The sequence below is a fragment of the Pinus tabuliformis genome, chromosome X, assembly GCF_031772625.1.
Source record: "Pinus tabuliformis cultivar Carrire ecotype Pingquan chromosome X, CPIR1, whole genome shotgun sequence".
Classification (NCBI taxonomy): Eukaryota; Viridiplantae; Streptophyta; class Pinopsida; order Pinales; family Pinaceae; genus Pinus; species Pinus tabuliformis.
Genome location: NC_142308.1, coordinates 567,387,691 through 567,459,779, shown reverse-complemented (window position 1 = coordinate 567,459,779; position 72,089 = coordinate 567,387,691). Strand labels below are relative to the sequence as shown.

General features: G+C 38.3%; 1 protein-coding gene across 2 annotated transcripts; it reads right to left on the bottom strand.

The window, feature by feature from the left end:
* Positions 1–15,287: 15,287 nt before the first annotated feature.
* LOC149141281 (ADP-ribosylation factor 2-like) lies at positions 15,288–62,087 on the bottom strand. Of its 2 annotated transcripts, XM_089449908.1 has the most exons (7): positions 61,834–62,083; positions 61,151–61,306; positions 43,367–43,437; positions 41,612–41,731; positions 16,304–16,422; positions 15,952–16,033; positions 15,288–15,819 (listed from the first exon to the last, which is right to left on the bottom strand). In XM_089449908.1, the coding sequence occupies exons 2-7, from the start codon at positions 61,296–61,298 to the stop codon at positions 15,814–15,816; spliced, it is 546 nt and encodes a 181-aa protein (XP_089306034.1). In that variant the 5' UTR covers positions 61,299–61,306; positions 61,834–62,083; the 3' UTR covers positions 15,288–15,813. The 2 variants fall into 2 exon arrangements, with proteins under 2 accessions (XP_089306034.1, XP_089306033.1); XM_089449907.1 differs by having other exon boundaries at positions 15,771–16,033; positions 61,834–62,087.
* Between the last annotated feature and the right edge of the window lie 10,002 nt (positions 62,088–72,089).

Sequence of the window (72,089 nt, the reverse complement as noted above, 5' to 3'; positions counted from 1 at the left end):
ATATGCCCAACATTGGATTTACCCTGAGATTTGAAATCAATGGATGTAATTTTAGAGTTGTTGCATTTTCTTAACTAGGTTGTGAGTTATATTTCCTAGTATCTAGTTCTTAATCCTTTGTGACCATTGACTACAACTAGTGAGTTCTTCCCCTTGGAAGATAGAAAAAAAGAATAATCATGGAATATTTTCCATATCCTAGTCAACTTATTAGATTATTAGTCGATTTAATTACCTCTAGATATTCATTACATAGTATGGTCGACTTGTTACATGGCTTGGTTTATTTTCTCTTTGTTTGACTCGACTATTCATTCCATGAATTTAATTCTTTTTCCCATAAGCTATTGGATGCTTCCCATGGGGCATACAACCCTTTTTTTGTAGAGATTAGGCCATACGGTGGCAATATGGGTTGCACAGAACCCATAGACACTCTTTCTCTCTACCTAGGAGATTCAATTGGTTGATGGTCAATTCATCTTATTGGTGATTGATTCATTTCATTGCTAGTTTATTTCACTAGATTTTTCTCAAACATTTGGAAGATTGTGTATTCAAATCAACTGAATTGTTTCACCCACGCGTGGATTCTCTCAATATAGTTCCAACCCAAAAGATAGAGGCAAGTCATTTCAAAAGTGGACTCACACTCTAGGTTGCTTTTGGTGCTCAAACAACATGATACCATGATGAGGTTAAGCTTTTCCTTGAAGCAATTCTTATCATCCAACATCATCTATGCTTTACTTTTTATCATGTTGATCTTCTAACAACGCTTGAAGCTCCAAAGCTAGTCATTTTGGGATGTGTTTCCCTTCAACTAACTACTCAAGTTTAATTGCAATTGAATATTGTGTTGTTGATTCTATGTAGACAATTCATAATAAGTTGAATATTAACTAGTATGATCTTACTTTAATCTTGTTGGCTCATCCTCCATAATTAATACATGCAAATACTACATATATAGCTCACAACAGTGATGCAATGCACTAAGAGATAGAGAAAATTGATGCAAAGTTATCTACGGGTATGTTCAAACTTATTCATTTAATAATTTGTGTTTAATGAAGCATGCACGAGCTTAAGTTTGTAACCTTTTCTGCCTCTCATAAGAGTACATGGGGTCACCCAAATGACCATCCTACCATTTGTAATTTTCATTTGGCTACCATAATTCCAACCAAGCACATGAGTAAACCTTCATTTCCCTATCTTACAATTCAAAAATCATGGTGTGAAAATAAAAACTTGGAGATCTGAAAACTAGATTTTGAAACAAGCAAATGCTTACAATTCCCATTGCCTAGTATTCCAGCTAAGAAGCTAATTGCATATGCACTCAGAGGAATGGTGAGCAAGGAGGTCACTTGAGAGAAATTACACTCCTACTTGCATTGAGCACAAAAGCTACAACTTCGAAACCTAATTGGCTTATTAAAAATGGGGATATGCATACTTATCAGGGACAGAGTATTCATAAAGCCTTGATTTTTATTAGCCTAACCACTATTGTCATTGCTCACTGTATGATTTGTGCATTTTGCATAGAGAACGAGCCTTGCAACCATCAAAAGAAAAATATATTTGTGAAAGGAAAAGGAATAGAAGCATAATTCCCTTTCTATAAATAGAGCTCTCTATACAAGTTTGACAAAGATCATAAAAATAATTCCACCTAATATGTGTGTTGGTGAGGTGAATGGGCCATAAGTCCCTCATTTACAAATCAATAGAATATATAAATTACATATCAATTATAAGAATGTTCCTTTAATCGTTCAAGTGGTTTCATGTTGTCATTATAGATAAGGTGATTGTTCATCGTTTGGGGTTTTAGCATGTTCGTAAGGTTTCCATAATGATGTTCACTGTAGACACACTAGGTGGGCTTCCATAATGGTCTTGGTTACATGTATATAATGAGTGAAATGCATGTTTCAAAATGCACACAGATTGATTGTGCATGTGGGGAAATTTAAGTGTGGAGGTACAGATATGGATCTTAGTGCATCAACTTTGGAACTTGGTACACACTTTTTTTATTGTATCAAATGTTATTGAGGGTTTGAGGCATTTCCCATAACCTTCCCAGGAGAAATCCTTTAAGTTTATCAATGAACAATGAGTTAGATACCATTAGGGTAGTTTCTTATCTAATTCATTTTTCAATGATAGGTGGAGACCATTGAGGTCGTTGCCCCTCCAACATTACAAACCTTAGATATTTCTAACCTACTTTTGAACAAATTACTTAACTAACAAATTAGCATCAAAGTGGAAATTAAGTGTGGAGGTACAGAAATGGAACTCGATGCATAAGCTTTGAAACTTGGCACATGGGATCTAGAACTTGATGCACAAAGTTGATTGTGTGAAAATTTGAACTCTGAAATCATATTGCAACAACTGGGATTAATTTTTCTAATTGTTATTTAATTAACAATTTATTTTCTATGGAAAATATCGAATAAATCACTCTACAACCTTCACAAATAAAAATATTGTGGAAAATAATAGCGTTGGAAACTAAAAAAAATTCTAGCACACACACTTATTTCTGGACAAATGTCCCCAGAAAAACCCAACTTGGGAAAATCGGTGCAGCAGTTGAAAGTTATATATTATTAAGCACCAATGAGATTATGAGTACAATCTATCGATGCCTTGCTAGCTATCTAATCAGCAAGTATATGACAAGTATTTAGAGAGAAAAATCTCACTCCACAAACAATCCCGACACTGGCTTCTCCAGAAAATCTGGTCATCCAAACCCTTGTACAGGCCCTTTGTGCATTCTTTGTGCTGCCTCTCGCATGTGTGGTTCAATTCATCCTATGATCAAGTTGTCCTTCCTGTCTCTACTGCTGAAAGTGACTCTCCAGGCCTCTGGAAGACTTTCCCAACCTCTAGAAGTTGAATCGACTTCCTCTCGAGTTAATTCGAACTACTTTGTTGAAGCTTCTACACAGCCCTTGCATAGCTTCTGGGTGGATTACTTCTGCCACTTATTTCTGCCTCTCCGGATTTGGAAAACTTCCTTCATATCACTCTCCCTACCCCTTTGTGTCTCTACTTCCCTCCTTTGACTCGAACTCCTTCGGTCACTGCATCTGGAATATCGAATTCCCAAGGAAATCGATCTTTGTGTGTGTTATGTGTGTGTTCTCCATCAACCCATCAACTTCTTCTTATAATCTTATGTTGGGCCTCCAACGACTAAGATAAAAACTTAATCAAGGGCCAAGATCATTTCCCAGTGGATATGTATGAGTTCTTAGATGATTTGCACCTTATCTCAATTAATTCTGATTAATTAACCCCTTCTCCTAAGTTTAGTCTTAGGAAATAATTAAAAATAAGCTAATAATCTAGTTGAGACACTTCTATGTGGAATTTCCAAAAACAATAACTGGGTTATAGAGAAATCTTGTGTTTTGTCCTCTTCACACAGTTTCGAGGCTAGAACATCTATGATGCTACAAAAACTAACTCTCCCTCTTCATGAGGAAGGTGTTCTAGTGTTGCACCACTGTTACAACACCTTGTCTCTGTATCACCCTATGTCACGTTGTTGATGTCTAGCCACTATGATTCCCTGCCATTTCCCACCAACCATTGTGTGACTCTGATGTTGCATGTGTGTTGTTACTGACATTGTTGTACTACTGCCAACTATGCATTCGCATTGTAACTCCCTCTCGAATGTTGCTGCTGCAACTGCAACTGAGAAGCATCCTAAATACTAAATCAATTGTGTTTTTGTTGCATTTGTCACATAAGTTTCGACTGTTACTAGCTATTGCACTGTCTACTAAAGAAATTGTGTTGTTGCCAACTCTACATTGTGCCACTTTGCAATGTTGCCCACACTGTACTGCGCACCTCAGCATTTGACTGCTACTAGTCTGCAACTGTCACTCTGGAATCTGACTGCATCATCTGACATTGGTCCATCTTGCTACTACGTGTGATGGGCCCCAATAGCAAGGTAATGATCCATGAGGACACTTCAATGGACCATGCCCAAACTCTGCAAATCTGGGACTACAACTCCATATCGCTCCACCTCACTCCTGGAGGTATAGTTGCAAACATAGCAAACTCTTCCTCCAACCTAGAGGATAACTTGTCTATCTATGCAGATGTTTCTGCCTATTCCTACTTCTCTTGTTTGTCCTTCTTCCTGAGAGGACACTTTGTTTTGTAGTGGCCAAACTCACCACATCTGAAGCACTTGACCTTTGGCATGTCCTTCTTCTTCTTCTTTCCCCCTGCCCCTAACTGGGACCCTTAGATGTTAGGCCCACATTTTCCTCTTCCTTCTCATCTTTCATGCCCTTGTTGTTGTTGTCATTGATGGTACTCTTTACTAGAGCTTGCCTCAACTCCTATTGTGATCGGACCACATCCTGTCCCATTTAGGCAATGTGTCTCTGCCTAAGATACTTTGGAAAAACATCTGCCACTCCTCTAAGACACAATTCAGTGTCAATTGTACAAGCTCTGTCGGTTCGGGTGCCTCCCCAACGATTGCAAGTTGATCTCGGACTTCTTGAATCCTAGTGAGGAAGCCATCTATGCTTTCACCCTTCTACATCCTTATGCTCCTTAACTTCTCCTGGATAAACATCCTCCATTGCTTGGAATAAATTTGAAATATAGCTCGTAGAGAGCATTCCACATCTCCTTGGTCGTACCTTTGTCTGCCACATGACAGACTAGATGATCTTGGGCTCCATCTAAAAACATATGCTTTGCCTCGAAACTTTGTCAATCAACAATGAAGTGGAGGCCATTCAAATACTTTCCCTTCAAATTCATTTTTCAATGATACATGTACACCATTGAGGTTTTCTACCCTTTTGTAGGTTTTAAGCCTATACAATTAATCATTGCAAATAGATTCTTAATAAAAATAGAAAATATACAATGGCACACACAAATTTACATAGAATTTATCTTGGAAACCCAAACTTGTAAAACCAACAAGCTTTTTTTCATTATATTTTGTATAGTATTACAATATAGTATATAGTTCGTGGCATACATGAACCATTAAGTCAATCATAGTTCTTTCACTAAAACTACAAAATCACCACAAACCCACTTTTAGCACAAATGTGGGTCAAAAATCGCCAAAAACAGATGCAAAAAACCAACAAAAGACAAAATCATTTCGGGGCAATACCCAAAACCCTGTGTATGGGTGCTCCCACCTCTTGCATGCCCCCAACCAAGGGGGATAAATAGGCCCTCCCTGGAACCCCCTTTGTTCGTCATGCAAATAATATAACACATACCCACACTTTCCAACCTTACAATTTTAAAACTTACTAACATACTTATGAACTCAATCTCTATAGATATCCAAAATCACTTATTTAATAATTTACCATGAAAATTAAATAAAACTAATGATTAAGGCAAAAATAAAGAACTTAAAAAGCATTTTTGAGAAGAATTTGACACAATTTTTTCAAAATGGAGCTTATGTAATAATACCTATCAACAAGTGGTAAATGAAAAATATATTGTAATATGAATTGGGAATTCAAAGGCATATTTGTGGGATTTAAAAAAAAAACAAAATGAGTTTTATAACTTAAGGTTTGAAGAATGTCATACCAAAGAAGCTTTTACTCGAGTATCATCATACTTTTATTTAAGATCACAATTAGACTTCTTATTGAAAAATATTTGTGTTAAATCTCATTCAAATTTCCCCTTGCCCACATTTTGTATGTTATTATTCCCTGCCTTCGGCACTGCAGGGACTCTAGCGATCGCTAGGGCATTGACTGGCCATTAATCGGTTTTTTGACCCAAAATTTCTTCGCTCTATCAAAATTTAACCAAACTCTCTGGTTGCAATTTCCTTCACCCAAATTTTATCCAAAGTTTTGGTTTGAGACTCTTATTGGAACCTTCACGTGTCTCGAGTAAGGTTTAGATGGCTAACAAACTTTTACCCAAAGTTTCCAAAAACTAATGCACCAACCACCATACATGCACCTTTTGTAACATTTTATCCAAGGTTCAAATTTCAAACATCTCCGCAAAGTTTGAAACTAAATATATATCCAAACGTTTAGACCGCTTATGCAAAGTGATGCCCCATGTCAAGCTCACACTTTTCTAGAAGCAATCTCTCCTCCACATGTCCTTTCTGACGCTGCACTTAGTGTCATGTCTCAAAGGAGAATTCTCTTCCATAGACATTAGAATGGAAATTGAGAATTTTCTCTTGCATAGACATTAAAATATTACCTGTATTTTCTTTTCCTTATGAATTTGGAGTTGCTTTGGAGCTACACTTACTATCATGTCTCACAGGATACATTACCCGACATTAGAATGGAGAATTTTCTCTTGCATAGATATTAAAATGGTACATTACCTGTATTTTCTTTTCCTTATGAATTTGGAGTTGCTTTGGAGCTGCGCTTATTATCATGTTTTGAATTTGGAGTTGCGCTTACTATCATGTTTTGAATTTGGAGTTGCTTTGGAGCTTCCCCCGAAGGATAATTTCTTGGCTCCCCAGGTATGGTAGGGAAATTGTGGACAACTACCGGGGTATTGTAATTGAATTCAATAGAATATCTGTTTGCGAAGATATAAAGATTCCCATTGGGAAGAAGATGCACGTATTGATAATAGTTTTCCTTTTGTACATCATTGGTGGCTCTCAGAAATGGCAGTGAGCAGCGTCCTTCTCCTCTCATTTCGGCACGAATTCATATGTGAAAATCCCTCTGCTTCCCATGACAATTACTAGAACAAAACTTGAAACTCAAATCAAAGGGAATGAATTTGAAGATGCGACCAAGTACAAACAGCTTGTGGGTAGGTTTATCTACTTCACTGCTACAAAACCACATATTTCATCGATTATTGGAATTCTTTCTAGATCTATGCAAAAGCCTACAAAAGGACATTGCTATGCTAGTTTTGAAGTACTTAAAAGAAACTCAAGATTTTGGATTCAAATATTTAATGATGGATGAATCAATTTGATTGGATTTTTTTGACTTTAGCAAATGTAGAAAAATGGTGTTAATTCCAAGCTAGCTTGTGAGTCTTGGATTAGTTGAGGTCGCACAGATAGTGATCTCAAGCAAATTTTATGATAGAGACAACTCATGCAACAAAAGAGATTGTATGACTTAGGAAAATACTCTTCTTCTAATTGATAGTACTCCTGCAATCAAAGCCCCAAGGGTTAGCTCAATTGGTCGAGTCCCCGTTGTTAAGTACCTCATCGATCGAGAGGTCACAGGGTCAATTTTCCTCGACGCCCTTGGGGTCAGGCCCTGCTAATCTGGGCAAAGGACTTTAAAAGATTCCCTTCGGGGTTCATCTGCCCAAATTTTCCGTGGATGTAGTGGCCACCCATGAACCACCTCTAAAGAAACAAAAGTACTCCTACAATCAAATTGGCCAAGAATACAAAACTCCATGATTGAACCAAACACATCAACACAAAGCATTATTTTATTCAATATCATGCAAAAGCCAAGACTATTCATTTAAGATATCATTCCACCAATGGGGAAATTACAAACATCTTCACCAAAGCACTTAGAAGTAAAGAGTTAGAAATTTTCAAAATGATGATTGAGATCATAAATGCTCATTGACTTAAGGGGGAGAATGACTTAAGTGGGCAAATGTTGGACATAATCCCTTGGGAATTTTGTCCTAGAATAAAATTGTATACAAATAAATAAGGAACATGAAATGACCCTTGTGTAATGAAACAGAGGGTCATCTCTTTGTATAAATTTGATTGTTCACTAACAAAATACATCACTTTATAAAAGCAACATGGGATCTTTGTACAATTCACAAGGTTGAAGGGCTTTGTTTGGCCAATACAAAAGTTAAAGGGATAACATTAACAACCAAATGGGTTGCAAGGGGTCCATTAGATATCAATAATGTGCAAATAGCATAAAGGGTCATTTTAAAATGATGTGGTGAGAGGTGCTTGTCCTTCTAAAACTTCAAGGTCGTGCACTGTTTTTAGTGAGAAGGAGCCCATACTTGTAAAATTTCAAGGTGGATCATTCTTTTCAGCAAAAAAACCCTAACACTCGAATGCTAGGACATGGATGAGTGTGGCATAGGAACATATACCCCTTGAAACAAAACACATAGACTTTATATACAGAATTTGCATACTTTTAATAATTAGAAAATTTAATTATGTGAAATACACAAAAATACAATTCTCACACCTTGAAACAAACATGAAGGTTGTATGAAGGTTGTATAATTAAAAAAGATTACTACCTCAAACACATGAATACAATTCCCACTCTTATTTATGGTTTTTCCCATCCTAGTATACATTTTTCCCACCCTAATATCGTACACAAAACACAGAGGCTTTATATACAGAATTTGCATACTTTTAATAATTAGAAAATTTAATTATGTCAAATACACAAATACAATTCTCACCCCTTGAAACAAAACATGAAGGTTGTATGAAGGTTGAATAATTAAAAAAAGTTACTACCTCAAAACACATAATATAATTCCCACTCTTATTTATGGTTTTTCCCTTCCTAGTATACATCTTTCCCACCCTAATATACATTTTTCCCACCCTAATATCGTACACCTTAGGACAAACAGTCCTGGACAGTAGTATGTGTGGGATGGCATGTCTAGTTGTCCCACGTGTCATACACTCAAGAGGGGCATGTTGTAGACACCAGGGAACCTGAACGTTTAATACATGTGAAACATGTCCAAACACAAAGAACATCTGCCAAGCATGCTTAACACTCAAAAGGGCATTGTCCCACACAACCTGAAATATGTCCCACACGTCAGGCATTCAAGGGGTGTCCCACAAATCCATTATGTTGGGAGACGGCAATGGAGGGCAAATCTTATTACTTTGACGGTCCAAAGTGTGGATGCAAATCCCATATAGTCATTATGGTCAGATTGATTTAATTTCTTGTTTGCAAGAAGGGGTTATCTATGAAATTTTCATCGAGGGAAACGCTGAAGCACAACGGATTAGTTGGGGTCGCAATGTGTGGAAATCCCATCTGCCGTTAAACCAGAGAGCTTGGATGGTTGGTGTTGAACCAAAGCCAGATAATGAAACATAGACTTCATCGCTCAAGTCTATCATATAAAGCTGTTGTATTGTTTTTCACAAGGATTAGCAAATTTGCAAGCATTAGATATTGCCTTAGGAGGCTGAAGCACGGATATGGTATAGGTGCAACAAAAAGGATTATTGGTGTTCAAACAAAAGTTAACGATGAAAAAAAAAACTTCATCTGTCAAGCCCTATCGGATGGTGGTTGTGTTGCTAGTCACAAGGACTATAAATTGTCTTAGAACTGAAGCGTAGTGGAATAGGAGGTGTAACAATCTGTGGAAAACCCATCCGCCCTTTTTTTTAATGTAGGGCCAAATGGGATCAAATCTCATGAAAACATTTTTATTGTGCGAAAAATCGAGGAAAGGATAACATCTCAGCGGATTTGTCCTCTCCATGTTTGATATATCCAAGGTCAAGATGGATCTACATTGCTGTTATATTTTCTATAATTGGAGGAGAGAATATCCATTGCTGTTATATTTTCTAATTGGAGGAGAGATGTTCTTCTTATAGAAAGAAAGAAAGAAAGAAATTATTTTAACGTCCACGAGGCTAAAGATAGCCTATGGGACAGATTGCTTTTTCATCTGCTTGATGTATTCGGCCCTTTTTTTGTGAAGCTTCACAATAAATGCTCCCGTCTTCTCGACAAACCCCTCGTTAAATAGATTATCCCAAGAGTTAGCTGCCAGCGTATCTGCGTAACTTTCCCTGTTGTCTTTGAAGGCCTCACATTCTAAAATGAAATGTTTTTCTGTTTCCACTTTTCCGGAAGAACAAAAAATGCATACCCTTTCCTCCCACACTTCCTTTGGCCTTTTCCAGCGCCCTGTTTCACAACGGAGTTGATGAGAATTAGTCCTTAACTGAGCAATAAGAATTTTGGCTTTCCAAGAGATATTGGCCTCTATGTATGCTTTTGGTTGATGATTATGAGTGGGATTAAACACTTCAATATAGTAATTTTTCTTTCTTCCTAGCTCCTTCTCCCAAGTACGTTTGTGGAACTTTTCCATAACAAAAGCTTTTATCTCTTTGCTGTTTATGGGGCACGCGTTCAAGCAAATATCCCATTTACTAAACCATTTGTTATTTTGTTGCATCCAAGTTTTTTTGCTCTTGCACAATCTATCATTAAAGACAACCTTAGGCCATCTACCATCTTCCATTTGCTCAATTTTTTTTAAATAACTTATGACTCGCACCATAGCAATTGCTTCAATAGGAGCAGCCCCTGTTTCACTTAACAAGATATCATAAGGCACTGCACTTTTGATCTTAAATTTGTTTGTAATCAAACGCTTCTGAATTTTCTCAATTTGTCTCCACTGCATGTCGGAAGTACTACTAGCCCACAGTTCACAACCATATAGAATCACTGGAATCACTAGAAGCCCAAAAAGAGTTTGAGTGGTCTTCCAGTCCCATAACTCTGCCTCTCTACACCTATTTTGAAAAGCATAAAATGCTTTCCAACCCCCCAAAGTTCTTTTCTTTCTACAACCATTCCAGCTTAGATTTTTGTTGAAGTCAACTCCGAGGTATTTGTATTCCGCAACTTCTTCCAGAATGTTGCCTTCAAAGTAGAACTTATGTTGATTATGTTTTCTTTTCTTAGAGAAGACCACTACTTTCGTTTTGCTGATATTGACTTGCATCCCCACACTTCTACAAAAATGCTCAAGGGATAGTAAGTGCTCTTGCAAACCAAGCGCCGATTTAGCAATCAGAATAAGGTCATCTGCATACAAAAGAAGCCTTATAACAAACTTGCACAAATAGATACCATCACCTCCTTGTGAATTTAACCACTCCTCAAGCTTGTCGATATATAAACCAAAAAGGGTCGGAGACAGTGGGCAACCTTGCTTGACCCCGATATCGCTTCTAAAACTTTCAGAAATGCCTGCCGAAGTTCTAATTTTGACTTTCACCTCTTCATACAGTCTATGCACAGCTGCTCTCAAATGTTTAGGAACCCCAAGTTCCTCCATTCTTTGCCAAAGTTTATCCCTAGGAACCGAGTCAAACGCTTTTCTGAAATCAACAAAGCAACAAAAGACTTCTTCCTTATTCTCCCAAACTTTTTCAATGATGTGCCTTAGAGTTATGCAATGATCAACTGTTGAATGCTTAGGTCTAAAACCTGCTTGCCCTTTAGCACGCTTATTTCTTTCTTCTGCCCACTTGCTAATTTTGTTTTCTAGCATGCTTCCAAATAGCTTTGCAAACAAAGGGTTTATCATGATGGTCCTATAATTGGAGGGATTATTGATGTCACCGCTCTTGAAAAGAGGTATTGCCAGACTAGTTGTCCAATCTGTGGGGAGCCCTTGTTGTATGATGTTGTTGAAGATTTTTGTAATGTGAGGTGCAAGGATCTTTGAGCCCCACTTTAGATATTCTGCTTGGAGTTCAGCTAAGTCTTTTGCTTTTCCAACACCCAACTTCTTGATACCCATCTCTACCTCTTGTACCGTGAAGAGTTTAGTATCCGTGTTGACCAAGGGGGGAGGGTCAACCTTGGGAACCTGCTCATAGAGTTGTCTTGCATAGTCAAACCATCTAGAAGCTGAAATATTATTTCCAATTTGTATCTTTTTCGGTTGGAGCTCCTTCCAAAATAATTTGGGATTATTTTTCCCTAGGAAGATTAGTTCTTCCCTCCTTGAAACCATGAAATCAACCTTTTTCTTGCTTAATAAATGCTTGTAAGATTTGAGCGTTATGTTGTCCTTGTTTGACTCTTTCCAGATTCTCCTTGCCTTTTTGCATTCCTCGTCAAACCAAGCATTAACCGGAAAGCAATTTGTTTCAGACTTCTTAATTTTTGTTCTTTTGCACTTTGCAAGTGCGCATTGAATTAAATGTGTTAATTCATGACTATGAAGGTTGTGAATTGTAATTTTCTCCTTCTCAAAGAGCCTCTCTAACGTCATTTTGAAGGTATTACAATTTTCTGGGGTCAAAAGAATTCTGCCCTGTGGAAGATTTTGTTGGACACGCTGAATTTTTGACTCTAATTGTTTCTTTCCAATCCAAGAGAAACATAAATAAATTGGCTTGTGATCTGATTTCAAATCCCACAGCTGATCTCCAACCAGAACTTCGTCCATTTTCTCACACAAACCATGCGAGCAAATTACATAATCTACCACACTTGCTCCATTATAAGTATTGCACGTGAAATTACCGGACTTTGCCCATCTAGTCAAGCCATTACAAATGACTAAATCAAAGGCCCCACATAGAGTAAGCAATTGTTCACCAAAGAGATTGCAGCCCTTGTCCTCTGAAATTCTTTCCCACTGATGATTGCTTTCTTCTGTAAGCAAAATAGGGTCACAATCATCTTTACAACAAAGAATGCTAGCTTGCTCACTTGCAGTCCTAGCATTGAAATCACCCACTATAAGGACTTCACCTAGCTGAGAATATGTTGCAATATCCGCTTTTAAAGCTGCAAATGGATCTTTGTGGTCAAGCCCTCTGCCTTTGTAGATTTTTGAGACCTGTGGCGCAAAATAGCATGCTGCAATTCTGATGTGGTTTCCATTTTCTGATATTTTGAACCAAATGAATTGCTTATTTGAGTCTTCTTTTTCTAACTGAATGAGACGACCTTCTTTCTCCCTTACTAAAACCATGATACCCCCGTGCCCTTTGCCATTCCCTGCTGCCTTGTTCCACACTGCCATCTTCCAGTATCCTTCAAACAAAGGTGTCTTGCACCCTTCATGCTCATGTGTTTCTATGAGGCAAATTATGTCTCTATTTTCCGCAATAGGCCCTAACCCAGGTCCTCGTCTCCATGGGTAACCTCTGCAGTTCCAACAAACTAATCTCAAGGAAACCTGGGTATGACTTGATTGCTATTTATTTTGACGTGCAAGACTCACATTTGAGTCTTTGTCCCTGTTTTCCCATACTGACCTTGCTTTCTGATTTCCTGTTGAAGAGTTTGTTGCCTCTTCTTTATTACCATCTTGCTGCTCTGTTTTGGAAGGAGGTCCAAATTGCGCTATCACAACTTTGCCTTTATAAATCCATGCTCTCTTTCCTTCATCTCTTGCTGCCCTAACCTTTAAAATTTCCTCTCTTCTTTCCTCCTGTTGTTTTACAGTTAAATCTTCTTCTAGGAAAAAACGAGAACCCCTCAAGAGATGCTTCTTGCTTAGAATAATATATTTATCACGTGAGCTAGGCATAATGACTTTTATGGGCCTGGCTCTCTCCTTGTTAAACTTACCCACCCTCCATGCTTGGTATATTTGTCCTTGCCATAGCAACTTGTCTTTCAAGAAGTCTCTTGCAAGGTCAAGAGTACATTCATTTTTTCCATAGTCTTTCACCCCTTTAATAATTATGTTTGCTGCCCTATTTTGTCTTTCCTTGCCTTCACTATCTTGCATGCTGTCAACCTTATTAGCAGAATTACTAATAACTTGAGCCCAAGTTTTAGAAACTTTGGTGGAATCTTCTTTCATTTCTTCTCTTGCGTTCTCTTCGTGGTTGTTTATTTGGACAATCATTTTCCCTTTATCCTGGGATGATTTCACATTCACCACCTCTGTACTTTCCACTACAGATTTCTTTACATTTTGCACATCCGCCTTCATGCATTGCCATTCTGTCTTCCCTATCAGGAGAGCTTCCTGTAGCAATGCCACTTGTTCTTCTAAAATTTTATTTCTTTCTGCTAACGCCTTGTTCTCAGCCGTTATTATATGAATTTTATGATCTCTTTCCTGCCCTTTAGCTTCTAAAACCTCCAACCTTTGTTTTGCATTTAACAATTCTTTCACATAAAGATCAGATGACCAGGTGAGAGGTGTGGATGTGGGACTATATAAGGCAAAATCATCAATGGTTTTTCCTTTGGGCTTCTTGTTGCCACGTGCTTGTGGAGGAGACTTGTTTGGGTGCTTTTTGCGAGGGAGTTTCTTCCTTGTTTGCTCCCATTTTAGACGAGCTATTCTTCGTTTTAAAATGCCCCGATATTGTTTGGCATTGACCCAAACCCACTTCCCAGCTTTGGCGAATGATGCAATTTTCACTTGTCCTAAATCATTTGTCTCCACATGTTCTGAAATTTCTGGTTCCTTTGTCATGTTTGAATGCATTTGTTGTTGCTTGCTTGCTGCTCAATACTTCCGCTGCGTAAAAAACTCCCTGCTTTCACACTGCTCACTGTTTGCTGCTCGCTGCTCTTACTGCTGCCCAAATTGCTCTGCTCACTGTTCACTGCTCATACTGCTCACTGTTTGCTGCTCGCTGCTCTCAAATTGCTCTGCTCACTGCTCACTGCTCATACTGCTGACTGTTCACTGCTCATACTGCTCACTGTTTGCTGCTCTCGCTGCTGCCCAAATTGCTCTGTTTAGTGGGAAATGCGAAAAAGCTTTTCTCTGTAACGATAATATTATCTTCAGATATGGAGTAAATTATTAGTTTAGGAGAGAAATCCCACGGTTGCCGCAAAACCCAAGCACGAACCCTTTGGGTTCCACAATTAGGTCCTCCTGAAGTTTTCTGCGCTGATCGATGCCGCTGAGTGAATTTGTTTTGGGTTTTGGGATTTTGAAATGCACGTCCACGCAAAACCCCGCCGGAGGATTATTTCTAATGGGAACCAGCATTGCCTCAACGTCAAGGTTGAAGGCCTAATTGTCTTGTGGGCAGCAACATATCATAGCTGTGTAAAATGAACTATTTAGTGTAGAATATTACAAGAGTATATTTAAAAGGTTTTGTTATCATTTAATATTATTTTATTATTTTTGGTTCGCTTCATATATGGCTTTTAATAATGTGATTTGTTTTACTTAAATATTATGGGCCAAACCAGAGAGCTTGGATAGTTGGTGCTAAACCAAAAAGCATAAGAGAAAAGGACAAACGTCATCGCTCTAACATAATATACCACAAGTAGCATTTTCAAAAAAAACATGATGTAACATTATAATAATCATACTTCGAAGTAATTTTGATAGTTTCAAATCAAACACGGCCAGCATTTTTTTAAAAGCAAGTTCACGTATCTCTTCAAAAAGGAAGAAAGAGGTCAACTCAACCTAGACTATTAACTCCCGTACATCATTCTGTTTATCCCAAAACAAAAAGACTACTAATAACTAACATAACACAGGTGTACACTTAGACTGCTATAGCTTTCACAGTGATGCAGCATACAGCATTATCACTATAAACTTCACAATCAGGAAACCTCAACTGGTCAACAGGATAAGACTACAGATATAAATATCTGATACAGTTTTCAGATATTGATGTAAATACTGAACTACTTTCTGTTTTTCCCAACTAATAAATTTGGAAAGCAACATTATATTTGTTCCTAGTTAACATAGCAAAGCCTTTCAGTCCTCTAAAATCTAATTATACAAGTCTTCTCAGTCAACAGATAACAGCTATATATATATATAAGAGCCATAATAGTCAATATAGCACAACTGTCAGAAAGAAAAATCCCAGGTTCTTGAACAATAATGACAAAGTTGTTGGTAAATGCATAGCAATCAGGCTATCAAGAAAATGAATCGAGTCAAGGTCTTCTTTAGCAAATCCATGCCAGTGGCTGTCAGTCATTGTAATCTGAAGGAATCTACCTCATGGCTAATATAGTTCATGCCCAATAAAGAAATTGGATGCATTCCAGTTTATGCCTGCAAAGTGAATAGCTGTTAGAATATTGTAAAGGAAATCCTGCAAGTCAACAACAGTTAGAAACTTTGAAGGAAATCTGGCATTTATTTATTTCAGTCTTCACCATCTGCCCAATTTCACATGTAACTTGCCTTGTTGGCAATGTTGTTTGAAAGCCAATCCAAGCCTTCATAAAGGCCTTCACCAGAAGTTGCACAAGTGCTCTGGATATACCTAAACAAAATAAATCACCTTCATAGAATTATCATCCATTCACCCCAATACATGTATAGATATCAAAAATCGAACTGCTAGAAAGATAGAAATCATAGTCCTACATAATTAAACATTGAGGCTCAGTTATGGTAGCTGAACCTAAGCAAAACTCAGAACTAAGATTCCAACAAGATTTTCCACGTGTAGATTTCTTTATATAATTTACAAACTTAGTTTAAAAACAATGGACTTTGAGGGTAGCAAACAGACAACAAGAATATAGCTTACCAATGACGCTGACGCAGAGAATGCAGACCAAGCTTATCAGTGATCTCTGCTGCATTCATAGCATTTGGAAGATCTTGCTTGTTTGCAAATACAAGTAAGACAGCATCACGTAGTTCATCCTGCACACAGGAGCAAAAATAACATAAACAAAGTGATAATCATATGTTCCCTCAAAATTCTTCTCATTAGACTTCCGCAATATGAGCATTTGTAGATCAGCCAAATTAACAACAACCTGAACAACCAACCAACATGTTTTTACATCCCATCAAATTTCATTGTTCCAAAATTTGCAACTCGCTGTTGAAAATCCAGATCTTAAACCAGGATAATTTTTTTACTACATATTTGATATTAAAATGGATTTAAGATATGCGGTACTTTTTTACTGTTTCTTATTATTGTAAGTTCACCATAATAAGTATTCCTACCAACTTCATTTGTAGAAATCATCCATTTCATATGGGAACATTTTTATGAGAATAAATATCAAGCAAGATGCACCATTTTTATATTAAACTTCTATAAGGATACAAAACTGCACCAACGGGACGTTAGTTCACTAGTGATGTGAATAAAAGGTTAACCAATTTACAAGGCTTTAATTCTTGTTGTGGTCTTCTTCACACGGATAACATAAGTTTAGAAGGAATGAAGACAAGTACTATCCTACATTAAACTTTCAAGTATATAGTAATAAATTGGCATCATCAAATTCCCAAATTACTTTATTTTTTGAAGTAATTTGATCTTCACATACATTATGGTCTCCCCCTCTAAAAAATATATCAACATAAAATATTATATTAAGAATTAATTATTTCTACCTATTCAAAATTATTACATGTTTATATCTTTTAAGTTTTTCAAAGAGGCAAATTATCTCACTATTAAGGTCATTGACCCTATCATTACTTTGCTACGATTTGCAGATACAAACCAACCTGTTGGAAATACTCATAGGGGGGTGAATCAGCATTTCTTTTACAATTGTTACAATATGGAATAAATAATTTTATTAATCAGAAATAGTGAGGACTCCAATCCTCTTCTTTACAATAAATCAAGTACAATAATGTTTAGGGCTCCAACCCTAGATGAAGACACCAATCTTTCAATCACCAAGCTCCAACCCTATCTTCCACAAGGCTCCAACCTATCTTCTTGATGACTCCTATCCTCTAGGGTTCCAACCCTCTGCTTTAGATCTTCAATATGGATTCCACGATTCTTCAAGGCTTCCAATGTCTTCTGCAACAAACCTTGGTAATGCTCTCAATCAATATTCAATAACCCTTCTTTCATCAATGACAACTTTATGGTTTTCAAAAAGTGTCTCCACAGCTCTTCATGTCACCCAAACAATTTTCTTCAAGGTCACATTATGAGGGCTCCCATCAGTGCATTATGATCTCCAAGGGTGCCTTCAAGATTGGCTTAAGTCTTCAATAATTCTTTCCCAATATGTCTTCACAATATCCTCAACAAGCTTCTTAATTTTGACTTCAAGGGGTCTTCAACAATGCTTTGACTAAACCTTCAAAATAGCCTTTCAATCTCAACACAATCCCAGGTCTTCAATGTCCCTTCAACAAGCCTCAATAGTGCCCAACAAGCCTTCAATTTATGCTTCAAGGAATTCCTAAGGATACTCCTTCAAAGACTGCTCATAAGTTCTTCAAAGGTTCTCCAACTCTGCCCTATTCTGTTCTCAAGAGAAGACTTCAACAAGCTCTATTTGTCCAATCCCAATAAATCAACTACAGCAATTTCGACCACAACAGCTTCAACCACAACAACTACGACCAAGGCAGCTTCAACCACAACAACTACAACCAAGGCAACTTCAACCACAACAACTACGACAACTTCTCTACTCCTAGCTCAAACCTGTGGGAGATTACTTAACCGAAGAACAATTCCACAAACTTGTCTTCCTTGCTTTTCTAGGTTGTCGTTGCTTCTCTACCTCTTGTCTTGTCTCCACCGAAAATATGAGCTTGAATGGACGAATTTAGGTTTATATTTTTCCATTTATTAAAGGGACACGTCTCTTTGCCAAGTGTGAGCCTAGTCAAGTCGGCTTGGACAGTTTTGCAATTTTTGACATATGTTAATTTCAAAAATTGGTTTCTCTTCAATGGTAAGGAAGGCAATTGAGTACTCATTGGAAAGCTTATGACCTCCTCTATAAGTTGATGTACTATTCCCTTCAAGATATGACCTCTAACAATGGAAATTTAATTTTTCTTCCATCATATGCATATTTTTTTATAGCAACCCTATTAAAGAATTTCTTTTATGGAATTAGAGCAAGTGGATTAGAATTTTTTCACTATTTTGACATGCTAGTGCATGTGATCTTCATGCATTATGATTGCATACAAGGACTAGGGTTTCTTTGACATATTCATACATCTGGGGTTACTAGCTTAGGGCTTCATCACATGGGCTTTTACCTCATTAGGATTAGGACATCATTTATTCATTCTAGGACTTTAAGAACATGAGCATCATTAGGGTTTCATCATATGAATGAGCCATGCAAGGGCATGGATCTAGGGTCTCATCAAATAGCTTTAGGGCTGGTGCCAACAAGAGATTTTCCATGTATCTAGGGTTTTCATCCTCAACAAGCAATGCAAGGGTTAGGGTTTTGCACTTAGGGTTTGTACTCATATTGACATCAATGACAACTTTACCAACACAACCCATCCTAAGAGAGGTTTATGACGGATTGGATTCCATGACTAAGTCCATGAGGACCATTATTTTATAGAGTGAGTGCCTCGAGAATGAGACATCATCAAAGACTTTCTTCACCACCATATAGGATATTCTTGTCAGCATATGGTACAAGAATTGCACTCCTTTGCATTGTTTGGGTCACTCATTGAACCCAAAATACTACAACCATGAGTGTCTAAATGGTGGCCCTTCCCACAAATTCCCTCCTCACATGGATGGTGAAGTTTCACAAGGGAGGAAGGATGTATTGAGGCGGTTTTTCAAGATAGAGCATCCCTTGATGATGCAGAGTTTTCCACTGGCACCACGTGATTTGCGGGTTGTGATGTGATTAGAGATAGGGGGCTAGGAAGCCATATGCTTGGTGGGCATCTCATGGAGCAACAAGGCCTCCTCTACAACAGTTACCCATGAAGCTCCTCTCTCAGGTGACTTCATCCTCTTGTTGTGATTGGAGCACATATGGGAATTTTGATTTGAAGACTTAATGAGAAAACTGCAATTTCTTGTCTTTCTCCTATTGGATCATTGATGAATATGTCACAATTGTATTTGTATGCATAACGTTACTTTGTAAAACTTACAAATTTTAAATTTACAATGTAGAATCTAGATCTATGTCTTAATTTGTGTAAGAAATATCTATTTAGTATTAATATATATATATATATATAATGTGTCCTAACATGTCTTGTTCCGAGGGGTCAACGTGTCTGTGTGGAACACTTGAATTTTCGTGTCCTGCATGTCTCGTGTCCCTCTGTCAGGTGACTAAGCTATTCAGCGTTGCAGGCCTTTCTGAGATCGCCAATGTTCACAGATGGTAGATTTTCAAACAATAAATATATAAGGGTTCAAAATGCTCAAATGCAAGCTAGCAAACGGGTAGGCAAGTGTAGTGCCAAAGTTTTTAATGAATGGCCCAGCTTTTTATAATACATAATATTCCTATGAACTTATGGTAAACAATTGCCAATATAACATTTTGTAAAGTTATTCTTAGCCAAACACAATTATTACAACTGAAATGGAAACACGAAGACAACAATCCAGCTCAACATTGACAAACTAAATCAACTTATTCAAAGGTCGAATGTTTGAATGTCTTCCTCCCACTGGACCCCAGTTGGATCCTTTCATGGTATCTACCATTTACTTCAATATTTTCAAGTATGCAAACATCTCATGTTTGTCAAAATTGTAATACCATACCCAATGCCTTTGCCAACATTGAAGTAGATCTGAGTGGGTATACAGTTGAAAGAAGACCTTTCCAATCTTGGTCAGGTTTCCAATTCTTTAGGTCAATTGATACAACAATTAGGCAAACTAGCTCATCAGTAACAAGTACAACAATACCATTAATATGATTGTTTTCTCACGTTTCCTTCCCTTTCGTATCACTCTGTTATGGGTTTCTAGTACAACGCATTTTGAGATAGTTATGTCTCTCATGCCAAGGTTAGTACCTCTAGCCCATACATGTCCCAAGTGTTCCCAAAGGACCATTAAGTTTGGTAATCTGCAAATGATTAGTTGGTGTATACGTCTATCATTTAATAACAAAATTTAAGTTTCCAATCATCTACTTACACTAGTGCAATTCAATAGTACTTGCATCCAAATCCCTAATATATCATATCATATCATGTGTCATTCAGTAACGATTAACAGTCCTTTCCAAATCTTAATTTTTGTTGTGGCAACAAAGGCAGTCAGCATTATCTAGCATGATTATGTATCAGAAGCTTATGGTTATGTTTCTTGGTGGGTGGTTCAATTATAGGTTCCAACCAATCTCAACACCTTTTGTACGGTCTTTAAGATCTTCTCTGAATCCCCGAATGGAATTGACAACTTCACCTACTCTAAGCAAACAGGTCGCGATTCACAATATCTTCTTTTTCATACATTTTCAAGTTTTCAAACTATGCTCTATATTTTTGAAGTTTGACCTACTTGGCCTTACCATCACCTTCATGCAGAGTTTTAAGTTTATCCCAAACTTCTTTGGATATGGTGCAAGACATCACCTTGTACTTAATGGTTCGTGACATTCCACCTATGATGGCATTAAGAGCTTTTGAGTTGTAGGTGAACAAATTCTCATTAGGATCAGTTAGAGGATTTTTAGGTAATTTGTATCCATTTACGATGGAGAGCAAAACATCCACTCCTATAGCCTTCAATTAGGTTTCCATGCAATTGCTTCATAGTTGCTAATCATTTCCGTCAAATATCAAAATCGTCCTTGAAGAGATGCCTTCCATATGATCCATGCTTGTTCACTATCTTCCCTATGATGATTAGATTGTTAGAGGATAACCTGCTCTAATACCAATTGTTGGAAATATTGAGAGGGGGTTCAAATCAATATTTCACTTGTTCTTACAATTTAGTATCAAAAACATTAACCAATAACATCACATCAAAGGAAGACAAGATATATATGCACAATATTTTTAAATTACAAGGGAAGCTACAACTAGAAGGACTTCAACCCCAAGATTTACCAGCGCCCATTGGAAGGAGGCAACAACCTCCTAAAGGATTCTACAACTTCCTTACCTAGCAGTACCCTTCCACCCTTTAAAATAAAAGATAAAATAAAAACCTCTTGGGCTCCCATAGTAAGTTTTCCAATGTAATTTTGTCCTCTAAAGTAACAAGATGATTTTAGTTCATACCTCCAAACAGCTACTTAAGCAAGTCTCGTTCAACAGTTAGGACAGCCCTAACTTGACCCTCAAATCTCCTCAACACAACTCCTCAACCAAGCCAACAAGTTGCCTCAAGATGTTCCCTAGTACACACTTTGGTCTACCTCAGAACATGAGCCTTAGAACTTCAGACAATCTTAAAAACAACTCCTTAAACAAGTCAACAGACTGCATCAGGTACTCGTTGTAAGGCTCGGATTGGCACAGAAATGGTTTTGAATCTACGTCATAAACTAGCTTTGGATCTACGTCAAAAGGATCCTCAGAACAGGCCGAAGTTGCCTTAGGTTAAGGTTTGTTCCAGCGAACAAATGCCACAGGTCTACCTCAGATTTAACCCTCAACAACTCGTCCTCATTGCCTTTAGGTAATCAAATTTTTTAGCTCAAGAAACGCCTCAGATCAAGCTCATACTAGCTCAGTCAAACCTCAGAAAACCTAAGGCTCAGATGCCTCAAACTACCTCAAAAAACTTCGGACCATCCTCAAAAGAACTGCCTCAAATCAGCGAATATAATCCTCAGACAAGTGCGAATTAGGCCTATGAACAGACCCTCATTTCTTGGTAAATTGTATTTAAAAACCACAAAAAATGTATGCCCATAAACTTCCTTAAACAGAAATTCTCAGTCTGCTACGGGATCAAAAGATTACTCCTTTTCTTTACTCTTGGTCTATGCTTTTCATTCTCCTTTGTCCCTCGTTTATGTCTCTGCTTACTCCACTGAGTTCAAAATTGTTCCTTGTTAATTCAGATGGCCTTTTGAGCTCCCACGGGTACCATATTTATGCATGTTTGGAGGGGTCCTATATTGGGGCTGACTAGAGCAAAATAAAGATTTTTAATTTGAAAAGCTACATCTATTTTGGATCCAACCTGACAAAGGAAGTTGACCTGAACAAGGTAAATTAGACACATTAAAAATAATTTGTCTTCTATAATATCTGCGTTCAAGGCTAACTTGGACATATGGAACTAGGACAATTCAACTCTCAATTTTGACCTTCTTCTAGGGCAGCAATAATGTTAAAATTTGGGTACCAGAGAACAAGTGGTTCCTTAAGGCTTTGACCTTTGGCCTAGGGAAAAGTGTCCAAATTTATTTGCACTTTTCTCCTAAAGTGACTTTATAAGTGGTAAAGTCAATTTAATTAAAAAGTGACTTTATAAGCACTGTTCCACCGGGACTCGCCCCCCCCTAGGGGTCTAGTTTCCTCGCTCCCCCGCGCTCCGGGGACTTGGGGACGAGTAGGGGACATTTCCCCACGCTCCCAAAAATGAGGAAACTCAGGGGGACGTGCCAGGGGGACGTTTCCCTTTCCTGAGGGGGCGTTTCCCTTTGGTGTGTCTTGACGGCTGTTTTTTTAAGCGACAATGCTATCGTAACTAAACTACAGATGGAGGTTCCATGTTTTGATATTTTCTTCCAGCCATCAGTTCTTCCGTGGAGTCACCATGGTTCCGTGGAGCACCTCTGCTTTGACATTTTGATTTTACTCTTGCGATGAGATCCGAAACATAGAAGTCACGCCAACTAACCTTGTTTCAAAATATTTTAATTTCAGTATGAATGCAACTTTCTCGAAAGAAACCAGGTTTCCATGTTTCACTTATAAATTTAAAATTTTAAATATATTCTGCAGGTTTTCATATGACAGCCTTGTCTACAGCCACACTGGTTTTCATATGACAGCCTTGTCTCGATTTTAAATATATTCTGCAGGTTTTATCATTGCACAGTACAACAGCCCTTTCCGAATCATTGGGCATGTGAATGAAGTTTGGGCAATCATCACAGCGTCTGTCTCAGAGCAGTGTCAACCAAACTTGACTGTGCTGAAGAGTGTGAGTTGAATGCAGCTTCTCAATGTGTATATATTGTAATGACCCTTTGCAAGTACTATTGTGGAATCCATGAAAAATAAATTCTCTCGCTCTAGAACTTCGCTATAGTAACTTAAAGTTTTAACAATACAAAAGATGGGGACCTGTGTATACTTGCTGGCTTGTTTGTATAATCTCCAGACTCCTGTAGATCCTTACGCGATATTGTTATTTAGAACCTATCTAAACTAGTACCAAGGGCATATATTTAAGTTAAAACTTTTCATATGACGGCCTTTTGTCGGAAGCTGTTCAATTTCATTGATGAAATGCATTCGTATTAAAAACACAGCTCTATAAACCAAGATTTCAATGGGATGTAACTTACCAGCCAGTCATTATGTTACTAGTTTTAATTTTAAAGCCTTAAAGGAGGTTGAAGGTCTGGATATTTTATTATTTTGGGCATATCACTTACATCTTTAGGATCTGATCTTCAATACAAAACTGTGCAAGAGGAAGTTTGTAATGGTCGAGGTCTTCTATACATCTGAATTCACTTGCTATCAATAGACCTTGTCATGATTCTCGGTCTCCCTTTTAGAGCAAAATAGTGGCATCTTCGGAGATCTGAAGCAAAGCCTGTAACTAATTCAGGGCACCTTGACAGAGCTGAGAGATTTATCATTTATGTGCAAACTATAGAACAATTGAGCATAGGTTTAAAATTTTAAATTATATCCTCTTCTTTCCTAAACGCAGAAGGTATTAGAGTCTAGACTATTAGTTGAGTGAATAGATTATAGAAACAGTTTTAACTTTAGGAGCAAAAGATTTTTTTTTCATTTCTTTTTTATCATTATGTTTTGACTCTTTTAATTCAAACCAAATTGTCATAGTGGACTCAATTAATAAATTATATTTTATATTTATAAGTTTTTAAGACCTGACGCTCCCCCACGTTTCCTAAAAAATGGTGGGGAGCTTTTGCATAGGCCGCTCCCGCGCCCCCTCGCTCTCTCGCCCCCTCGTTCCGGAACCTTGGTGGAACATTGTTTATAAGTGATAAAGTTACATTCTAATTTAAAAGTCACTGGCTGTCATAATTTTGCTGTGTTTTATTTCTGCAATTTCAGCAGTTGTGAAATCTCTAAATTTGTGTTTTCAGAAAATTATTGTCATTTCCAAATTTGAGAATTTTCATCATGCTTGGATTTAAAACTAAATGCATGGAGTGATAAGGAAAACTGATAACCAGAGTGGGGGTTGAAATTTCTTCATGATATTGGAACTTGGTTGGCTGAAAAGTACAATTTGGGACAGCAAAGTAATTACAACGAGCTGATTTTTACACAGAAAACAGAAACATTTACCACAGATTTGAAAATTTCAGTTCGGTAGGGCAGTGAAACATATCTTTGGGTTTGAGAGTTGAAGGCAGGTTGGATGGGCAGAACAACTACAGTGCATGGAAAGAGAGAATCCAAAGCATCTTTGAGGAAGCAGAAGTCTAGGGCATTATGGTAAATACCACACAGAACCCAGTAGTAGTACCTGCTGACCCTATACAGTTGGCAGAGTTTAACAAAAAGAATGCTAAGGCAAAAATATTGATTCTGGAAGGAATCAAAGACCATGTCATTCCTCATGTGAGAGGAAAGACTTATGCACATGAGATGTGGTCAACCTTGATCAGTCTTTACTAGAGCTCAAATGAAAACAGAAAAATGGTTCTAAAGGAGAAACTGAAGGCCATTAAAACGGCTAAGACTGACAGTGCTACAGCATACCTCACAAAGATCACTTCAATGAGAGATGAGTAGGCAGCCATAGGTGAGATCATTGCACCCAATGAGTTGGTGAGAATTGCTTTGAATGGTCTTCCCAAGACTTGGGAGAATTTTGTGGATGGTATTGTTGCACGGGAAAACCTTCCCGATTAGGAGAGGTTGTGGGATGATTGCATTCAAAATGAGATCAGAAACAACCATCTTGGGGTAGCCAAACAAGTGGAGAAGGATGACAATGTGGCATTGTTAGCAAGAGGCAAGAAGGGCAGAGCAAAGAAGCAAGCTTCCAACAATGGAGGCAAAGGCAAAAATAAAGGCAAGCAGCAAAACAAGGAGAAGGACTATTCCAAAGTCAAATGTTGGAATTGTCAGAAGTTGGGACACTATTTTGTTGTGTGTTCGGAGAAGAAGAACAAGAAAGGGAAAGACAAACCCATTGTAGCTTCTGCAGAGATAGAGAGCTTCTCAGAGAGATTTGATTAGGAGTTTGGGTTCATAGCTTGTGAAGCCACTAGTGCAAGATCACCTGCCATAAAGGTTCAGAGGGAGTGTGCATTCCCCGCTACTAGCAGAGCATCTTCTAGCATTTGGTATGTTGACAGTGGCACTTCCCGCCACATGACAAGAGTCAGAGAGTACTTCTCAGAGCTTTCAGAGGGTGATACTGATATGGAGGTAGTACTTGGTGATGACAACATTGTTAGAGCAGTCGATGTGGGGACATTGACATTTGATAGGGGACCCAAACCTCCCTTGAAAGTGTCAAATGTTCTATATGTGCCTGGAATGAAGAAGAACTTGATATCCATCTCAGCATTTGAGGATAGAGGGTATGATGTGTTGTTCAGGAGAGGGCAAGTGCTTATATATCCTAGGGGAACTCCAACTTCTTCAGCTAGAGAGATTGGTGTGCGCCATGCCAAGGTGTACAAGTTCTCATTCCAACCCCTGATGGCATTAAGTAGCAACACCCAAGGCAAGACCGACAGCAGATCTAGCAGTTCAGAGTTCTGTGAGATTTGGCACCGTAGGATGGGGCATATGTATCATGGGGCCTTGAGTACATTGCGGGAGATCACCACTAGTGTGCCAGATTTCAGTTCTAATCACCTATGTATGCAAAGGTTGTGATATGGGGTAGTTTGCCAGATCCCATTTTCCCAACATTGACAACAGAGCGACCAGGATCCTTGACTTGATACATACCGATGTGAGTGGTCGAATGTCTCATGTATCATTAAGTGGCTATGAGTACTATGTTTTATTGATTGATGATCACTCGAGGAAGACCTGGATTTATTTCTTGAAGACCAAGAGTGAGGTCTTCAAGCGGTTTCAAGAGTTCAAAGCTCTTGTGGAGACCCAGACAGGTAGGAAGATCAAGGTCCTCAGGTCGGACAATGGAGGGGAGTATACCCTTAGTGAGTTTGTTGATTTTTGTGCTGAGGCAAGCATTAGGAGGGAGTTCACAGTTCCTTACTACCCCCACTACCCCCAGCATAATGGGGTTGCAAAGAGGAAGAACAGATCCATTGCAGACGTTGCCAAAGCCATGCTTCATGATTAGGGGTTACCTTTATTTTTGTGAGCAGGGGCCTGCAACACTATTGTGTGCTTGCAGAACAGGAGTCCACATCGTGCCTTGGGGAATGTGCCTCCAAAGGAGGTTTTTTCTGGGAAGAAGCATGATGTTGGGCACTTTCGTATCTTTGGGTACCTTACATATTCCTATGTCCCCAAGGAGAACAAGACAAAGCTAGAGCCCACTACAGACCTTTATTTTTGTGTGCAGAGGCCTGCAACACTGCTGTGTACTTGCAGAACAGAAGTCCACATCGTGCCTTGGGGAATGTGACTCCAGAGGAGGCTTTTTCTAGGAAGAACCCTGATGTTGGGCACTTTCGTATCTTTGGGTGCCTTACATATTCCTATGTCCCCAAGGAGAACAAGAAAAAGCTAGAGCCCACTGCAGATAAGGGCATCTTTGTGGGTTATAGCGAGACTTCGAAAGCTTATCAGATTTATATTCCTACACAGAGGAAAGTGGTTGTCAGACGGGATGTGAAGTTCGAGGAGGAGAGAGCTTTCAAGAGGTCGCGGGAGTTAGAGTATCCAGAGTCACCAGACCCTTAGGAGTAGCTGAGTCAGTCACAAGGATCCAGTGGTCAGGGATCAAGAGGTACATGGATTACAATGTCAGGTCCATCAGTGTGCAGTGGCTCTCAGAGTCAGGTGGGTGGTTCTTCGGGCAGCGTGCAGGGCAGTCCGTAGAGCAGTTCACAGGGTAGTCCACTAATGGACAGTTCCCACGATACTTCAGCATCTACAGGCACAGGTTCAAGCATGAGGTCAATTGACAGGCCTTCAGGAGTTCAAGCTTCTGATGATGATGAGGATTCTTTCACTCCGGTGGGAGAAGTATGCTCAGGGAAGAGGAAGCCCAAGTGGCTTCAAGATACCTTGCGCGAGGCCATATCAATTGTTGGGCCAAAGAGATAGGTTAGAGAGAGTAAACCACCTGAGCGGTTCAGTAGTTACATGGCATTGGTAACAAGCATTGTTGATTCCCAGCCTTCTAGTTATGACGAGGCAGCCAGCCAGTAGGTCTGGAGAGAGGCCATGATGGAGGAGTATTCTTCTATTATGAAGAACGAAGTTTGGGAGGTAGTGCGGACGCCTGATGATGGATCCCGGTTGGGATTTGAAAAGTTGGCAGAAAATGGTTCTTACTGTGGATTCTCCGGTGACTAAGTCGAAAATCAGTTGTTACTTCCAGATGGCTCCACAGGATAAAGCATGTTGCAGATGGCAACATCGAGAAGTTCAAGGCTCGATTTGTGGCGAAAGGGTTCTCACAGGTAGAGGGAGTTGACTATGAGGAGACCTTCACTCCCGTAGCTCGATATACATCAATTCGCTCCATTATATTGATCGCAACAGAGATGGGTTGGAAGATCCACCAGATGGATGTGAAGACCGCATTTCTCAATGGCTTCATTCAAGAGGAGGTTTATATTGAGCAACCGCAGGGCTTTGAGGTGCATGGGAAGGAGTCCCATGTATGCAAATTGAAAAAGGCACTCTATGGCCTGAAGCAAGCTCCTAGAGCTTGGTACTCTAGGATTGATACATACTTGCACCAATTGGGTTTCACAAAGAGTGAGGCTGATCCGAACCTATACTTCATTGTAGTGGGTGAGGAGCCTCTCATTTTGGTGTTGTATGTTGATGACTTAATCATCACTAGTGCAAAGAGACTCATTGAGGATTGCAAGAGAGATCTTACTTCAGAGTTTGAGAGGAAGGATATCGGCTTGATACATTATTTTCTGGGATTGGAGGTGTGGCAGGAGGAGGGGCATTTCTTCCTGGGACAAGGGAAGTACATTGTGGATATTCTTAGCAGATCTCACATGGAGGACTGCAAACCCATGTCTACACCTATGATCACTAACTGGAAGAAGCTTCACGCTTCTGATTCCGAGTTGGTGGATCCTACTCTATACAGACAATTGATTGGTTGTTTGATGTATTTGGTCAACATTAGACCAAATATATGTTTTGCATTTAACACTATGAGTCAGTTCATGTGTGAGCCCAGGAAAGTGCACTGGGTGGCTACAAAACACATTCTTCGTTACTTGCAAGGGGCTGTGCATTTTGGTCTGGATTATAGACAGGGTGATCGAGTGAGACTGGCAGGGTACACAGATTCAGATTGGGCAGGTTGTGCTTTAGATAGGAAGAGTACTTCTGGGTGTTATTTTGGGTTGGTTTCGACAGTTGTGTCATGGATCAGCCGGAAACAACAATCAGTTGCATTGAGTTCAACTGAGGCAGAGTATATGGTTGCTAGTTTGGCTAGTTGTGAGGCCATATGGCTTCGCAAGATATTGTTTGGTCTATTTGGTCAGGCATTGAGACCTTCAGTAACTTAAAGTGATAATCAGAGTTGTATAAAACTCAAAGAATCTACTTTTTCATGACAAATCAAAGCATATTGAGATCAAGTATCACTTCATTAGAGACTATGTCCAAAAGGGAGTTGTCAAGCTTGAGTACATTTCCACAAATGAGCAGGTAGCGAACATTTTCACCAAAGCCTTACATGGGGCAAGCATGTCTACTTCACAGACAAGATGGGAGTGGTGAGGAATACTTTCCTCGGTAAGAGGGAGTGTTAAAATTTGGGTACCAGAGGACAAGTGGTTCCATAAGGCTTTGATCTTTGGCCTAGGGAAAAGTGTCCAAATTTATTTGTACTTTTCTCCTACAGTGACTTTATAAGTGATAAAGTCAATTTAATTTAAAAGTGACTTTACAAGTGGTAAAGTTACATTCTAATTTAAAAGTGACTTTATAAGTGGTAAAGTTACATTCTAATTTAAAATTGACTTTATTAAACTCAATGAAGAATTAGAAAGTGAAAAAGTGACTATGGAAATAAAAGGCTAAGTGGGTCTTTATTTAAGTGGGTGAGTTAAAAAATAGAAAGTGAGAATTAAGTGCACATTTATTCTCATCCCTCGATCTAAATGAATCTCGGCGATTAGATCTTAAGGTAACGCAAAAGGTCATTTAGAGAATAAAAGGAGAAGAGGAGGAAAAGATCATTCATTCTTTCATGAGCATTTGAGAGAAAGAGAAAAGAGAGCAAGGAAGAAATTTCTGAGCAATGAGGAAGTGAAGGAGAGCAGCAAGAAGACATTTCAGCAAATCTAGGCAGCAACATTTATTGGCACGCATCCCAAGGAAAAACCGTACCGCAAGAGAAAGGCACAGAAATCGAGGAAGAGGGACAGCATAGAAATCAAAGAAGAGGGACAGCAACAAGGGCACAAATTTTGAGGCAATTGTACTGCTGAAATCCCTACGGTCCATACAATCCTTACAACAAGTTCTAGGCATGTTTTTCGAGCCTGTCCATACATCATTTAATGCTGAAAAAAATTATGTTTTGGCTGTTTGCTGATTGGCACAATTTTCGAGGCAGAGTTAAAGCAAGGAAATCAAGATAAGTTGTAATTTCTCGTTGCTGGAATTTTTACTGTGTATTTCAGTTTCTCTGTAAAAGAATTTTCAAAAATAAAGAAGAGCTCTCAAACTAGTTTTCCCCAAGAGTTGTAGGGGGTTTTTCCAAGGTCACATTGACCAAAAATCACTGTGTTATTTTCTGTGTGGCTGTCATAATTTTGCTGTGTTTTATTTCTGCAATTTCAGCAGTTGTGAAATCTCTAAATTTGTGTTTTCAAAAAATTATTGTCATATCCACATTTTAGAATTTTTATCATGCTTGGATTTAAAACTAAATGCATGGAATGGTAAGGAAATCTGATAACCAGAGTAGGGGTTGAAATTTCTTTAAATAAAACATTAAGGGCATGATTTTTTGGGGAAAATGTTGGTGCTAAACCCATCCTTTTGGGGCACCAACTTCAAATCAAGATATCTTTGCAATCATGAAGACCCACATCGCGTGCCACCTATCAAACAAAACAGCATGACGAGGGCAACCTAACTAGAGTGGTCTTGAATCCAAATCTATTGTCCTTTGCACGCATATCATCAAACAAGTGAGGGGGAATCTTAGGGTTTCTTTATCTTTGTCAATGGCCTATTCGCCCTTTGACAACAATGACAACTTCACACAATCTCCCCCTTCATCATTGATGTCAACACTGGTGCTCTACTTGCCATCATGCTTTACCTGACCATCATGCTCCCCCTGTGTCCATGTTGCACTTCATTTTCTCTCCCCCCTTGACATCAATGGCAAAGGGTGATTTGTGTCATCGGGGCTACTCTCCCCGAACATATGACACTCAACATGACTTTCGTCTTCTTATCCTTCCCTTCTTTGGTGTCCTTACAGTTCTTTTGCTTGGCTGCAATTTTCTTCCATTCTTCTTGGTCTAGAACATATATGTTGTTTGGTCTTCTTGTGGCTATTGCGACCAAACTTCCTCAGTCTTCTTTGATTTTTCACTTCCGAGAGTCAAACAAGAGTTTATACCCTTGATCACACATCTTTCCAACACTAAGAAGATTGTGCTTCAAATCCCTTATTAGCAAAACATTTTGTGCCTTCATGTGTTCACTTCCAAGGCTTGCTACACCTTTCCAAGTATCTTAACAAAAAAGTTATCTTCAAATGAAACACTGTCGCTTTTTTTAGGCTAACAAATTTGTTTTGATCTCTAGTCATATGTGTCAAGCATCCATTGTCCATGTAACATTCATCTTCTTTATCTTCAGCGATCAATGTTATATCGCAATCTTCCTTCTTTTTCCTTTCCCATTCCATAGCCAACTTCTCTATCTTTATGGTTGGAGCATTTTCAAACCTACTCTTGTGCCTTGTGACCAAAATTAATGCACTTGTAGTATACAAAGTTCTACTTCATTAGTGGTTCAAATGGATAGTAGTTTTTATTGATAGATCCATGAATAGTCCTTGATCTATGGTCATTTCTTGCAAATCCGTAATCATTCTTGTTTCTTACATAATTATTCTTGTAGAGATTTTACAATGGATTGCTTTATGTCCAAAATTTCCACAAGAGTAACAATGACCAAGAAAAATGTTCTCATACCTAGGAGAGTGGGACGATCTTCTGAAGTTGTTCTATCTAAGGGGAGGTTCAATCCATTGTTGATCAGCAGAAGTAGCAGCATTTCTAGACTCCCTTTGAGTTTCTTCCTTTGGAGGGTTGGAGCTTGTGTCTTCCTCACTTGAGGATGCACCAATATAGCCAAGACCGGTTTTATCACCTAATAGTCTTTGATAGCTAAGAATATTATCCAACACTAGTGAGTTGTTCAATTTCTTATTCATCTTATCAACTTCAACTCTCAATGACACAACTTCTTCAAGCTTCTTACACTCTTCTTCTCTATCTTCAGATATCAATGGTATATCGCAATCTTCCTTCTTCTTCCTTTCCCATTCCATAGCCAAACTTCTCTATCTTTATGGTTGGAGCATTTTCAAACCTACAATCTTGTGCCTTATGACCAAGATTAATGCACTTGTAGTATACAAAGTTCTGCTTCATTAGTGGTTCAAATGGATAGTAGTTTTTATTGATAGATCCATGAATAGTCCTTGATCTATGGTCATTTCTTGCAAATTCGTAATCATTCTTGTTTCTTACATAATTATTCTTGTAGAGATTTTACAATGGATTACTTTATGTCCAAAATTTCCACAAGAGTAACATTGACCAAGAAAAATGTTCTCATACCTGCGAGAGTGGGATGATCTTCTGAAGTTGTTCTATCTAGGGGGAGGTTCAATCCATTATTCATCAACAAAAGTAGCAGCATTTCTAGACTCCCTTTGAGTTTCTTCCTTTGGAGGCTTGGAGCTTGTGTCTTCCTTACTTGAGGATGCATCGGTATAGCCAAGACCGGTTTTATCACCTGATGGTCTTTGACAACTAAGAATATTATCCAACACTAGTGAATTGTTCAATTTCTTATTCATCTTATCAACTTCAACTCTCAATGACACAACTTCTTCTTCAAGCTTCTTACACTCTTCTTCTCTCTTCTTCATTTGGGTCTTCATCACTTCCTCAATTCTCTTTGCTTCTTCAAGATGGACTTTTAAAGAGATATTTTCCTCATCGCGCTTCTCAAGTAGGTTTCTCAATTCTCTATTTTTATTTCTAAGCAAGGCATTTTCTTTTTCACTATTCTTCAATTTCTCCTTAAGGTCTTCATCTTCTTGTTCTAATTCACAACCATTTATGAGTTTCCACAAGAAATATATTCTCACATTTGGTTCTTTTGTTACTTCATCTGAATCAATGACTTTTTTGTCATCCTCATCTCATCATTTTAATTCTCTTGGGTTATGAAGAGAACTTCTCTTGCATCCACTTCTTTTGTAGCACTCTCATGTGAAGAGTTGTCTTATTTAGAATAAATATTTTTCTTGTGGAAGCTTTTCTTTTCCTTAAAAGACATCGCTTAGCATAATGATTTATTCTGTCACAAACCAAACATTTTCAAGGTAACTTACCTTTGTGTTTTTTGGTTCCTCTTTTTAGCTTCCTAATAAAATTTGCTTCTTCATCTGATTCATCATCTGGAGTTCCTTTGACCTTGAGTTCTTTGTTTCTTGTCTTCTTTGTGGCTTTAAAAGTTGCTTCTCTAGTTGATGGTCTGTCTTCTGTATTTATTCTCATTTCGTATGTTGTAAGAGTGCTAAGTAATTCTTCCATTGTTATCATAGTCAAGTCCTTGGTTTCTTCTATGGCCGATACCTTGGCATTGTATCTCAAGGGAAGCGATCTCAGGACCTTTGGTACGATAGATATTCTCCTAATCCTCTGATAGAGTTGACAACTTCATCTACTCTGAGAAAATAGGTCACAATATATTCTTTTTCATCCATTTTCAGGTTTTCAAAATGAGCTCTATTTTTGACATTTGACCCGATTGACCTTATCATCACCTTGAGATAGAGTTTTAAGTTTATCCCAAACTTTTTTGGTTGTGGTGCAAGACATTACCTTCAACTTAATGGTTCTTGACAATCCACCTATGATGGCATGAAGAGATTTTCAAGATCAACTAGAGGATTTTTAGGAACTTTGTAGTTATTTACGATGGAGAGCCAAACATCCAATCCTATAGCCTTCAAGTAGTTCCATGCAACTACTCCATAGTGGATAATCATTTCCATCAAATATCGAAACCATCCTTGAAGAGGTGCCTTCCATATGATCCATGCTTGTTCACGATCTTCCCTCCCATGATTACACTGTTAGAGGGTAACCTACTCTGATACCAATTGTTGGAAATTCTAAGAGGGGGGTGAAACAATAAAACCATTTTCCAATAACATCACATTAAAGGAACACAAGATATATATGAACAAAAATTTTATATCACAAGGGAAGCTACAACTTTCAGTTTACTAGCTACAACCCCAAGCTTTACCAACTCCCGCTAGATGAAGGCAACAACTCCTTTCCTAACACCACCTTGCCACCCTCTAAACAAAAGATAAAATGAAAACCTCTTGGGCTCCCATACCATGGTCAATGACCCAAATACAACAAAATATAATCATTGTTATCTTTTCCTAAACATACTAAGCTTGCCATTGTAATTGTCCTCTAATGTTACAAGATCATTTTAGTTCATACCTCTAAACAGTTGCTTAAACAAGCCTCTTTCAATAGTTAGGACAGCCCTAACTTGAGCCTCATATCTCCTCAAACAACGCAACATGTTGCATCAAGACATTCCCCAAAACAAACTTTTGTCTACTTCAAAACATGAGCCTTAGAACGCCTTCAGACAATCTTCAAAACAACTCCTTAAACAAATCAAAAGATTGCCTTGGGTACTCATCGTGATTAGTGAAAGTATGCCTCCTTTCAAAACTCGGATTGCCTCATAAATGGTTTTGGATCTGCATCAAAAACTTAGCTTCGGATCTTAGTCAAGCCTCAAAAAACCTAAGGCTTCGATGCCTCAGACTGCCTTAAAAAATTTCGAACAATCCTCCAAAGAACTGCATCAGATCACCTAATATAATCCTCAAACAAAGTGGGAATGGAAGCCTCAGGAAGGCCAAATTAGGTTTGAGAACAAACCTTAGTTTCTCCACGGATTGTCTTCAAAAACCACAAGGAAAGTATACCCAAAAACTTCCTTAAATAGAGATTCTTGGATTGATATAGGATCAGTAGATTACTCCTTTTCTTTACCCTTAGTCTGTGCCTTTCATTCTCCTTCTCTTGTTTATGTCTTTGTTTACTCCACCAAATTCAGAATTGTTCCCTGATAATTTGAATGGATTTTTGATCTCCCACGGGTACTATATTTATACATTTTTGGAGAGGGCCCTATTATTGGGGTTGTCCTAAGCATAATACCGATTTTTAATTCGAAAAGCCACCTGTATTTTGAAGCCGACCTAAACAAGGTGAATTAAACACATTAAAAAATTTATTTGTCTTCAATAACATCTGCGTTCAAGGTTGACTTGGACATGCGGAACTAGGACAATTCGACTCTCAATTTTGACCTTCTTTTAGGGCAGCAATAAAACATTAAGGGCATGATTTTGTGGGGCAAGAAACTAGTGCTAAACCCATCCTTTTGGGGCACCAACTGCAAATCAAGATATCTTTGCAATAATGAAGACCCACATGGTGTGCCACCTATCAAACGGAACAGCATGATGAGGGCAACCTAACTAGAGTGGTCTTGTATCCAAATTCATTGTCCTTCGCATGCATATTATCAAACAAGTGCAGGAGCATCTTAGGGTTTCTTCGTCTTTGGCAATGGCCCATTCACCCTTTAATATCAATGACAACTTCTTCCAACATTTGGGATTGCTAGAATTGACAAGAATGGAGGAAGAATGGACAGAGAGAGGATAAAATTTGTATATCTCCTAGGGATCATAAGAGATTTTTACTTTGTACCCATTTTTGTAGCCAAGCCTAAGTGGGGAAAACAAAAGGAAGGCAACACTTCCATAGTTAAGGGTTGTAATTTTTTCCATTGTATTTGTTCAATACCTATATATTGTCTCAAATCTTTCCCAGATCTTTCCTGCTAGCATTATCATGTGCTATACAGCCTACAGGTACAGAATATTGATAACTTATACAGCTATACAGCTCACAGACTAATAATAAGTAATCTAATTAAAATTCTAAATAGAATATTTGCTTTTTAGGGTTTCAAACATGTGGCAGATACCCTTGAAAAAAATCACTACACAAACCTGTTTCAGCTAGAGGTGAAGCATTCTAAAGCTCACTGGCCCTACATCCTATAACATAAGTTGTAACACAAATACAACTTTTATTCTTTTCTAAAATTTGTTGCCTACTATGACTTCTTGTTTAATATCTATGTAATTTGTATTATACACATGCTCAACTATGATATTAAAAGAACTAATTTTGAGAACTAAACATAAGAGTTATAGACCTCATCTGGTATCAAGGTGTGGTGTATGAAGGTGTAGATCAATGGTAGAAAATTTTGCATTCATGCAAAACCCTTTCTAAAATGCCATTGAAATTCCATGTCTTTCTAAAGCATGCATATGTACAGGTAGATCTTGCCCTCTCCTTAAGGGATGCAACGGTAATCCCTCCTTAAGGGATGCAATGGTAATCCAATGGCCTTTTACAATTGATCTTCTCTTAAAAGTAGATAATGCAGTGCATGCCCATCACAAGGACCATGCTCCTGATAAACATGGTTAGTATGAACCTCCCATAAATGGAGAAAATGTGAGCACCCGGTAAGTGCATATTTACATTTGGGGCCTCAGCCTCACAAGCCCAGAATTCACAAAAAAGGTCCACTGAGTTGCAGAAAAGGACAGTTAGCTAAACAATTTGCAGGTGATGCATGATCGTTAATGGTTATTGTTCACTTTAACATTTTCATGATGTTGGTTTTAAAAGCACAAACGCACAAGACAGGATGCAAAAGATAAGAATATCATATTACACTAACATGTTTCTATTCTACAAAATTTGTTTACAAACTGGTTGCTGAAGATAAGGATAGATCTTACAGCCCAAACTAGTTCTAATCCAATTTTTTTGCCACATCTTAAAATATCTTGAATAGCTTTTGCTTTCTCACATAGAGAAATTTAAGACCTTGCAGCTAATTTTGTCAAAATCATGCACCCATCAAAAATAAGCATTACTTATTCTAATAGCACTCAATATCCTATCATAACAGAAGACTAATTCAGTCACTCCTTGAAACGCAACTACACCAACTTTAGTGTTTGAGGCTGAACATCATGAATGTCCAAACCAGACAAACTTATTCAGCACAGCTTGCAAAAACTGGAAGCATTTAGATTCATCTTGCTATCCTTAGCCAGAGAAAATTTCAACTTTACTTTCTCCAAAACTAAGCATCAGAAACTAGTTTGCAAGAAAGCCCCTCATTAATAAAGCCAATGACAAGAGAACTTTTCAAAAGTTATGCATTAGTAAACCAAAACTTCTGAAATTTTCCTTCAGTTCACTGCAGCAACAGTGTAAAATAGCAAAGCATAAATGATATAACAGGCCACACAGTACATCTTGCATATAGACAAAGATTAAAAAAAAGTGTGTCCATTCAAACAACAAAACATCTGTCATTCTCACCTATTATTCAAACAACAAAACATTGAGGATGCATATTGCATACAAATGTGCCCACACAAAGGGCTGTCATAAATGTTTACTGTAATAACATAGTTTACACTTCAATCAATGATACCAAAACTGCCAACAAATGTATTTAGGAAGTCAGCAATAAAATGCCCAAAACTGTAGCCTACCCAATAAGCTATATCTGCTTCAAAAGTATCATGATAGCATGAACTTCAAAGACATGTACGACCTTCCCATAGACAAAGAACAAATCATTTCCAGTGGCGGAATTTATAGTGTGCTTTGTCTATGTGAAATCAAAATGAAATTCTCAGCCAAGTAGTATAAAATTATAAATAGCCAATGGGAATTAAAGAAGATAGGTCCAATGATTGCAACTCAAGTTTAAGCTAAGTGGTTTAGACCAATGTTGCACGAAGCGGAAGCGTTTTTTGGAAGCGGGGACGCCGAAGCGTCATTTTCCAAAAATCTAGGAAGCGAAGCGTCCGCGGAAGCGTCTGCTATATATATATATATATATATATATATATATATATTTATTTTTTTTGCATTTATACTCAAAACAAACATCCCAAATACCAAATTAATTGTAGAAGACATGAAAACATGCATATTTTTGCATAAATCAAGATAGATATAACATCCATTGTACATTAATTATCTAAAATCTAGATTCTTCTCCTCTTGTCTAGCCTTTGCCTCTACCTTGATTGTCTAGGGATATTAGTCAACATTGCCCAATTTTGATCAAACTACCTAATTCAAGACTTAAAATATGGTAGAAAAAGCTTAACATGTTTGATCGATGATTTTGACTTGATTGAAAGGTAATTTTTTGCTAAGGGCGTGCCGTGTGACAAAGGAGTTCAACAATTAACACCACCAACACTAGGGTACATATAGGGCTTGGTGCTCTTGATTAAATGCTAATCGCATACCTTCATACTTGATATAATCTAATGAAATGCCACAATCCCATTGATCCTGAATTCCTGAAAACTGTTAAGTCTGCTGAATTTTGAATAGGATATGAAATTCTATTTTCTCCATATGAAGTCCAATGAGGCTGGAACCACTCTCAAACATCCTGAGTCATTTCATGGTAATGTTAAAAATTTAAGTAAAAGGATGAAAATGAAAAATAAAGGAGAATGTCACTTTTACTTTAAGAACTTAACATTACCATGAGGGAGCATCTGCTATATTTATATTTTTTTTTACCTTCATTCGTCACCCTAACCCAAGGTAGACCCACCCCCAACAAGCAAACTCACCTAAAATTAAAAAAAAAAAGATTTTCTAAACGCTTTTCTGGAAGCGTACGCTTCCTCCTCCGAAGCTCCACGCTTCCTCCTCCGAAGCGCCACGCTTCCGACGCCTGAAGCGCCGTACGAAGCGCACTTCGGCGCTTCAGAAGCGGCGCTTCCGTAAAACGCTTCCAAATTTCCAGGAAGCGGCTAAAAAAGCCGAAGCGCTGCTTCCGAATTCGGAAGCCCCGCTTCCGGCCAAGCTTCCTAGGCGCTTCCGTACGGGACGCGCTTCGGGGCTTGGAACCGTGGGGGGGGGCCCTTCGTGCAACACTGGTTTAGACAAGCTGGCACAATTCCTCGTTGATCAATTACAAAAACCATAAGATAGTTATTTCACAATTATCATTTTAGCTTTAGTAGTTTTTTCACATCAAACCTTCCGGAAAAATGACCACACCCTGATCAAACTAGTCTTGTTTTAGGATGAAAACAGTTGATTCTCAAAGGGTTCTTCACTCCTTCAGTCCATCAGCATTACTATTGAGCATCTTCAGACTTCAACCCCACACCCCTTTAGATCACTGAGACAATGCCACCTGTCGTTCTGCCAATCCATTCCCACATGATTGTTGAAACATACACAATTTAGATGACTCCAGAATGTGAAGTTTGAACAGCTCAACCCAAAATCTAGTTAGGTACCCATTTCTATATTCTCTATTTGACCTTGAATATCAGGGGAGGTCTTGTTGTAGCACCCGAGTTCTCCCCAAGATTATCCTTCCTAATCCTTCATAATCCTGACCATTCTCCAAAATACATTCCTAGACTCTCGATTAACACATTTGCAACGACTGACGATGTTGAATATATCATCCACTTCTACTCCTGATGCAGATTAGTGACTCACATCTCTTATCTTTCTCACGCATAATGATGTATTTATCTTTAGTCCTCCTTCAGGTTAACCTTCAGAGTTCGTCCATTTGTATTCACTAATTACTAGGATAGTGTATAATCATTGTCCCTACATTTCTCGTGTTTAGTGTGCTAAGCACTTAGACACTTGGTGTGTATCAAACACTTGAGGGCGCATGTCCAACACTCAGAAAGCATGTGTCCCACATGTGTCAACATCAGTGTTCCAAGGGGACCCGTCCCCCTTTTGGGGAAACATAGGGGGGATGTTTCCCCAGTGTGGGGGATGCGACTCCCCAAAAGAGAGACACCTGGGCGTCCCCCCTCAATATGGACTATGCGTCCCCCTTTAAATTTGCTTTTAAACAATGATTTATGACAGGGAAAACCTAATATTCAACCATATTTCCCTACTAATGCTATGCAATTCATGGTAATGTTTACATTCTCCTTTATCTTTCATTTTCATCCTTTTACTTAAATTTTTAACATTACCATGAAATGACTCAGGATGTTTGAGAGTGGTTCCAACCTCATTGGATTTCATATGGAGAAAGTAGAATTTTAGATCTCACTCAAAATCCAGCAGAGTTTACAGTTTTTCAGTAATTCAGGATTTGATGGATTGCAATGTTTCCATTGCATTTTGTTATGTACAAGGGTATGGAATTAGTATTTAATCAAGAGGACCAAGCCCTCTTTGTACTTTAGAGTGACTTTTAGATTCATCACTCCACTGTTTTTGAGTTTTAGCTATACAAATTACTATTCCAGTATTCAGATTTCAGTATCTATTATAGTATATTTCGCTTAGTACTAATTAGATTCTAGAATGATGAATGATGAATTCTAATCTTAAATCAATTTAGAATCTAGAATGATGAATTTAATTTTTAAATCAATGTAGATTCTAGAATGGTGAATAATGAATATGGATTGGAGTATTTCATTATTGAATCGTGTGGTCTATGGATGAATCATGTATGTATTAGTAAGGATGATGAGTATGGATCAATGTATTTCATTATTTAATTCAATCATGTATGTATCATTGTATTTATGCTTTCATTATTGAATATGAATTTGATATATATATATATATTAAAAGGAAAAAATATATATATACCCGATGTCCCCCGTCCCCCCTAAATTTCCCTAAAATTTGAGGGTACTCCCACACATTCCCTTGTGCGTCTCCCTGCACCCGCATCTCCCCGTCCCAGAGTCTTGGTGGAACATTGGTCAACATCCAAAAAAACGTTCAAAAAAATAAAATTAAAAAACGAATGCAGAAATGTCTCCAATAAATGTGCTTGTTCTATTTTCTAAATGTTCAAAAAAATTATATCTTCATGCCTATATTTTATTTCTGTAGTTTTTTTTTTAATTTTTAATATATAATATTTAAGTGTCCCACATGTCCATTTGGGGAATCTACTTGTCCCATGTCAAAATGTATCAAAGGACTTAGAGTTGCATTTGAAACTCCCACATTGGTCCTGTAACCTCCGCTGCTTTCTCACCTCACTAAGTTATTTTGATCAGTTTTGGACATTAATAAAACTTATCTTTCTTTCTTACAGTAAAGAATCAAAAAAAACTAATAGAGCTTTATCAAAAACAAACTAATATGACATTGGAAACATTTCATGGCTATAGAAAAACATAATTGACCATAAAACCCTAAATTTTAAAATCCTAAAAAAACCATGCAACAACCAACAGAAATTGTTACAGTTTATGCAAAGCCCAAAAGATCCAGTGCAGTAAGAAATAAGAACATAAGTGTGTTTATTTTCTGATACAGTATTAAGCCACTCCTTCATTTCATTATCTTGGAAAAACAATAGACAGAACTTATTATCTACTTACAAGATCAATGAGATAGCTTACCTCATTCAGCATCCGGTGCAACTCATCTCTAGCCTCAACTACACGGTCTCTATCATTGCTGTCAACCACAAATATTAGACCCTGAGTATTCTGGAAGTAATGTCTCCAAAGTGGTCGGATCTGTACACATTTACAAAACAGAGGTATCTGCTGCATTAGCAAACACTTCAAGGGCAACCTGTTATGGCACAACAATTTTCACCAAATTAAGCTTACTAGTTACAAAAACTCTAAGTGACACTCTGGGTAGAAATTGTTATTTTTTACCCAGATGTAGCCTCCAATCTTAATAAATGGAGAAAAGCCTATACAACAGAAGTGAAACAGAAGGTTAATGAAAAGAACTAAAAGTCTAAAAGGGACCATGAGCAAGAAATTAACACCTATGGACAAGGTAACATATCTTTCCTCCTTTTCTAAGGAGGTGGTGTTGCATGGACAAAGGAGCTTCAACCTCAGAAAGCAGGGGCAAAAGACCCAGACAGATTTAGGAGTACCAGACAAATGAACTGCAGTCTGATATAGAATCTGATTTGATTGACGAATTATCAACAATGTCTTTAAATCAACAGGAACACCCCAAAAGATGAGGTGAATTAGTACCATTTCTTCACTCGTGTGTGGAGAAAAGCCTGGGACACATTTCCAGACATGCGAAGCGCAAAGGTCAATGAGGGATTAACGTTGAACTACATAAATTATATGCAAAAATATATAGACTCTAAACAGGAGATGTTATCCCTTTCAGCTTATACACGCACAAAGCTAGTAAAAGCACCCACGTGTTCACGAAAGGCAGTTGCTCCATGACAATGTTGTGAGCAATTTGATCAAGGTACCACCATGGAACTTACCATAATAAAAGAAACGCTTTTGTAAATTGGAAAAAACAAATAAATATATGATCATTTTCAAGAGCTTGAATGTCAGTCCCTAAACTGGAACATTTGGACCATTCTGTCTCAAATATTTAATATTTGCAAAATACTTTCCAATTAATCAAAGAGAACTCTAGGATAAAGCTCCTAGTTGGACTACAGTGAATTTTTATTTTTTGAATAGCACATTTACATAGGGTGTAGACCAACATTATAAAGGCTGAGCATTAATGGTGAGCCCACTTGTGGACTGGTTAGCTGAGTAGTAGTTGAGTTTGGTATTGGATACACAAATGTCATGGCCATTAATGGTTGCTGATTTCAAAGCGCTGAACTGAATTGCATGACTGTTAAATACTGGCCAAGCAGACAATGGCATTGGCCTCAAACCTTCACACTTCCTGGCAGGTGGCTGCTGCAGCATGATTAATGAAATGGAAGAGTTTTGAAGTTATTTGGCTATTCCTGCTCCTTTTATGTTATCCCTAGGTTATATTTCACTTGTTGCAATATTATCGCATTTCACAATGTTGTTTCCTGTGGTTAGGGTACTACTATTATATTTCTGGATACATGCAAGAGCTGGATGTGATTCCAGTCTATATTCTTGCTTAACCACATCTGCCATAAGTAAATCGTGAGAGGTATGGTCAATATTTTATATATTCTGCTCATGAGTAAATCATGAAATTCATGGTTAATATTTGGTACACTGCTCAAAGTAGAGGCTGTCAGAATGTACATAAACCTGTAGTCTTCTGGGGTTTCCACTTTGATGTCAGGCTGTGACAGGATGGGAAACCAGTGTGAAACACACTGTCACAGACACAACCAACAAATTTTAGATGTCAAGATTACATAATTTTGAACCCCCTACCTTGTCCTGACCTCCAACGTCCCAAACAGTGAAGCTGATATTCTTGTATTCTACAGTCTCCACATTGAAACCTGTTACATATAAACAGGTATCACAAATCTCAGAACATTCTTTCCATCAATCAATTTGTATTGAAAATATAAGAATATCCAGTTGCTAATTAGCATCAATAGCAGAGAGGCCAGCAAGCACGGTAAAAGTAGAAAAACATTGAATGAAAACAATCTTCCTCTTTTCCCAAAAATTGGGACACACCACAATTGTGCATACATGTACAAAAGTTGAATTTTAAAGACAATAAACAAAGATCCCCAGGTTACTTTATAAGAAAATTGATGTTGGACACAAGAAGGCTCTGAGAACTTTGAAGGGGCATAGAACATGCATTTGTCTTGGGACTTTCAAACTAGATACACATGCCATAAAACATATGAAATATTGTTCATGTTGATTGGCAAGAAACCTAGCTTCACTTAGTCTATAGGAGATATCAATAATACAAAAAAAACCAAATTCCTAGTATAAGCCTTAAGGATACGAACATTAATTTAGAAAGACTGATGATGGTTGTTTAGGAATTGTGTTACTATTTTTCATTAATTCTGAACATTAAAATCAGTTACAAGAAAACAGTAAACTGCTGAAAACAAAATTAAGATCGGTACCCTTGTGACGAAGAGTAGGTACAGTGAATATTGACAGATGCACAACAGTGCCTCCATTGGAGATGATCTGAGGCGTGCAAGCATACATGCTCCTAGAGATCTACACCCTTATCCACATGCACCTAATTCAATTTAGACTTAAACTACAATTGGAAAACTGCCAAAATAAACTGCCCTCCTAATCAAGGGTTCTTTTTTACTTTCAAATGTTTCATCATGGAACCTCTGGCTATCAACTTACATCCCTTTTTCCCTCTTCTTTTTTTAAGGTCAAAAAGCAAAGTGGACTAAAGTCCCAGAGTAAGTTTATTGCTAAGAGCGGAGATATACCCTGATCAGCCACACAGCAAGTTTATGGCCAAGAGCAGAGATGTACCCAGATCAGCCACACACATGCACAGTGCTGTATAAGACTATCAGAGGTACACTTCCTAACAGTCACACTTACTGAGGAAAATGTGCACCTCACCACTCTCCTCGGTGGACATCTCAAATTTTCCTTTTGCAAGGAGCTTAATTGAGATATCAACAGCTTGGCGATCTGTGCAGAACCACAGCTCCCTTCTGACTCCTGTTTCCAATGAAGTGGCATCTGATCTCAATATGCTTGGATCAATCATGAAATATTGGTTTATCAGAGAGTTCATTACAACTCTGATTGTCATAGTAAATCACAATAGTGTCCAGAGTCTGATCTGTCAAATCTGTTTATAACCTGCAAAGCCAAATGGCTTCACAACTAGCAGAACTGACTGCCATATATTCTGCCTCTGCTAAACTGGTACCACAGAAATCTGCTTTCTGCTGAACCAGGAAATCATACCTGAACATTAACTAAAGCGACACCCTGAAGTGCCCCTCCTATCATTAGCACTACCTGCCCAATCTGAATCTGAAAAACCATGTAGCACCACCTCACCAGCACCAACATACCACAGCCCAAAATGCATTGTACACTTCAAGTACCCAAACACATGTTTTGCAGCAACCCAATGAACCTCTATGCTGCACCAAGTAGTGTGCATTGTCCACTTCAAATACCAAAACACATGCTTTGCAGCAACCCAGTGAACCTGGCTATGCTGCACAATGTACTTACTACTAACTCAAGGTGTTGACTGTAAAACAAATGTTGGGCCTGGTATTTACCAAATTCCAACTGCTTATACACAAATGGATCAATCAAATCTCAATAAGAATCAATAAGACTTCAAATTTTCTACCGTAGGAATAGCCACAGGCATGATGTCCATCATCTGAACAGTGAAATCTCTGCAGAATCTCGAGTGCATACTTAACCTGTCCAAGTAAAGCTTCACATGGATTTTGCTCCCACCTCTAGACCCAGAAAGTAGTGCATCAAGCTGATGTGCTTCATATCAAATTCTCTCACCAACCCTATCTTGCACCATTCTATGAGTTTACCTGAACTTCCTATAAGTATGAGACCATCTAAATATAAGACTAAAACAAGCAGATATAGTAATCAACCAAGCCTGGAAGATGCTCATCAATCCTGGAGTACCATGCACATGGTTCCTATTTATAACCATAAAGGGCCTTCTTCAACCTGCAAACATGGGTATCACACCCAAGCACCTCAATCAAACTATTATGAAATGCTGCCCTCACCCATTTGACATAAACACCAATCAAACAATGTTACTAAAGACACGGTGAACCTGATAAAGTTATACATAGCAACAAGAGCAAAAGTCTCCTAGTAGTCAACTCCCTCTTTCTAGAACCCTTCGAGCTACAAACGGATATTTGAATCTTTTTATGCTGTCATTTGCTGTGTGCTTGACCTTGACAACCACCTAGAGTCAATCATTTGATCGAAGCACTCTATCCCACACATCATTGTTCATGACGAAGTCGTACTCTTCTATCATGGCATTCTACTCGAAGCTAGAAGGCTCTATATTGATGATGGAAGACATTAGTACCACATAGTTCATAGAATTCTTTGGAGGATGACTTACTCTAAACGAAGTCAAGGTTTTCAAACATGGTAAACTTGGACCAAAACTCAACTGAGTTGATCCTCGCCCATGGAAGACCCTCTTCCCCTGTAAAGACCAGCTCACACATAATGGTGGTTGAGCTGTCAAGCCCTATAATGCCAAGGTCCCATGCAAATCCCAAAAGGAAACTGCCATGTTGCCACTGCGCCACTCTGATCATAACTAATTGCTGCAGCAAAGTATTGCTAATTCTTGGCGCCCATCCATGCCTCATCACTAACCCCTGTATGCAACCAATAGACGGACACCATGTATCATGAATCAATGCTAAACTTCCCTACTCCTACTTAATCACACAACAAACTATGCTATCTCGTATTTTGGTGATGTACCCAATTATTGCCCAGAGCCCACACGCATTCCTATAAAAGAGGCCTACCATCCATTATGCCCCATTGTCGTACAATGCCTTGAAATGGCTTGTTGAAGGTGTGTCATGCAACTCTCACCTGATCATCTCCCTAAGTGTGTACTCAAGGGCAAAACATATGATGCATCTGCAGTGGGTGACGCCATCCCTAATCATGTATCTGTCAACTTGCGCTTCGACCATATGACTATTGGAAGTCATTCTCCTATCCACGATGCACTGTATCTCACCCAATTGTCTCAGGTGACCCCCATGTGTCCTGCTATATGTGATGAGAGCATCAAAGAACAACAACAAAAGCCTTTGCAAAAAGGATTGAACCTAGTACATAATTTCCAGAAAAAAGGACTCTTGACTGTCAACCTTCCCCAAGGGTTTACAGCTACAAATATCAGTCCCTTTTTTAGCAAAGATTCCAACTATGCCCTCTTTATTGATACGTCCTAGTCAAGAGAGGAAATTCATGCTCAGTCCATCATATGCTCAATTTTTGGGAATGGTCAGCCACCTGGTCTCAAGATTATTAGCTCCAATTTAATTGTTGCACTAACTTTGCCTTTTGGTTATAAAGAGGTTGCCCAGAATTGGTTACACTGTCCCAGAATCTCAAGAATGGCTTTGACACTAGTTACCCACATAAAATATGGCTCGTTGTCCTTGAATTGATTGTACAGCAACGTAGACTCACCAGAGTGCCCTTGTCCTCTTGGTATCAATTCTGGAAATTGCAGTCAAGGAAGGAAGTGAGACTTGGACTCCAATTCTCCCACAATCTCATGCACTAGCCAAGTAATTAATTTGCTACCGAAAAATTGAGTATTCGCCCTGATTATAACAATGAATATGCTCCACAATAATTTTCCACCACTGCTACAAATACACTACCCACGAGACAAAGAAACTCATCCAGTACTGTTATAAAGGAGTGGTTCTGTCTAGGAACTCAAGCTGCCTTTCTCAAAAGAAAAATTCGAACCCCCGAAACCCTCTATCTGCTACCAAGATATAAACGGCCACTCTAAACCACAGACTCAGCCTTTGTTTGGTCTTGAAACTTGATTCCCGAGGCTCAAATTTCTGCTAAAATGATATAGAGAATACCAAATAAGATTGCTAAAATCATCTAATAACACGTGGATACCTCAATACTTCTCTGAAAGCTTGTTCTCCATTGAAGCTCAATGGTGAAATCTGAGTGATGTCACTCTCAAATCCAAATTAGGGTGGCTAGTTTCAACACCGGAGTCTACTATGTCGGCTAGGGTTCCAAAACCCTAAGCTTCTCCTTCAAACTCTCTCCAAGAGCTCTTTCTCCGAACTCACAAATGCATGAATGAATGAGGAGAGACCCCCTCATTTCCCTTTTTTATAACTCACTTATCTTTTCCCTCCAATTAAATATTTAAAAGCACATTTCCTTCCTTTATTTAATAAAGTGACTTTTATAAACTAGTTAAAGTCACTTTTAATACTTGTTAATAACGTCATTTTACGGAAATCATCAGAATGCAATGGAACCAAGAACAAACCATGCAAAATTGATCTCGATGATGAAATATGGTAACCGATCCTAGTCAGACCCATAGAACTCCTCTAAACCCCTCTGGGCCCACCAATGGAGTAATCTTGCTCCTATGACCAAGGTGACACAAGCTCTGGAAAACCCTCCTAACCACCTCACCAAGGAATCCAAAATTTGGGAACATTACAATCTCCCCTCCCCAAAATTGCTTGCCCTCAAGCAATGTCATCGCATGTTGTCGCTTCACAAGTTGATCCAAGTGAATACCAGGGTCCCAAACCATCCTAATCATCGTGAAGCATCTCTCGAGTCTTGCTCCACTCACTCGCCAACAAGGAATAGACACTAGAGGCCCTCTACATACTGCGAATAATTAGAGTGTCTCAAAAATGTAAAATTTCAACCAACTCCTCATGAAGTTTCTCTACCGAAAAACCAATCACATGCACCTCACGAGTGAACTCCTGAAAGTACAATGCAATTCCTTCTCTAATACCATCAACAAATCATTGAGAAGAGAAACGTTCTCTGCCAAACTGAAGTCCAATGGAAGATATGGGTGGTCTTCCCCTATAAAGACTAAGCTCACCCATAATGGTGGTTGAGTTGTCAAACCCTGTAATGCCAGGGTCCCATGCTAATCCCAAAAGGAAACTGCCATGTTGCCACTGCGCCACTCTGATCATAACTAATTGTTGCGGCAAAGTACTGCAAATTGTTGGCGCCCATCCATACCTCATCACTAATCCCTGTATGCAACCAATAGACAGACAACATGTATCATGAATCAATGCTAAACTGTGTTTCTCCTGCTTAATCACACAACGGACAATGTCATCTCATCTCCTGGTGATGTACCCTATTATTGCCTAGAGCCCACACGCCTTCATGTAAAATTAGCCTACCATCCACTGTGCCCCAAGCCCCCATGCGCATACAATGCCTCAAAATGTCTTGTTGAAAGTGTCATGCAACTCTCTCGAGATCATCTCCCTAAGTGTGTACTCAGGGGCGGAACATACGTTCCCTCTGCAATGGGTCACGCCATCCCTAATCCTTTATCTATCAACATGCGCTCCAACCATATGCCTCAACTGGAAAGTCATTCTCTTATCGATGATGCATTGTGTCTCAGCCAACTATCTCAAGTGACACCCATGTGTCCTGCTAAATGTGATGAGAGCATCAAAGAATAACCACAAAAGCCTCTACAACAGTATGCCGAACAGGAAAGTGACAAATGCATGGGTCAACCGCAAAGGAATAATCAAGAACCTATATGGATACCCATGGGTAGTCCTGCAAGTATCCTACTCTCTGACTCTAATCAAGTGATGTTCCAATCAAAAATCAAACCTCAAGGAATGCAATGCTCCCTAACACTCATCCATCCATTCATTGATCATGGGTAAGCAAGGCCCATTGGTATGCTCAATGTCCCAATCAATTTGTCTCCCAGAAGCAATTCTCTGAGATCTCGTTGTGCAACACCATAAACCATTGCATAAAACCATACATCATCATACTCCTTTGTATACCTCTACTCACCATGGCATATCCGTGTACCCCACTAGGTATCACCGCCTGATGCTGACACACCCTGTATCGTCTAGTATCACGCATGCGCCAATGTATTCGTCATCCTACTAGTGGACCCACCATCATGTGAGCCATATCTCCTATGTCTTGGTAGACCTAAGTGGCATGACTCCTCACATACTAATGGGGATGTCATTGTTGTGATGATCCGCGGTGGCTCCTATGACCAATACATCAATGGAAGAACACCATCCCCATACACTGCTCTATCTGGTGACATACAAATGTCATTCCATTTGAATAACTATTGTCAGGGCATGCTAACCACCCTGCAACCCCATGCATGAATGATGTGCCAAGTCATTTCTCGAAATTTGCGCACTCCTGCATCAAACCAACTTGCCACTTGCGCTGACCATAAATCTGATGGAAGTGTGAAGGAACATGAATGCTTGGTCACTAGGTCAATCACCCTATCAACACCACAGTCATTGTTCACAACTGGTAAATGATTGAAAACCCCACCTAGATCCCAATGCCAACTAGGGTCTCCAATATCCACTCCACTTGTGTCAACCGAACCTGGATCCCAGATGGATGTATCCTCCATCTAAAATATAACTATATCCAAATCTCGTGGGTGTATTATCAGAAACCTTTGGAACATGTCTCTTTGCAAGTGCCAGTTCATCTAGGGGCTCCTCGTGCTCCACTATCATTGGAGGCTCCTCTATCAAATCATGAGTATCCCTAACATCCTCTTGTGTGATGGTTACCATAGAAGAATTTACACAATTCAACTCCATATAAATTTGGTCAACCTAGAACTCTGATTCTTGAAGTGCCATCTGAGTGCTCTTCAAGAACTCCTGGGAAATCTAAAGCTCATAAGCTAAGTCACCTGACACGGGGACACGGGATACACAAAACACAAAGATTCGAGTGTCTGATACGGGCACATTGACCCCTCGGAACAAGACACATTAGGACACATTATATATTATTTTATTAAAATGTGTATATATATATTAAAAAATAGATATTTCTTACACAAATTCTCATTCATGATACAAATTCAGACATAGATCTAGATTCTACATTAAAAATTTAAAGTTTTACAAAGTAACATTATGCATACAAATACAATTGTGACAGGTTCATCAATGATCCGATAGGAGAAAGACAAGAAACTTCAAAAGATCCGAGAGGAGAAAGACAAGAAACTTCAAACCGCAATTTTCTCATTAAGTCATCAAAATCAAAATGTGTTACATAGGTAGTAGCAATGCCAATGGAAAATAGAAATAGCAAATACAAAACAACTTCAAGGTAGTAGGTAGCTCATTAGTCATCAATCATCATCATCTCAAAATCTGTCATGGTCACCATTGCTCTCCTTTATTGCATCCCCCTCCTTTGGATCCAATTTTGCATCCGCTAGTATGGAGGGTGACCCCTCAAGAGTATCACCATCATCAAAAGTGTCGAGCTCTATCACTGTGTCATTTAAGATCCAAGTTGGTCAATGCCAACTCAATACTGTTGTCCAAACCCATATCATCAGGAAAGACATCCCACATCTTTTTCCTTCCCTTCAACCACTCATCCCCCTGCCTGTAAATAAGATGAAGGTTGGTGTGCACATACACCATTGTCTTTGCCATGGACTACTCAATTCTACTCTTCTTAACACTATACAAATTCTCATATGTGTTCCAATTCCTCTCGCAACAAGAGGATGAAGTCACCTGAGAGAGAAGCCTCATGGCTAACTATTGTAGAGTAGGGCTTGTTGCCCCATGAGTTGCCCACCAAGAATAGGGCTTCTTAGCCCCCCTGTCTCTAATAACATCATAGCCTGCAAATCACCCAGTGTCAATGGTAAACTCTGCGAAGGCATCCTCCACCTCATCAAGGGATGCTCTATCCTGAAATATCCACCTCAATGCATCCTTCCTCCCCTGTGAAATTTCACCATCCATGTGAGGAGGGAATCTGCGGGAAGGTCCACCATTCAGCAACTCATGGCTATAGTATTTTGGGTTCAATGAGTAAGCCAAACAATGCAAAGGTGTGCAATTATTGTCCCATCTGCTAACAAGAATATCTTGTATGGTGGTGAAGAAGGCCTATGATGATGTCTCATACTTAAGGCACTCACTCTATAAAATAATGGTCCCCATGGACTCAATCATGGAATACCATCCCTAATAAACCTCTCCTAGGATGGGTTGGTCTTTAGTTGCCATATTTAACAAGTTTATTCATGGTTTTCATCTTCAATCCTTGCTTCCTGATCCTTTACTACCTTTTCATCTTTGGATTTGCTATACTTTTTCTATTCACTGCATTTGATGACACCCATGCTTTCATGCGCTCTATCACTTTTGCAAAAAAATTGTTACAGTTTTCAAGTTTTTGGGCCAACCATTCTTCTTGACTTGGAAGCATTTATTTTCCCTTGTTATAATTTGTCCTTTGAACCCAATAGTTGTATCTTGGCACCTTCAAAATAAAGCCCTCGAACTTGGCTTTTCAATGCTATGATACCCGCGGCTAAGCCAAGATCAATGCTATGATACCACTGTAATATTCCAACTAAGGAAACCTCCCAAATGGTTACTAGATTTCTGGGTTCTTCAATGATATTAACAGTGAGATGCTATGTCAAGCATTCAAACACATATTGTTGCAGGTGTGGATTACTTGCTTTGTTCCATATGACATGTACAGTTAATGTTGCAACCATAGAAAATGCTATAAATGACTGAACAAATGTAGCTTATAAACTCAGAAATAAATTTATTACGGCTAATACAACTTTGGATAAAATAACACTGAAAGAGGGACAGTCACGTATTTAAATAAACATCAATTTATTCAAGTATGCAATTGCGAAATGGGAGTTAACCCACCACAAATGGGATTTATTATATCTTTTGAGATGAGATGGCTGTCGGTGTTGAAAATATAGTGAGTAAAGGTCTTTTGGCTTATGCCTTAGCCAATGAAGACCTCGAATTGTCCTTCTCCTAGTATGAGTGCAAGCTCATGAATTAGACTTCAATTAGGACGAGTTATTTCCAATTTACTGAAATAATCATCAAGTTAGCATGCGTAGAGTTGGAGCTTCAGTTAAGTGGAGTCTTCATCAATTTGACTACAGAACGAGGTGACGCTTACAAGTTCAGTTAGAGCGAGTTAGTCTTCAGTCTTGATTAAAGGAAGAACGAGTTAGTCTCCAATGTTGATTGGAGAGAGAATGAGTTAAGAACTCCAGTGTTGATTGGAGAAAGGACGAGAAGAACTCTCAGTTAGCTCTCAACATGTTTGAATTGGGTCTATAAAGAGAAGGACAAAAAAATGATGTCTTGTGCACAAGGTTTGTAAGACAAGACAGCTCATGAGTTTGCGAGAGGATCCTTGTTTGTGGAGAAGCACATAGATTGTCTTAAGAAATAGGACGCGCAAGTGCGCTAGAATCTAAGAGGTTGGTTGTGTGCAGAGAATAGGAGTTCGGTCCTAAAGAATAGGAGGCAAAAAAGGAGCTAAGAAATAGAGCACAAGTGTGCTAGGAAATAGGGAATTTGTGTAAGGAATAGGGCTGCCAAGTGCGAAACGTGGGAGAAGCAGGATCGAGCAAGAGATCAATTAATTTGCAGAGCAAGTCAAGGAGGCAGTAGAGGATTAGTTGCCAACTAGAGGGCCAACCAAGATCAAGCAGTGATCAAGGGAGGAGATCAACTATATTATTTGAGATTTGTGAGAGAAGTAGAACGTTTTCCCAAGAAAGACAGATTGCTTTGTAATAGATTCAATTGTTCCAAGACAATCAACAAAATACCACATCAGGCAAGCCGATTTTCCCTATTGGGTTTCCTGAGAAAAACCACTGTCAATTTGTGTGGTGTGTTCTTCTCTCTATTTTTATTTTGTTGCTGATGAATTGTTAAGAAACTTTGCATCTTGGTGAAAGTAAACTAGTTTTCAATTTTCTGAATTCATTTAAGTTGTTCCAAAGTTTCATGGAAATTTAACATGGTATCAGAGCAAATATCAGTATAAAGACCAGCACCAAATTAACCAACTAGTCAATAGTGTAGAACAAGCAGAAGACTTGCGCTAGAGTTTGAAGAGCATAGCAGTTCTTTGGATAACACGATGGCGTTCCATGGTCAAATCATAGTTTAGAGGGGGCCTTGAATTTTTGCTCATTAAAGTAGTGAATCTCAGTAGTATTGGAAAAAATAGAGTGCTCGAGTATGTGAAGCAGGCAATAGCTCCACCTCAAGATGCCCAACAATTGATCCAGCATAACAAGAATGACACCAAGGGGAGGAGAATCATTCTTTAGGGATCAAAGATCATATTATCTCTCATCTCCATGAGAAGAACACAGCGTATAAGATGTTTAAAGCCATATTAGATTAATATTAGGGTTCCAATGATGCCACGAAGCTTGCTCTCAAGGAGAAGCTAAAGAGTATCCAGAAGAGAAAAGGAGAGCCCATCATCACGTATCATTCAAAGTTCAAAGTTCGAGATGAGCTAGGTGGTGTGGTTGTGACTGTAGCAGACAATGACCTTGTCAATCTTGTGCTTCTGGAATTTCATGAGTCTTGGGAGAATTTCCAAGATGCAGTAAATGGCAGAGAGAATATTTCCAGTTGGGAAAGACTATGGAGTGACTTCATTCAAGAAGAGATCCCGAGAGGCATGGGAGCTAGAAGATCAACTCTAGAAGAGGAAAATGATAACTTTGCCCTAGCAAGCAAAGGTAGTAAAACCAAGCGAAAAAGGGGCCAAGGCAAGGTCGGGTCCAGTCAAAAGGGTCAATCTTGATTGAAGGAAGAACGAGTTAGTCTCCAGTGTTGATTAGAGAGAGAATAAGTTAATAATTTTAGTTTTGATTGGAGAAAGGACACTAAAAACACTCAGTTAACTCTCAAACAAAACTCGACTTCTAAAATTGTTAATTTTAGGCAATAATGGTATGTTCTATGCTTTAGAGCAATTTTACTTCAATTTCTTTATGAGCCCAATATCAATTTCAATTTAGCAATCACATAAACATGTAAGTAAAATGTTGATAGAACATAAACATAAACAGTAGAAGACAAGCCAAGACAAGAGGACACAAGATGTGGCACCAGCCAGGGACAAACCCCAATGTGGGGAAACCCTTGATCAAATCTTCTTTTAGTCTTCAATAGTTCAGCAGAGAGAGATAGTACAATTTACAAATTCTGATAATTTATAACAGCAGCAAAAGAACCCTAACCAGAAAAGTCAACGTTGGTCAACAAGGCAGATTTCTTCCTCAATTCAGCTTGGTCAAACCCAGTCAACTTTAGCCTCCAACAACGACTTTAATCAGCCCAAAACAATCAGAAAAAGTCCAATCAACAAAAGTCAACCCTACTGCCAGCCCTAGTACAATCAACACTGGTTAAACAAGAGGTCAAATTGCCTCGATTCTTGTGCCCAGATTTGTGGCCTACTAAGACAAAATTCCTCCACCCAAAATCAAACTGAAACAAGTCAACGCAACCCAAAAACAGCCTCTGAAATTTTCAGTCAAACTTGGTCAACTCTGAAACAGAAAAAAAGCCCTTCCTTCCCTTTGCACGTGTGGAGAGAGAAGTTGCCCATAAATCCATACCCAATCAGATGAGGAGAGAGAGATGTGTGAAGATGAGTGATGTCCAAATGAGAATGAGGCATCATGTATTTATAGGCAAGTGTTGAGGATGAATAGACGTGACTGTTGGACCTCTGAGCCTACATGAGTTTGATGGCTTCATATCTTCATTTGTACATGTCAAAATCGGATGATATTTAGATCAATCCTACACCTCTCGAAGAGAGGAATCCAAGAAAAATATCAGTTGTCATAAATAAAATGACCCATGTGGAGTTTGGCCCTGGTTGCCAATTTTAACAAAAATAGAATTGGGCCTCCTTGCATGTTCGAGTTGGGTCTATAAAGAGGACAAAGGCACAATAATTGATATGCTTTGTGTACAAGGTCTACAAGACAAGACAGCTCACAAGTTTGTGAGAGGATCTTTGTTTTTGGAGAAGCGCAGAACTTATGTCCTAAGAAATAAGAAGCAAAAGAGCACTAGAAACTAGGAGGTTGGTTGTGCATAGAAAATAGGAGTTGGGTCCTAAAGAAGAGGAGGCAAAAGTGCACTAAGAAATAAGGCACAAGTGTGCTAAAAAATAGGACCTGAAGTGCGCTAGGATATAGGAAATCTACGCAAGGAATAGGACTACCAAGTGCGCAAGGAAGGAGGAGCGAGATCCAGCAAGAGATCAATGAATTTGTAGAGCAAGTCAAGGAGGCAGCAGAGGATTGGTTGCGAGCTAGAAGGCCGAGATCAAGTAGCGATCAAGGTAGGCCAAGATCAACTATATCAACTAAGATTTGTGAGAGAAGAAGAAGCTTTCTCAAGAAAGACAAATTGCTTTGTAATAGATTCAATTGCTCCAAGACAATCAATACAATACCACATCAAGCAAGCAGGTTTTCCCTGTTGGGTTCCTGAGAAAAATAATTGTTTCAATTTGTGTTATGTGTTTATATCTCTATGTTTTTATCCCATTGCTTATGAATTGTTAAAAAACTTTGTATCTTGGTGAAAGTAAACTAGCATTCAATTTTCAATTATTCATGTAAGTAGTCGTAGAGTTTCGTGGAAATTTAACAGTCAATTGTGGTGATTTTATCATAGATTAGGCCATTCTAAGTCCCTCTTCAACATCAGAATTCAATGCTCTTGTTGATTCTAGTAGCTTTTTTGCGTGTTTGTGGGGCAAATTGTTTGGAGAAAGAATTTGGAGATTATGCATGTTCTATATGGTGAAGTGTTAATTACAGATAACAATGGTATGTTCTATGCTTAAAAGCAATTTTACTTCAATTTTCTTATTAGCCCAATATCAATATCCAGTTTAGCAATCGCATCAACATCATAGTAAAATGCAGATAGAACATAAACAATAACAGTAGAAGACAAGCCAAGACAAGAGGACACGAGATATGGCACCAGCCAGGGACAAACCCCAATGTGGGGAACCCTTGATCAATTCATCTTATTATTCTTCAAAAGTTCAGCAAAGAGAGAGTACAATATACAATTTTCACTTGCCCGATCAAAGTGAAATCTGACCAGTCAAACAGTAGTAACAGAAAGCCCTAACCAGAAAGTCAATGTTGGAAAACAAGGCAGATTTTGACCTCCAAAATAGCTCGATCAAACTCGGCCAACTCGGCCTCCAACAACTAGTCAAATCAGCCCAAAAACAGTCTGAAAAAGTCCAATCAAATCTGGTCAACAAAAGTCAACGATGCAACAAACCCTTCTACAGTGAACCCTAGTCAAACAATGGTCAAACAACCTCAATTTTTGTGCCAAGAAATGCAACCTACCCAAACAGAGATCCCTCACACAAAACTGTAGTCAAAACAAGTCAACATTGGTCAACACAAGTCAAAACAACCTCCTGCAATTTCAATCAACGGTTGGAACAGAAAAGTATAGTAGCCCTTCTTCGCACGTGTGGAGAGTTGCCTCTGAAATTCGTACCCAATCAATGAAGGAGAGAGAAGAATGAGCATGAGATGAGATGCCAAAATGAGGAGGAGGCTCCTTGTATTTATATGCAATGTTGTGGACTTGAGGGTGCAAATTTGGCTGGCCAACTTTGACAATTTGTCCATAATCAAAATAAATTCATAATTCCATTTGTACATGTCAGAATGGGATGATCTTTAGATCAATCCTACACCTCTCAGAGAGAGGAATCCAATAAAAATATCAGTTGCCTCATATGAGTTGTCCAAGGTGAAGTTTGGCCCTAGTTGCCAAATTTAACATGAAGTCTATAGAGGAACTCATCTAGGCTTGGAGGTGAATGCCTCTCAAAGCATTATGTCTTGTGCAAATCAACAAAGGCTCAAAGAGGAATTTGAAAGTGTGAACACCAAGTAACAAAGGCTCAAGGTGAATTGATAATTTTTGTTAACAAGAATATAAAGCGACAATTGAAACCTAGGAATATGAGTGTATAATTTTCATGCACAATCACAAGAGGAAATACAAGGAAGTGAAACTAGAATGGGTTCAACTTCTAGCAAAATCCACAAGGTCATTTACCCTCTCTCTCCAAATGTTTCCATAGGACATCTTGCTTTGGTTCCTCCAAGAAAAAAGTTGAAGCCTTGGTCTTGCAATGTCCGTGCATGCCAATTCAAAAATTTGAGCAAGAGCAACTAGCACAACAGACTTGAATGGTGTGGATATAAGCCTAAGTGAGCAAGTGTTGAATTTCCAGGTTGGCTCCAAAAGAAGCTCCCAGTGGGCCAAATTAAATGCAAATTTTAGCTCTAATCATGTTTCATGGGGTAATCTTATTGTTAAACCAACATATTAGGCAATACATATATTGAGTACATAAGCATAGGACTAGGAAAGAAAGACTAGAACAATTTTTGGGTAACAATTTTGGTTTTTTCGACATTTTCAGAAACAAGCATTGGCCTTCATTTCCATATTATGTATTATTTTGCTTTTCAGTTTGAACACAAGTCCCTTTTAACACCAAAATTATCGATTTCTATTAAAAGAAAAAAATTATCATCCATGAAACAAAGATTGGTCAGATTGAATGGTATGAATACAAATAAATCTTGGTTAGTTGAAGATACTTGCATTTTGTAATATTTTAGCGAACCGACCTGAAACTACTAGGGACTATGTTGAAAAGTGTAGCGAGAGAAGGTCTTCTTTGGTGCATGCCTTGGCCAAAAAGACCTTAAGTTGTCCTCGAGAGATAGACTTCATTTGTGGTGAGTTAATTTCTAGTTTATGGCAATAATCATCACGAGTTCATGCGTAGAGTTGAAGCTCCAGTTAAAGAGGAGTCTTCTTCAATTAACTACAGGATACATGTAAGTTCAAATTTAGAAAAGGACAAGTTGGGAACTTGAATCTTTAGTTGAAGGAGGACGAGTTATGACTCCAAGTGATGATCGGAGAAGAGAACCAGTTCGACTCAATTAACTAGTCAATCGCAACTCAACTTCCAAATTTATAAGTTGCCTATTATAGTGTGGACAAAATCTATAAAGGAAGGATGAAAGGCACAAGTTATTCAATTGTTTTGTGCACAAGGTTGTGAGACAAAGACAAGAGCTCATGAGATTGTGAGAGGCTTGTGGTGTGCGTACTTGGAGGAGCTAGTGCGCAATATTGAGGAAGCTTTCTTGGGTCAGAATTGTGCTAAGAATTAGCAAGCAATTTTGCGCTAAGAAAAAGGAGTTGTGTCCTATGAATTAGGAGGCACTCTGCACTAGGAAATAAGGGGACTTGTGCGCAAAGAATTCAGGTTGAACAAAGAGCAAGGACGCAAGAGTTGGTCAACATAAATGCAGGGCGGTTCAGGCTAGTATAGCAGAGAACAAGTGTGTTCTTAGTTGAACAGTTTGCCTATAATTGATTCGATTGCTCAATCAATAAAAGACCGCATCAAAGAACAGGGTTTTCCAATTAGGGTTCCTTAGAAAAATAATTGTCTCTTGTGTGACAGTGTTCTTTATCTTTGTATTTTATTCCGCTGCTTATCTATTGTGGAGAAATTGTGTCTTGGAGAAAAGAAATTAGTTTCAGATTGTTCATCATAGCAGTGACAGAATTTTGTGGAAAATCTACATGGTATCAGAGCAAAGATCAATATGTACTATAAAGACCAGCACCAAGTTTCCCTGTAGGATTGACAAAGGTCAACCCTAAGAGGGAGAGAGGGAGACTATACCAATCAGGGGACTGGCAACAGAGTTCATGGGTGTCTCAAAGGACCGAGACAAACCCACAGTTGTGCTTGAAGGACTTAGCACAAGATCAATGTTAGTGACAAAGAATGAGTAGGGGGCTGTGAAGACTGAATCGAGACTGAGGACTCAGATTTCAAATCTAGAAGATGGGCAAGAGGCCTCTTCCATATCTGTCAGGACCATTTGTTATGAGCTAACATTGATGGATGCTTAGGATTAGAATCATAGGAGCATGGTTGGAAGGAATAGTCTTCAAATCAGATTTTGCAGGAGAAGGCAAGGAAGTCTTCTAGTTCAGAGGGAGTAGTTGCGGCAGCAGAGAACATGGGTGTGTTGGAGACAAATCGAAGTGGAAGAGGTTCTTCCAAAAATACCTTCCTCGCTAAAAGGGAGTGTTTGAAAAGTGTAGCAAGAGAAAGTCTACTCTAGTGCGTGCCTTGGTCTGAAAGACCTCGAGTTGTCCTCAAAAGATAGACTTCAGTTGTGGTAAAGTTAATTTCCAATCTATGGGAACAATCATCACGAGTTAATGTGTAGAGATGTAGCTCCAATTAAAAGAGTCTTCTTCAATTAACTACAAGATAAATGTCAATTCAAATTTAGAAAAGGACAAGTTGTGAACTTCAATCTTTGATTGAAAGAGGACGAGTTATAATTCCAAGTGAGAACTGGAGAAGAAAACTAGTTCGACTCAGTTAACTAGTCATTCACAACTCAACTTCCAAATTTGTAACTTGCCTATTATAGTGTGGGCAAAATCTATAAACGAAAGATGAAAGGCACAAGTTATTCAATTGTTTTATGCACAAGGTTGTGAGACATGACAAGAGCCCACGAGATTGTGAGAGAGAGTCTTGTGGTGTGCATACTTGGAGGAGCTAGTGCACAATATTGAGGAGGCTTTCTTGTGGCATAATTGTGCTAAGAATTATGCAAGCAATTCTGCGTTGTGTCCTAGGAATTAGGAGGCCTTCTGCGCTACGAAATAAGGGGACCTGTGCGCAAGGAATTTGGGCCAGGCAGTGGAGACCTATGCGCAAAGAATTCGGGCCAAGCAGAGAGCAAAAAATGAGGAACTGGGTCAGCATTATTGTAGGGTGGTTCAGGTTAGTATAGCAGAGAACAAGTGTGTTCTCAGTTGAACAGTTTGCCTTGTAATTGATTCAATTGCTCAATCAATTAAACACCACATCAAAGAAAAGGGTTTCTGCAGTTGGGTTTCCCTAGAAAAAGAATTGTGTTTCTTGGGTGACTGTGTTCTTTATCTCTGTGCTTTATTCTGCTGCTTATTTATTGTGGAGAAATTCTATGTCCTGGTGAAAAGAAATTAGTTTCAGATTGTTCATTATTGCAGTTGCAGAATTTTGTTGAAAATCTACATAAGAAGGTGGATTTCAGAATCTGATCACTGATGCAGTAAACAATTGCAAATCACTCACTGAAAATAGCATCTTAATCTCAATGGTTGAAATAATAGTTCCCGTAGAGAATTCTAGGGAGTCTTGACAAAACTACGTGATCTATAGTTAAACAAAAACAAAGGAATTCTACACAAAGGCAATCTAATAACACTGGAAGCATTAATCCATGTCATATAAGCATGTGCTGAGCCTGTAATCTAACATTCTTAACAATAAACCGTTATCATGATAATGCCCCTGTGTCTATTCAGTGAATTCACGTCGCGTTTCAACTAACTTTCGATATTACAAAATATTAAAATCGTTTGGATAGAATCAATTTTGAGGTTTTCACGGATAAAATAATTAGATAGAACAAAAAAAGAAGCTGTGTATCAATGAATTTATTTTACACTAACTTACCAATGGTTGGGATAGTAGTAACAATCTCTCCCAGTTTGAGCTTATACAAAATGGTCGTCTTTCCGGCTGCATCGAGACCGACCATAAGAATGCGCATCTCCTTCTTTGCAAAAAGCCGCTGGAAAAGCTTGGTGAAAGTGAGCCCCATTTTTTCAGCTATACAACAAAATACCGGAAACTGTGAGAGAGAGTATCTCGCCCAATACAAGATGGATCTTTGCCTTAAGCACAAGACTAGATCAGAATATTCTAATATGGGCAATAATTTAAGATCAGTGTTTCTACTAAGTTGTCTCTCAGGTACATTAACTTGCAGACCAATCAAAATGCGCCGGATAAACCCAAAGTGTGATTACACTAGAAGCTACGGTTCACCCAAACATGCTAATTCCAGGGTGACTCTAACTATGGTTATAGTATTTTTCAGTTTATTAAATTGTGGACCATAGCAATACAGATCCGATGGCACAAAAATGGAAAAACGAAGATTTAAAAAATTACAAAAGGAAAGGCCCGCAACCAGTGGGGGTAATTAGGGTTTTTAGAGCCCCAAAAACCTAAATCTGGTCTCCCGAAACAAGAAGAAAGCATTGCAGAAGCCAAGAGATCGGTAAAATTACAGGGAGAAATCGGATCAAAGAACATCCATTTTAAGAATATAGCAATCGAACAACCAGGTTTACCTTCGAGTTGAACAACTTCCGAATGCAAATTGAAAATGCAAGAAGACCTGTTGAGGGACTGCGCAGAAAAATCCCGATGCCTCCCCAGAAAGGAGGGAGAGATCACTCTATTTCCTTTAGAACTCTTTGTTTACACCCGTTCACTGCAATGTGATTAATCACCAGAGCATCTCCGCTTGACAGTTACGGATGCCGCTGGAGGAAGGTAAGTTGGATTCACTCCAGGGATATATCTTTATATTTATATTTATTCACGACACCGGAGGATGCATAACCTTTCGTGAAAATTAAATCCTTTTTATGAGGTTGATGTGATGGGCTCTATTCATATATGGTCATTAGCTAATCAAAATTTAAATCTTTTTAACGAATCTGTTTTAAAAGGGTAATTTAAAAAATATGTTTAAAAAACAAAAACAAAAAACCTAAAGTATCTGTTATTTAAAAATTAATAAATATTAGTCAAGTTTTACTATCACAATTGGTTGAGGATGGGTCTCGTCAGGTGGCCCAGGATCAAACCTTATGGCGGGTGGTTGTACCCTATGTTAGGGGGAGTAGACATGCTAAAAAATCCAGTCTGCTAAGGGTTGGTGTGGCCTAGGCCGGGTGCGATCCCTGGTTGACTTTGATGGATTAGATGCCCCTGGGTCGCAACTCCTCAAGCCATAGGTCAAGCTTGGAGGATCACAGACAACTTGAAAAAAAAATCAATAAATATTATTAAGTGTTGGAAGAATCGTTAGATTTTCAATAATTTATTGATGTGTTTATTTTCAATGTTTGGTTGGTCAATAAGCATTGGTTCAGTCTATAATATTTGTGTCACGATGCTAGGTATTCGAGAATGGGAGGAGCTCTACAAACCCTTTTGGTTGCTAAGGTTTCGTCTTAGCCATCCAATCTTTGCTTTGTTTGCATGGATTTTCTGTAGATCTCTTTTGCAAAGCATTTAATAGCAAATCCATGTGATTTGGTGAAAAAGACAGTTTCTTTTGCAGGTATGGTTATTAATCATGCTAGCTCTTCTTCAGTTTCGTATAGCTTTTGTGCTGAAATTTGATCTGGTCTTTCGGTGGTTGAAAAAATTCCTTCCCGAATATTCATGTGGATCAGGAAGCCTTTTGTTGTGAAAAAAAAGAAAACGAAAAATGGTTTGGTTCGCAGCTTTAATGGGTATGGGCCATGGTTGGTCGATTTACACAAAAGGATCTCTGAGACTTGGAAGCCCCTTTTGACAGACAAACTAAACATTTATCCTATGGCTTGGGGTTTTTTCGTTGTAGCTTTTTATAATGTAGAGGACAAGAATGCCATTTGTGAAGTTGGGTCGTGGTTTTGGGGTCGTGTTGGTCTCTTCATTCAACCATAGACTCCCACTTTTGATTTGGTAACGGCATCAATCTCCACAACCCTACTTTCGGTAAGGCTTTTGGACCTCCCCTTGCATTTCTGAAATCTTACATCGATTTCCTCCTTTGGGAAAGTTTTATCGTCATTGTTCTAAAAATAAATAAAAATACAAGGCTACTTATGCTCGCATTTGTGTGGACATGGAGTTTGGAAAGGGTTTTCCCTTGAAAATTAATTTGACGACTCAAAACAATGTTTGGGTCCAAAAGCTCAATTATGAAAATATTTCATTTCGGTGTAAAACATCCCATGAAACGAGCCATGTAATTAAAAATTGCCCCAAATGTTCTTAGAGTAGCAATGACCAGAAAAAACCCTGAAGGCTCAAATGGTGGGAAGGAGTGCAAGGTGATCACTATATGGTATACAAAGAGGAAGAGCTTTAGAACCATAAAGAACCAGAAGATAAGAAGGAAGCAGACACTGCCAAATAAATCAAATTCACGACATCATAACCTAAGTAGGAAAAATTGCAGGCCAATGTGGATCCTTCGATCGTCAATAAGGATTCCCCAGGCGTAGTGTTAGTGGAAAAGCAACAATCCCTTGTGAAAATCAAATCTTCGCCATAAACCACAAGGAATAATGTTGAAAATGTAACTTCTTGGGCATATCAAGCGGATGAAGAAGATCTCAAGAATATTATGGTGCACTTGCCGAAGAATGACTCCCTAGAATTTGCAGAAAAATGTGGGTTGGACTCAAGTTGGGAGGAAAGGAAAAAGTTTTTCACCAAGAAAAACAGTAAGTCATACTAGATCAAAATAAAAATTGTGAAAAATGGAATGTAAATGTGTGTAGATATTGGGGGTGTTTTGGAAAATATTTACTTTGAAAGGGACTTAAATTTTTGTGTCATGGGGAACTTGCTTGAAGGTTTGGATTGAACCTTCGTGCTTAATCTCAAGTTAGTAAGCCTTGGATATCTATGAAACATGTAAATGGTTATGGCCATGTATCCAGTAATTGTAATATAAATTATATCTATTCCATTATATATATATAATTGTGCCATGATGTTAGACTTTTCATTCCACTTAAGCATCCTATACCACTTAAGAAGCCTAGTCACGATGCACCACTGACACGACCTTGCAAGTTGGGCAAGACCAGTGACTTGCTCATATCGCTATGAATACCCCTCACTATCATGCCCTCACTGACCCCAAGTTAGGCATGTCTTCAACCATGTGGAATATTGGAATGCTCGATTTACCATAAGTGATGTTACACCATCACCAACCAACCACAAGTAACATATTGTTGCCTCCCCCGAGCCAAACATAACGTCAAACAACCAATTGCCCAATCTACAACCTTGTCCATTTAAGGTCCCATGTGATAGTCACTAAGGATCTTTTTCCTACACTAACGCAACCTTTCATCCTTGATCACCCTACCCACCGTTATCGACTTAACGAACACAATCACTACATTGTTAAATTGCGACGTGCTCAATGAAACCTGTTATGTGACCCTTGTCAATTGTTTGCCTTATGCTACTCAATAAGACATGCCCCTTGGTCTTTCTAGCACTTGTACTCTAGTACACCATCTTAACCTCCTCATGTTATACCATGAATCAGCCACTAAGCTACCAAAACATGAGCTCGATGTGTCGCTTATCAAGCATGCTCACATGTGCCCTCCAAGTTGCAATTACCAAAGGCTCTCAAAGTTATGAGCCTTGTATTTTGCCTCGCTTAGAGTCATTGATGTCCTCATCAACATGGATCCAATGGTTAACTTTATGAGAGAGGCATTAGTGGAAAAGAAAGGCGTTTGCAATATACATGGTCACTCTAATGCCATTTGTCACAATTCCAGAGTTTTTGTTCCTCTTGAGTGTCACATACCACTTAAGAATCTTAGTCATTGTGTGGCACTATTGTGACCTCACAAGTTTGGCATGACCAACAACCCATTTTTATCACCCATAATACACCTCACTATCATGCCCTGGTTGAACCTAAGCCATGCACATCTTCAACCGTGTGGAAATTGGAATGCTCAATTTGTTGTAGGTGATGCTACACCATCTATACCCGACCATGGGAAACCTATTATCACCTACCCCAAATAAAGCATAGAGTCGAACAACTACCTATCCATTGTGCAATTGTGCTCATCGTTCATCCAAGCTTCCATGTGATAGTCACCAAGGATATTGTTCCTACACTAAAGGCAAGGTCACATCTTTAATCACCTCACCACAAATGTCCACTTTCCCCACCCAACAAAGACAATCATCGCATCACCTAATAATTATATCCCTAACAAAGCCAACTATGTGTCCCTCGTCAATTTCTTGCCTTGTCCCACTCAACAAGAGGTGCCCTTTGGTCCTCCTAGTGTGCTCACAAGTGTTTACGCTCTGGTACATTGTCCTAACCTCCTCACGCTACACCGTGAGTCACCCACCATACTACCAAGATACAGGATCATTGTGTTGCCTACCAAGCATGCCCGTGTGAACCCTCCAAGTTGCCACTACCAATGGCGTTCCAAGTCAAGGGCATTTCAATGTGCCCTTGACATCTAAAGTCTAGAATCATCTATATTTTAGTTGCCTCTTATCTATTTCTTGATACGGTGTACCCTCCCACAACATTAAATCCATGGCATTGCCCACACTTAAATAAATATACTACTGCCATATTGGTATATGCACTATTTTATGTGTCACTTAATGAAAGTTCCCCAAAGAATCTTAAACACTTTGTCTTTATGGATCCCCACCCGAATTCATGCCTTGCTAACATTGTCACATCTTATCAATATGGATACTAACATCATATCTGATTTACATCATTCATGTTTTTTAATGTGACACTTGCGATAATGTCATTTGCATTGTTACTTTTGCCTCATACGCTCGCCATAACACCTTGGCTCTGTAAAAAACCAGAATAGTTAGTGATAGGTTACAGATGTAAATTGTAATGACAATGGGAACTAATAATTAATAAGGTTAATTACAAAAAAGTTGTTGAATGCAATCTTTTAATAGCAAATGAGAAAGCTAAGGAAATCAAATCATCTCTCTTTTTTTGTGTTCACATATTCTATCTCGTTAATAGCATCAAACATGTTGATTCATAGCTATTTTGTTGCATTTATTATGTACTTTGTTTGCCTATTAAAATTTATGACATGGTTATATCTTTGATATCTAATATGATTATTATTTCAAGATATTGGTGGGCCTCTCAAATCACAAGGTATGTGATTCACAACATCTATGCAAATATAATAGATCATGGGAACAAAATACAACTAATAATTGAATGTAAATATTTCAACAATCCACCAACCTTCTACAAGCTTGGTGAAGCCCATGGATAGTTTTTCTTTGTTTCACGTAAAACTATTTAATGTTTTATGTTTGAGATTAAACATTGTCTTAAGCTTGGAGAAATTATTAACCTATCTGTTCTTGATTAAGTCAAGATGTGACATGCACAAAATGAACCTTGTTAACATCACAAAAACTAAAATTGCAATTGCAATAATGAGAATTGTAATTTTGTTTATTTTTAGTATCATCAAATCCTCACTCTTTTAGTCCCCAAAATGATCATTCTTAATTTCTTAATTCCATGCATATTTATCTATCACACTCTTTCACTTTCTTTTTCTTGTTTCTAGTAACATTGACATCCATGTGACGATACTTTGCAAAGATTTTGATAATGCCTTATAGCTCTCTTTCCCTTGCCTCATCCCAAGCCCAAGATTAAGGAGATGTATTATTTGTAACATGAATGCCTAGAACAATATTTTGAAGCCATGCGGGATTCTTAAGAAAGTTAGGGGGTAGGTAAGATCAATTTTATTATCATCAAACTTATGCATCATGGATTATGCTCCACCTTCTCACTTTTTTATGCATTTTGCATGGTTTAAAAAATAAAGTGAACAATAAACATGTTAAATAAAAATAACATTTCATTTTATTTTATTTTTTATTATTATTATTTTATTTTATTTTTTTTTTCGGAGAACAAAAATAACATACTTATTGGTGTTGATGAATATTTCCTTTAATTTCATGTTTCTATGGATATTGGAAAGGCCAAATCCTAAACATATTGACCTCAATAATAAGAAATGGATGTAGTCATTTTAAATTGTCATGTTCCTAACAATATATAATGGGAGTAGGGTCTCTTAGTATTTTGATAAAATTATCACCATTCAACAAAAGCCTCGAGATCTATTAAATTTTCTTCCTTTTTAATGAGATCTAGTATGAACATGACCATTGCGATTAAGTAAGTTTGAAGTACGCTCAAAACATGAATATGAGATTTGGTGCTCATGCACCATGTGGAAACAAAGATTATAATATCTCTTATATGAGTAATCACAAAAATGTTTAATTTTGTAGTTATGTTTAAAATTGTATATTGTCATTCTCAACCGTTTGAAAATATGTGACTCAATATTTATGAATTTTTTTATTGTTATTAATGTACCTATAGTCCATAAAAAAATTTATATTTGAAATTACAAAATATACTTATTATTATAAGTTTTATTGAAATTTCAATTTATCTATTAGGTTGTTTATTAAATTTTAATATTTTAAATAATTAGGAAAGTGATATTGTATTTAGAATATATTAAAGTATATATCCAATTTACTTTTGTCCATTAAAGTATAACTACTTTTTCAAGGGTTGAATAAATATATACCCTCCCACTTGAAATTAAATATGGTCCTTTAAATTTGATGAATTGTCATGAAGATTATCTAGTGAACTTCAAACTTTTGAGCCAATAAAATCACCATAAAATTAATAACATTTTATTGGTGTGATCTTTAACTAGTTATAAAATAATTATGATAAAGTGGAAAGATGTTCAAATTTTATTTATAAGTCTAATATTTTTGCTCTGCAAATTGTAGGGTTTCTTTTGCATAGCTTTCCTTGCTCAACATTGTGAGCACCCTCCTTTAGCCAAATTGTTTCAGGAGTTCATAATGATTATGGATCTACCAATATTCCCCTTTAATTTCCTCATCTTCGACATCCTTTTCATAGAGTAGTTGGGAAAAGCGGGGTTTTCAATTTCGCAACAAAATGTCCATTAGGTGCTTCTTGGAAAGCTAGAAATCCAGCGCATTTCCTACCAAAAGTGGTGCATGATTCAAAATATGAGATTAAATTTAGCAAGATCGGAGAATATATCCAATATATGCAGGATCACGCTTTGGTCTATAAATTCATTGTATTATGACCCTCTGAAAAGTTTCTAATTGGGTGGATCCAAAACAAATGGAACCTCTAGGGTCAAATAGAATTGGTGCTAGGGGAAAAAGGTTTCTTCACAATCATTTTCTTTAGTTTGGAAGATAGATCGATGTTTTTTAAGTAGGGCCATATTTTTTTAACAATGCAAGGCTCTTCATGTAATTTTGGAAGGAGCAATATAATCCAAAGAAGGAAGGTTTCCTTACTGCCCCGATGTAGGTATGACTCTTTTCTCTTCCCAAGGAATATTAGGAGGAGGAAACCGTTAAAGCTATTAGCAATGCCATCAGCAACTTTGCCAAAGTACTAGAGGCTACTAAGAGAGGGATCTACACATCTTATGCTAGGATCTATGTTTACATGAATATCTCCCAGCTTTTTCTAGCCTCCATAGATATTACTATCAGGATAATGTTTGTAAGTAGTCTGTAAATTATGAACATGTCCCGTTTAGATGCAAACATTGCCATGAATGAAGACATTTTATTAGGGACTTTCCCATGAATATAATGGAATCGGGTTCTCGGAAAGAGAAAGATGATTTGGAAAAAGTAATTCAAAGAAGAAGAAATTTTGAGTCCTCGGGGGTACTTCAAATCTTGACGAGATCCCTAGATCTAGAAATAGGTTCGAGTCTCTCTCCTCTCTGAAAGAGTCTCCAGAGCAAGACAACATTCAATCAAGCATGCAACTAGAAAAAGGAAAATCCCATAAACCTTTATTGAATCCTATAGAGCCCATGCAAAAATCTCTTGAAGAGCATCAACAAAATCCATTACCACGGGATATGGTTAGCTCCCTATCGGAAGAAGTTGAAGCTGAAGCCCTACTAGAAGATATGGTTCTGGATGACTCACAATTGATTGCCTTGCAAAAGAACGACATGGAAAATATATGAAGGACATATAAGCTCACCACGCTAGGATTTTGTATAGCAACCATCTTTGAAACAAGGAACAAAAACAATTGGGCTCTAGTTCCTCACAGTTTATTCTTGGGGTTCAAATGAAGGATTTCAAGGTGGTCTCTGGGCAAGACAAATAAGCCAAAAAAACGAGGTTTCATGAGAAAAAAGGCATTGATCCAAGAAGACAGTGAATAATTAGTCAACTCAAGGAAAATCATGCCAATGTTAAAGGCATTCCCCCCTTTAAATATGGAATCTTCAAGTTGTTTTCTATGTAATCGTGATTCTTGTAGTCAGTTTATAATTGTTTGTTATTGGTAGGCAACTTGCTAGTCTCACGAATCTCCTGGATTTTAGTCTTCTTTTGGATATCCAAACTATATGTAAATTTTTTTCTTATTGATGAAAAGATCCAATTACCCCACAAAAAAAAAAAGACAAGATACAAAATTATTACATAGTTTTTATACTTTATTTTCTAAATTTAAAATAAAAATAAAAGGGTGAACTATGTTGAATTATAAATTATCGATTTATTTGTTGATTAGAAAAATATAATAAATTCAAATTCGTAAAAAATAACAAAGAATAATGAGTATTTGAATTTATAGTTAAGATTTCAACATGTAAAACACTCTCTTAAATGTTAATGTTCTTAATAGCCCATTACCAATCTCTAACTCTATATTTATTTGGAAATTTATATTAACAATATATTCACTACTAATTATAATTAAAGTAACAATTTTTTTTTTTACATATAAACATTTTAGAAAAATTTAGATAAAATATATATACTACTTGGAAAGAAAAAATACTTACATCTTTAAATCTCCCGATCGGGATGTTAATGGCGGCGTATAAGACAATAATTGCAGAACAGGTAAGGGAGCACGACAGAGCAGGAGAGTTGCAGGTAATGATGATCAAGGACAAGTGGTTCATCGTAAGGGATATCATCTCAAGGCAAGCGGATGATAGAATTACGATGGAGGAGGATGGAATTGTCAGGATGTCAGAGATTGGACAAGAGTATGACAGTACGGAGAGAAGGCGAAGAGAGGCGAGTAGGGAGGTGGACAATAAGTGGCAAAAGAAGAAGGTAAATAAAATAGAAAGTAGGTGGAGGAGACGGCGGCATAAGAAAGGTTCATGCAGCCGGTTGAGGCAAACTAGCATTGAAGTGTCGAAGACAGAGCGAAGAAACAAGGAGGCCAGGGACCTGGAAGGGAGTACAGCAGGGCAAAGGAGGTCGAAAAAACGAAGAGCCAACACGGCAGCGGAGAAAAGAATGGCTACGAGGAGAAGGATGAGGAGTGATGAAGAGGGAGGAAGCCGAGGCCGAGGAGACGAAGGAAAAAAAGGGAAAGGAAGAATGGAAGAAGCCTCAGCTAAGGAAATTCTCACGGTTCAAGACGGCTCAGAGGAGGATGTCGAAATGTTCGACTCGGACGGAGAAGGAGAACCAAGGTGTGCATGGACAAGCCGGGTGGCAGAGACATGGAGGTTTAATGAACAGGGTAGCAGGGAAGAAGCTGCCCGAGGCAACTGGGAACAAGAAGGAGAAGGGGTATTCGGAAACCCAACAGGAGAGAAAAGAAGGGGAGGCAGAGGACGCTATAGGAGAAGGGGAGGCGTAGGAGGGAGACGCGGGCAATACAGACGAGGGGGAAAAGGACGGGCTGGAAACAGGGAAGAACACGCAACAAGATCAGTTAGGAAAACAAGGAAATCCATAGGGAAGAAAGTTCAGTTAGCCGAACGGGCCTACTGTGAAAACACTAACCACAATATCAGAAAGATTATTCAGCAGCTAGAAGAGGAGGCAATTCAGGGGCAATCAGACTCAGAATTGGAAGACTGGGAATATCTCCTCCCGGACCCAGGCAATACGCGAGGACGCATGACATTATATAAGCAGACCCTTCATGTCTATTGGGTTATGAAGAGACTGCTAGCTAAGGAAATGGAACAAGTAGCCATGGAAATGGCTGAATTATCTCAGGGAATTCCAAATCTGAAGAAGGAGTTACGGAACATTCAAATCATCTTGTTAATGCAGGATAAGAAGATAGAAGAAATACAGCAGCAGTTAAAAACCAACAGTCCTGGTATCAAGAAAGAGATGGAGCAGCAGGCAGGCACAGTGGACCAGCAGATGAAGACATGCTAATTAGAGGTTTTTTAAAAATCTTTTCGGATTACAGTTAGTTAACTGTAGCGTCTTTTTGTAATACAAAATGCAGACAAGAAACTATGATAATCTCTATGCATGTTTAGTTTATAAAGCATGGACAGACAGAATCAGGACTTTTTATTTTTGGATGGCCATTAAAAACTTAAGGTGGCCAATAAACCCGGTTTCCCCTCGGGGCGGGTTGAGGTCACCACGATTATGTAGTGGTTTCAATTCGAATTAATAGAAAAAGAAGGTCTCTCCCTAGCTTACAAAAAAATATATATATATTTACATCTTTAAATAAATATTCTAGTGATAAAAGTACTTCCACTAACTACCAACAATCGTGTAAAGATATTTCTTCCTCCAAAAAAAAAAAAGAGAAATCAACCTAGATTCATTTTAACTATGGATCTACTAAGTGTTGAGGGATCAAATTTCTTTTCACTCTAAAAGAGATTTGCATCTCAAGAGATTTGATCCTCTCGGCACTTGGTAG

Coding starts and splice junctions, on each gene's coding strand:
- LOC149141281 (XM_089449907.1), bottom strand. CDS start 61,298: ATGGGGCTCACTTTCACCAAGCTTTTCCAGCGGCTTTTTGCAAAGAAG. Junction 43,438..61,150: donor TACTACTATCCCAACCATTG/GTAAGTTAGTGT, acceptor TATATGTAACAG/GTTTCAATGTGGAGACTGTA. Junction 41,732..43,366: donor ACGTTGGAGGTCAGGACAAG/GTAGGGGGTTCA, acceptor AAATGTGTACAG/ATCCGACCACTTTGGAGACA.